The 63,744-nt window shown below is 41.6% G+C and overlaps 3 protein-coding genes across 3 annotated transcripts in view; all 3 read left to right on the top strand.

Annotated features, from left to right (window-relative positions):
- The first annotated feature begins 3,118 nt into the window (after positions 1-3,118).
- Positions 3,119-9,131, top strand: cav2 (caveolin 2). The gene is made up of 3 exons (XM_034204587.1): positions 3,119-3,536; positions 3,754-3,941; positions 7,016-9,131. Exons 1-3 carry the CDS (start codon positions 3,384-3,386, stop codon positions 7,164-7,166), a joined length of 492 nt encoding a protein of 163 aa, XP_034060478.1. The 5' UTR covers positions 3,119-3,383; the 3' UTR covers positions 7,167-9,131.
- A 9,902-nt stretch (positions 9,132-19,033) lies between these two features.
- On the top strand, positions 19,034-31,302 carry cav1 (caveolin 1). Its single transcript, XM_034204590.1, has 3 exons — positions 19,034-19,335; positions 20,197-20,364; positions 29,280-31,302. The coding sequence occupies exons 1-3, from the start codon at positions 19,300-19,302 to the stop codon at positions 29,619-29,621; spliced, it is 546 nt and encodes a 181-aa protein (XP_034060481.1). The 5' UTR covers positions 19,034-19,299; the 3' UTR covers positions 29,622-31,302.
- Positions 31,303-60,637: 29,335 nt separating this feature from the next.
- Positions 60,638-63,744, top strand: part of met (MET proto-oncogene, receptor tyrosine kinase) — a 105,569-nt gene continuing 102,462 nt past the window's right edge. Inside the window, exons 1-2 of the mRNA XM_034204589.1 lie at positions 60,638-60,952; positions 62,471-63,671. Coding sequence (XP_034060480.1) covers positions 62,472-63,671 — 1,200 coding nt within the window. The 5' untranslated portion in view covers positions 60,638-60,952; position 62,471. The remainder of the gene's footprint in view (positions 60,953-62,470; positions 63,672-63,744) is intronic.

The raw sequence follows: 63,744 nt of genomic DNA, 5'->3' as shown, positions 1-63,744 counted from the left end.
CGAGCCATCTATCTATCCATCTATCCATCTATCCATCTATCTATCTCCCCCTCAGGCTACAGCCTCTCTGAATGCTTGTCTGTCAGAATCCTTCTCTGTGTTAATCCACCAGTATTGTGCTGTTGTATTGTTGCTTTTCTCTGAGCCAGGGATCCCCCCTATCACTGTGAATACCCAGCATGCATCGGTTCTGTTCTGCTTTGCTGTCACTCATTGTCTCTGCGGATGTCAGACCCTGGTTTCTAAACAAAAGGGAGTTGTTTACAGATTGCTCATGAATACGCAGGATGCTCGACATGCCGCATCAACAAATGAGATGCAAAGGACGGACGATGCATGCAGGTGGGCTTTTTACTAAGACAAATATTTTTGCAGAGATGGAGCTGCACTGGAAAAACACACTGGACTAGAATAAATACATCTATTTCCACATTTATTTATTTGTCTATTTATTTATTCCTGTATTTATTGCCTTATTATTATTTATTTATCGTGTTTTTATTCATACATTATTTTACTCATGACTTATTTGAAGCAGTCACGTGGTATCGACGGGCAGCGAGGCTTCGTTTGTCATCGATGACGTCACTGGCCTAAAACGATACAAGCCTCGATTCACGCTTCACCAAAAACTTCCTGGATTACTCAAACCACGCTCCGAAGCGTCGGCGCAGTAGTAACTTCACTACAACACTTTACTTCCAGATTGTCTTCGTGCCATGAGCCTTAGCTTTATAGCTTAAGCCTGTCTGTACCAACCTGTGTTTTGTCCTGATTTCAATTTGTTTGCACCTGCCTTTTAGAGTCGTGCTTAGGGATGGGTATCGTTTGAAATTTATCGATTCCGATTTCGATTCCGGTTCTGCTTATCGATTCCGGTTCTTATCGATTCCCCGTTTCGATTCCAAAATTGTAAAATAAAGAGGTCAACGTTTAGATAACAAAAATATATTTATTCTTAAAAGCTTTAACTGAAATTGTTACTAAAAAATATACATGCAATACAAATGTATTGCACAATAGCTGTGCTTCTATTTTAACTGAGCTATCGCCTGTGGCAAGCTATTAACAGGCATTACACTTTGCCTTTTCTTTTTCTTCTTTTAGTGTAGTGGAGCCTCACTTCAGAGTGTTTCACGCGACCTATCTTTGGTGTTATGAAGTGACTGAGCTCGTGAAATGTCTACGGAGGGCGGGGAGCATCGCTGCGGGGCAACTGTGGACCTCTGTCGCCTGTCAGCGACAATTTATATGATGCCGTTTTAAAAAAATGAAGGGCGGTGCCGGCCGTCAGCGTACCGAGCCGGCCGTCAACGGCCCGCTGACGACCGGCCGTTCTGTGATTCTCCAGGTCCGCCCTGTATTCCACCGGGTCACCGCAGCACCGCGGTGCAGACGGACCCGCTGGAATACAGGGTCTACCGTGTTTAGGAACCGTTAAGCAGAACCGAAATTGTGTATTTTGTATGGGTACCCGGTACCCGACATTTTCTTATCGGTTCTCATCTGGAACCGAGTTTCGGTTCCCAACCCTAGTCGTGCTATTGTTTTAGTTTTTTCTTCTGTGAAAAAAAAGAAAATATCCTCAGGGACAATAAATATGTATTTTGACTGACGGAAAGGTCAGAGGATCCCCAACATAATCATCAGTTTTCTACTGTGGAGTCTCTTGAATATTTGTGATGTCACCTAGTGTGACGGAAGTAACAAAGGAGACAAATGGAGGCATTTCCGGGCAGGCAGGGTTAGGGTGTGAGAGAAACTTCTTTGCAGACCATTTACATGCACAGAAACCTTAACACACTAAAGGGAAAGGGAAAACCCCAAAAAGCATAACAGGACCTTTTTAAACCTTCTTCAATCACAGTCAGATATCATGTTGAGAAACATCATAAACATATATGTTGTGAGAGGTCGTGGGTCGGATCAGATCCGTCCTCTTCGTCTCCTTGTGAAGCTGCCTGAGGAAAACCTCTTCCTGTTGTGGTTCCTGTTTGGGCTTCTGAGGAGCTGCAGTTATTCTAACAATGTTGGCTGATGTGTTCATGAAACAGCCAGAGACTCCAAGCAGCCCAAAAGGAACGTGTGCGGTAAATCCACTCAACAGGTAGAACTGTGCAGATAAGCAGCAATAACAACGCGGCTTATATGGTTACAAATTGTCGTGAAAATAAACTTGTGGGTGTTAATTTGAGTGTTGAATAAATAGTGAGTACAATATGTGGCTAAAACTGAAGTGGAGTAGAAGTAAAAAGGTATAAAATGTAAATACTCAAGTATATTACAATTATGTCTCAAGTGTGTGGTACTCGAGTTAATATACTTAACTATTTTCCAGCATGCTTTTACTCATACTGCACTTAATTTTGAGAGACTTGCACTTTCATTTTGTTTTGCTTTGTGCTTTTACTCCACCACAATTCAGAGGTAAATGGTTTACTGCACCTTTACCAGCTTGATAACACTTTAATGATCAATCATTATAATAAAACATATCATATTATTCTGAAATGGACCAATCTGCACAATGACTACTTTTACTGTCGCTACTTTAACGATATTTTGATGCTAATACTTTTCTACTTTTACTTGAGGAACATTTTGAATGCAGGACTTTTACTGTAACAGAGTATTCCTACACTCTGGTACTTCTACTTTTACTCAAGTACAAGACCTGAGTACTTCTACTTTTACTCAAGTACAAGACCTGAGTACTTCTACTTTTACTCAAGTACAAGACCTGAGTACTTCTACTTTTACTCAAGTACAAGATCTGACTACTTCTACTTTTACTCAAGTACAAGATCTGAGTACTTCTACTTTTACTCAAGTACAAGATCTGAGTACTTCTATTTTTACTAAGTACATGATCTGAGTACTTCTACTTTTACTCAAGTACAAGATCTGAGTAGCCTACTTCTACTTTTACTAAAGTACATGATCTGAGTACTTTTACTTTTACTCAAGTACAATATCTGAGTACTTCTACTTTTACTAAAGTACATGATCTGAGTACTTCTACTTTTACTCAAGTACAAGATCTGAGTACTTCTACTTTTGTACAAGGATCTGAGTACTTCTTCCACCTCTTTCCACCAGTGTAAATAAGGCAGCCTGCTGGTTTTCATGCTTCATCACATGGAGAGGCTTTGTGTATTCATCACAGGGACTCCTTGGTGTCCCTGGCTAATGCCTGGAGGCTGGTGCTCCACAGTAGCGGCAGTCAGCTCCTGAGTGTCCCGGTGCAGTGACTCTGACTCTGGGCTGGTTCTTGTGTCTCCACGGCCCCCCGCGGCGCTGCTTTCCATACGGGGCGGGGTGGCACTCAGTGCGGCGCACAGAGCACCGTCACAGCAGCTCTCCTGCACCGACAGCCCGGCAACATGGGTCTGGAGAAGGAAAACATGGATACCAGTGTGTTTATGGACGACGACGACGACGAGTTCAACAGATCCATAGAGCCCATTCTGAAGAAGGGGAAGCTGTACGAAGCGGAACTGGACCGAGATCCGAACGATATTAACGCTCAGCTGAAGGTAAACTATCATCAATGTGCGGGCTTAGAAAGTGGAACTTAGTGACAAAGTAGCGATTGCCAAGATTATGTTTCTACATTAACTTACTAATGAGGTCATATTGTGTCTAACACACTCGGTTATGTGCAGCTTGAACACCTGGAAGTCGCGTAAAAACCCTCATAAAGCCATGGTAGTGGTTTTAGCTCACTGTGTGTGCCACTGTGTGATCTGACAGGTTGGTTTTGAAGATGTCATCGCGGAGCCCATCTCCACACACAGCTTCGACAAAGTGTGGATAGGAAGCCACGCCGTGTTTGAGCTGGTGAAATTCATGCTCTACCGGCTGCTCAGCACTCTGCTGGCCGTGCCCATGGCGTTCATCCTCGGCCTGGTGTTCGCGGTGCTCAGCTGCATCCACATCTGGTAGGAGAAGCTCCTCAAAACCTGCAGCTTTCTGATAAGTGTGATGTTTCTGTGGATCTTCTGGCAGTGCCCAGTGTTTTTATAAGTTATTATAGTTTTTAGGCTTCATTTCCCCCCAAAATAGTATACAAACAAATCAGAGTGATGGCAGTATTATAAGCAAAACCTATACATATATAACATTGCAAGCTGTGTTAACTAAATGACAATACTTAGACAAAGTAGTTCAAACGACTTGATGAAATTGACATCAAGTAAGAAAAAAGTCACATTACAGCAAATAAATATGTACACAAATAGGCTACTATAGTAAACAGACGTATTATATTAGAGTGATGTACGACATAAGTACTAAATGAGGTCAATTAGGATCTAATACTCAAAAAGCTCTTTATTTTTCTCATACTGCCTGTGCTGCAGCACCTCTCCACCCTCTGTCTGAAACCAGAGCCCAGTCTGCTCTGATTGGTTTGCTGGCCGGCTCTGTTGTGATTGGTCAACCGCTTAGAGATGTCCCGCCCCTTAGCCTATCACGTAAAATGTGTTTGAGCGATATATCACAAGTGTTACATAGTGATGTCACTATGTTCCAGAAGTAAACAAAGGAGTCCAATTTCAGGAAAACCCCAAAAAAGAATAGGGCCTCTTTAAATTACGACCCAAATATGAATGTCGTTGAACAACCAGCAAGACACAGCAACATCTAGTTAATGTTGTCGTTTAATGACATCTTGTTAAATGCTCCCGAGCACTGGATACAAAAGATTCAAAGAGAAGAGAAAAGGGATCTACAACTTCCTGACTTGTTACGGAGACACAAATAAAAAATCACAACACTTAAAAGCCCTGTTTTGCGTGCTTCAAACTCAACATTTTTCAGTGTCTGTGGGAACATTACAGAAGCTCTATGCGACTTGTCCTCAGGGGCCTCTGCTAATACCAGCAAACTTGTTCTGGCTCTTCTCTCAGAAGTTAAGTATGACGTTTGAAACATTTTGTCAGCGTCTTCTTTCTATACCTTTATTTTGGATAATGATGTCATGCAAGGTAAACCAGGTGCCTGCAGGTCATCCAATACATGCTTACATATTCCCCACCACAGCCCAAAGAGTCCCTTTTATTAACACTCAGTGAAACAACATTTGTACCCATGCGCTCTATGGAAAGTTGGGAGGAATTTAGAGTTCCAGTGGTAGTGGAAAATAAAAACGCCCCGTGCCCTTTGCAGGATAGCTCGCATCTGAGCAGCAGCACAGACTTATTATTTAAAGACAGGAGTGTGACATTCTTCAGATGCAGATAGAGAGAGCTGCAGAGTGTGACCTTTCACCCAGGTGAGGTCACACGCTCGTGAGGAGTTTAAAGGAGGAATCTTCTGCAGGTATTCATCAATAGAGCCTGAGTGGTGACGCTCAGATGTCAATACATGAGGAATGTGAGGAAGGGACTTCACACACTTCAAAAATGTCCCAACACGTCTTTTTATTTATTTAATATATTGGAGAAAAGGTCACAAGCTGCTGGAATGTAACAATGCGATTCAGTTTCTCTTCTTCTTCTCTATTGATAAGACAATAACAGCAGGTGATAAGATCAAACTAATGCCAGATATGAATTTGAAACATTTCTAAGGAAAACTGTGCCCAATATTAATCAAAGAGTTATTTAAAACCCTCTAACGGCATAAAAAAATGGTGTCTTTTGTGTGAAAATGCACCAAAAATAGTCTTATCTGGGTCATGCTGTTTTAGCTTCAAGCTACTGTAGGTATTTTCCTTTTATCTAAATGATTATCTGAGACAAAGTTCAGATTTTGCCGAAACATACATGTATTATCAAAACAGAAACAGGTAGGGGTGCAGCAGCCAGAAAATAGATGCTAAAAATAATCATGCATCCCATGATGTACTTTAGGAAAGAAAACACCCACTCTAACCATTTAAAGAGCCATTTATGATTCAAAGATACTGCTTTGAGGATATACAAGGGTTGACTTCACTCTGGATTTAACATGTCTAGCTTTGACCGTCAGCTGCATTCTTTAGTAACCAAAGGGTGCTTTAGATTGAAATCTTATTGAATTCCCATGATAAAAGTTATGTGTTATCATCTCAACTATTGCTGGAACTCAGTTGCCTTCCTTGTTGCAGTGTAGCTTATAAGGTCAGGTAACAACAGTGGACCATTGATGGTACCTTCATAAAACCTCAAAATGCAAGCCTTAAGCTGCATTCACATCGTAGTAAAACGGTTCTGTGCTGACATTACTATTGTGATGTTACCGTTGTAGGGCGACTCTGGCTGTGAGGGAGTGTGGTCGGCTTTCAACCAAAAGGTTGTTGGTTCGATCCCGGCCCGAGCAGTCAACATGTCAGGTGTCCTGAGTTGCTCCCGATGGCTAACGGTGTGTGAATGTTAGCTTCCTAGAGCTCTGCGTGAATGAGGTGTGATTGGGTGAATGACTCGTAGTATGTGAAGTGCTTTTGAGGGGTCAAAAAGACTGCATAAAGCACTTTATAAGTACAGTCCATTTACTATTTCTATGGAGAGCGAAATATTTCCCGAGCACTGCGCTCAAAGTTTAAAGTGTAATCATGTGTATGCAGCTGATACTTTGAGTAAACACAAGCAAGAAAAGTTCAATTACAGTCATTCAAATTCACATATACAGCTTCTTCAGGCAGCAGGACACAGGGTGGACTTTCAAAGCATTACGTGAATTGATATCTTCTTTCAACTCTCACTTTACTACAACTATGCTTTTTCAACATTGATGGTACAACATTAAAACCTGAAGAACAAGGTCTTCCTTAAAAAGAGTGAAGATTTAATCCAACAAAAGCACGAAAAGTAAACTACTCGCCTCATTAGTTGCATGTGTTGAGAGTATCATACCTCAGCGATCTCCGTGATTGTGATGTTATGTTGAATGTTTTAAATTGTGTCTTGATATTTGTCTATGTTGCACATGGAGCTGCTGTGATGCAAGTCACATTTCAGACTTGATCTGACCATTAAAGTGTTATCGTATCAGCATCTGCTCTGAAGTGACCTTTGCCCCCTCTCTCCTGCAGGTTGTTGATGCCGGCGCTCCAGGGCTTCCTGATGCTGCTGCCCTCGCTGCAGGTGGTCTGGAGGAGTCTGACGGACATGTTCATCACGCCTCTCTTCCACAGCATGGGGAAGAGTCTGTCCTCCGTCAACGTGAAAACGACAGAGTACTGACGCCCCTCTGCACCCCCCATGAAGAGGAACTATAGGACAGACTGCAGTCAAGGAAAAAAGAGTGAACAAAGCTTCTAGTGGAAACCATGAGCTCTTTATAAAGTCAAATATGAACCCTAACCCTCATGCACAAATAGAGCTAAATTAGAAATGAATCAACTCAATTAAACAACAATTTATGAGGGAATATGTCTTACTGGGCAATAAGCAACAAGTTGATCATTGCAGGTGCACGACTACTAGAAAGCTGGGCTAAATTTGGTTAAAAAAAGACATCTCAGTTATGTCAAATAGTTTAATATACTGTATATTAGTCAAGACTTGATACATATTGAAATATAGTCATTAAATCTTAAAACAAGAGTTATACCTCAAATAGAAGTCCTTTCTTTAAAACATGTCATCAAATTTAAGCCAATATTCCTTGATTTGATTAAACCTGCAAATCAACTATTCCACGCCTTAAGGATTTGTTAGTCACAAAACAAAAACTCAATGATTGTGACTCCTAATGACTTTATGGAAAGCTCATGAGCACACCCAAAAATGGACTTGTTTTGCTGATTGTGACCAAAAACAAATTCTTGTCGTTCCAAATATGTTGTGGCTGATAGCCGAGGAATGTGTGTGAGTTGTTGTTCAGGAAACTTACTGATAGATATATATATATATATTTCTGCCTTTTCATATATTGTATATATTGCAAGTCATTCAGCTAGAAGTTGAATGTAATAAGTCTTAAGAGCAGACCGTATGAATATTAAAGATGCAGCTTGTTGCATATTTACGGTACGTCCACACGGAAGCGTCGCGTTGAAGCTTGCCGACGGACGTGTCTGAAACTCGACCAACAACCAATCACATGAATCTCCCGCCCCTGACACACAAGCAGCGGTTTGATTGGCTAGAGCTTGTACTGGCATATGATTCGATTGGCTGGCGCTTCTGCCGAGGCTTCAAAAGTTGAACATTGTTAAACTTTTGCAGCGAGCCACGCCAGCAAAGCTCCGCGTCGCTTCCCACAATGCAGTTCGGCGAAAAGTGACGTCACCCCATTCAAAGTGAATGGTGAAGCGTTAACGCACGCCGCTGTGTGGACGGGCCGTTACGGTACGTCCACACGGCAGCGTCGGTGGGAGTGTCTGGCGTGCGACCAACAACCAATCACATTAACCTCCCGCCCCGGACACACAAGCACGCGGTTTGATTGGCTAACGCTTGTACTGGCATATGATTTGATTGGCTGGCGCTTCCGTCGACGCTTGAAAAGTTGAACATTTCTCAACTTTCGAAGCGAGCAACGACGGAACCAGAATGCAGTTCGGCAAAGCGTGACGTCACCCCCATTCAAAGTGAATGGGAAGCGTCTCCGTTGAAGCGACGCTGCCGTGTGGACGTACCGTTAAGGCTTATTTTGCTGTGTTGATGTCACAGTGCTTTGGCTAATATTGGGCAGTTATATCTTTATCATGGACTTTATGCAATAGAGCTGTTTTTAACACTTGATTGAACTATGATCAAGAACAGGATTGGATATAATCGAAAAGAGGGTTTTTCTAAGTTATTATTTTTTGCAACAACCAATTCTTGATGTTTGCTGGTATCTGATATAAGAATTTGATTTGAGTGGCGCGATGAAGGCGTTTCACGTCTCGTACTGTGTTTGGTCTGAGACTGTGGTACAGGAATCTTTCATTTAGAGGCTGTTGTTATCTGCAGCGCTGCTAGAAAGTAGGCTGAGTTTTAGCACATTTCTACAGTTAGAAAGGATCAGACGGAAATATGTGTTCTATCTTTTTTGCCGTATTTTTGATACGTTTGATTTCAAGGTACAAACTTCCCCCTTTCTATTGGCCGTACAACAAGTTGATATAAAGAAAATCTGAGTAAGAAATATGCAGCTGAGTGTAAATGACTTTGTCACAAGTGCAAAGCAACCTCTGATAAACAGACACAAACAACATGTTGGAGAGTTTCTGTCCTTCCTTTTTACTCCTGGCTCTTCTCTTAATGCTGGATGTGTTACTTTGATTATATGTTAGTTACTTTGTCTGCAGTCTTTATCAGAGCTTGTTTTCTAAAAAAACAGTGTTGATGTCTTAGGGAGCGACCATAAAGTGCTGTTAAACCAAATAACTAAAAGCGATTAAAAAGCTCAATAAAGCTGCAGATAAATATCTGTTGGTTCATCAATCACGTATTGTTGATATAAACAAGCACCATGTGTTAACATAAATCTCATCCCAAAAACGTTCACTTAATAACACATATCAGAATTTGCATTAGCTGCATCCATGCGTTCATGCAATCACACACACAGCTTCTCAAACACATCAGCGCAAGTTCAACCAGCAGGAAGACCGTCTTTACTCATTCATTTACTATTTCCACTTAACTACTCTCTCCTCTCAATAAGTGATCGGGGGCGTCACTCCCCAGTTTAACCAATCACTTCGCTCTATTCTCACAAGCCTATCATAGCGCTCTGCCAAACCTTTCCAGTCTGCTCTCCCCTCTGACAGCTGTCATTTAAGGGGACTCTAGCAACCCTCCTCCCCCCTTTTCACCTCCTGTCCCTCTGAATCCAGGGTCAAGCTAAGCAACTCCCCTTCAGACCGAACCCAACTATCCATTCACCACCACCACCACCACCAGGGTCAAGCTAAGCCCCTCCCCTTCAGACCAGTAGCGTGGCGTGGGGAAAACAATTAGGGGAAGCCAATAATACGTCCTTTCTTTTGGGTCGGGGGTGTGGTGGTCAATGTGATAACGTAACCAGATGAGTGATTACAGCACCCGGTATCATTTTACACACATTTGTATCAGATGCAGGACTTACACACGCCTGTTATCTAACCGACAGGTCCGCACGCACTCTCCAGCCCAAACTCTAATAAGCGTTCATTCACAAACTAAATCAGGAGACCTTTAACGTTTTATGTTCGATTTGCTCCTTCTTTCCTCGCTGTACACAACTCCAGTTTGGGCACTTGAAATGTTTGGCTCTATGAAACCTGATGTACTTATATGATTCTGTTTTCTTCAAGGTTGTGTCTTCCTGGTCGAATGTACTTATTGTAAGTCGCTTTGGATAAAAGCGTCAGCTAAATGCAATGTAATGTAATGTAATGTAATTGGCCTGTCATCAGATTGTATGTTGTTGCTGCTGTAGCGGAAGTTTGGTACAATTATTTTTGATGAAATACTCCAAATCTCCACCCTCCATAACTGCACTTGCTTCAGTTGCTTGCTACTTTCTAACGGCGGTGAGAGTGGTGCAGTGACGCTATCTATCTTCTATCGATTAGATTTATGATTAGAAAATTATAAAAGTAGGGTAGACATGTGGATATTATCCGACTGAACAAAACTTGCATTTATCTAACAGGTTCGTTTTCCACTGACCTTATTTCGAGCTATTTTCCTAAATCCTATGGAGAAATCCCATTGCTTTTTTGTCGAGGGAAACACGAGAGAAATTAGGACACGTCACTGCAACACTAAATTGATGCGATTTGATTGGATTGTGAGGCAAGGGAAGCCAGCGGCCTCTGGCTTCCCTTGGCATGGCCCTGACCAATCACAGATTGGCAGGGGCATCACGTGAGCCTCATCTGATTGGTCAATCCCTCAATTTTTTTTCACCAAGGGAAGCCAGATTCGGCTGGCCTCCTCTCGCAACAGTGAGTGCAATCTACTGTTTCACCATAACATCTAGAGGGGCGCTGTTTCACTCTTTGTAAAATACTCAATGAGAATGGGGGAGAGACGGGCCGGCAGCAACACACAGCAAAGGAGAATTATCGAAACAAAACAAAGTGTTTTTATTTATTTATTTAAATTATAACTACAATCCGAAAAAACAGGGGAAGCCTGGCTTCCCTTGGCCTCCGGGAGAAAACGCCACTGCTTCAGACCGAACCCAACTATCCATTCACCACCACCAGTGTCTAGGCCCCGGGGCAGGGGCGGACTGGGACTAAAAATCAGCCCGGGACTCTCGACCGGCCCACTTCGTTACCGCTGGCCCACCTCGGTACCGCAAGTAAATACCGCTAGTGACTTATCTGATCGGCCCACTTCAGACGACCGGCCCACTTCATCCCGAACATCCCGATGGCCAGTCCGCCACTGCCCCGGGGGGTTTCATCGGATCGGTTCTCCCCTCCCGAATGATACGTTTACTTCTGCTGTGTCTGATCTTCTACAAGTTCAGCAGGTTAGCTTGCAGTGTAATGTTGAGTAGCAAGTTCATGTGCTCAAAGTAACGTATTGCTAACTGTATTTTAGAACAGGGATAATTTCACCTGTGTTCATTGAGATCTTAAAAGTGACCTATCATGCTATATTTGAACAATATATTGTAGGGCCATACCTATATAAATATATATATTGTATATTGTCCGGAAGATTTAATCTTTAATGGACATCTTGACCGGCGGAAAAAAATCTAACTGAAACTCTGCCGCACGGTCCCCTCGTTCCTTGGAAGAGGCGGAGAGGTGGGTGTTTGTCATCTGCTGGTTGACTACCGGAGAGAATTACAGCAGGAGCACACGCTTGCCTCAGGGAGGGAGAAAAATAGCCACAGCGGAGAATAAACAGAAGGGCAACCATGGCAACCATGCGCGGGAAGTCTTCTTCGCTGCTTTTGTGGCAGACTACAGCGCCACTTACAGGCCTGGCATATGTACTACAGCGTCTCCAGCGCTTTCGAGCGGCAATGGCCGGCTGTGGCCCAACCCCGCATTCCCCTGATAGGTGGAGAGTTGGCCATATAGGCGGAGCACCACTTCTGTGACGTAGAAAATAATTCAAATCTGGATCAGATCCGTTGCAGCCCCGTTTTTAGAGATTTGGGTATGGAGGAAAAGTATTTTTTTTCGTATTCCTGCAGGCACAGTATCAACGAAGCTTACATTATACAAATGTAATGCAATATACAGACTGTTTAGCTTATGGTGATCAGCAGCCATGGGCTCATTCTCTCAGTGTATCATCAGGAATACAGAGACACACACATCATTTAAATAAGAGTTTTAAATTAAATAGGTTAAGAATAAACATATTAAAGTAAATAACAATAAACAATAGCCCTTAACTCTGTAAGGCCCCCGGTTGTAATTTTACTTGAAGCTATCCTAAAAAAAGTCAGTAAATGTTTTGTTTTTTAAAAAAGACTATACATTTACATAGTCAAAAGGTCCTTTTGTTCAGCCTCACAATGCTATTGAGTCAATGTGTTTACACACCAGGGATTTTGGGCCCCATGGAAATATATCACATTGGGCCCCACCACCAGGCCCAGGCCACGCCAACCAAGTACAATTGCTGTAACCACACCTCCAGAACCCAACAGACTCATTTATGCTTTAAATAACTCTACCTGTACAGGCTTGCATCAATCTTGTAGTCCAATACTAACTGCACAATATTTACTGACACTGAGCTGTGAACATATAACACTTATGGGGGGACAGGACTGCTGAGCCTAGAGATGGATCTGTTGGTCCTGGCTCCAGGGGGAGGGACAACTGATTTAGTATGAATAGCTGCTAAAGATGTACCTGCATTTACTAAATGTCAGCTGAAAGAGGAGTGAAATTAAACACATGTATAGATATTAACAGTACTTAATGTCAGCTTAGTAAAAAAAAAACACAACAATTATTATTTACAATGGACTACGTGTAGCTAACAGACACATTTCTACCACTCATGGACCACACCCACCTTTTCTTTGAAAAACTGGGTGACATACTGTCGCCCTTTAGTCCCTCTCGCTTGTCTTTCTCTCCTTTCTTTTCTTTTATGAAAGCCTGACTTTGTGAGTCGTTGAGACATCGTACACACGTAAGTACAAGCATCCCTGCTCCTCACATGCTCTCCCTCTCTGCTAGAAAGTGCCGGCGGTGCTGCACCGCGTTTGGAGGCAGGACCAAACCATTACATGTAAATAGAAGGGGGTGTCAGAGGCTTTGGGTAATTAACTTTTGGAAGAAAATAAGTTAAATGAATTATAAGTTCAGTGAGTACATTATCAATATAACGTCCTATTAATGTTAATTCTTGATGAATGATGATGATGGTTACATAACGTTTTTTTTCTTAATGTTCTAAAATAGTTTGGGCCTCCGTGGTGAGGGTGTTTGGGGTGGCCGATACGGTGGCCAGGATTCAGCTGGGGGTAGCCGTGGCCACTCCCAGCCACCCCCCAGCTCCGCCACTGAACACCGGGGACACATATTCATGTATAAAAGACGTACACAAGTGCATTTTGCATGATAGGTCCCCTTTAAGTTTGAAAAGCATTAACCTATTGCAGTTTTTTCAATTTTCAATTTAGCTATGTCCGGTCATGCCTCAATATTCAAAATGTTGCCGTGGAGAGTTTTCACTGAATAAGACTGACATTTGGCATGCACGGAAATTCAATCAGGAGAGACAGTTTTGATGTAAGAATGTAATAGGCCCCGTTGTACAGAGCTCTGGTTGGATGGAACATCACCTGAGGCAACGCAACATCTCCACCTCCAAACTGCACAGAATATTCATCTACAGCAGCAACGTTATATACATCAGCAGGATGTTCTGTACTTCATGTGTGCTCAGTGCTTTCATACGTCTACCACTTATTCTACTACAACTATTACTCTTCTGCAATTCCCTTCAGCTCTAAATACCTGCTATTATCTTAAATGGTGTTCAGTTGGGAAGGCACAGACATCCTTTGTTCTCTTGAGCAGGTCAGGTACACACCCTTTTTGACATTGTCTGTCTTTTTTTAAATGAATAAACCCAGGTACGGCCCTTACGCTAACTTTAGCTTACTATAAAAATACAGCAATGCCGCACACAGGCTGCCTGAGGGTTAGGGTCAACCGAGGGCAACTGTCCCCCACTTTATACATTTTAAATGTTACATATAATAGTATATAGTAATTGTCATTAACATTATTAACATCTTTAGTTGTACTAATACCCAGCTGTATATATTGTAATAATGCATCACATTTTTAATTAGAGCGCTTTTGCAGGTGCTCAAAGCGCTTTTCAATTACACATATTAGACATGTAAGAGTCATTGCTGTGGACATTACCCACAGGAGCAATTTGGGGTGACATGTCTTGCCCAAGGACACGACGGCTTGACGCAGTGGCCGAGGCGGGTTTCGAACTGGAGTTCACCAACGCCCCTTGATCTGATGATCAACGCTCTAAAGTACAATGTGCACATTTGTACTTCTTATGTTTGTATAAATATTTGTATTTTATTCTATATATTTTTTAATTTTTATATTTATTTTATATTATTACTGCTTTTGTCCCATTACTTTAACCCATATTGCTGCTGCATACTTTTTTATTCTACCCCCATTACTTCCATAACAAACATATTTTGACCTAATAATGTTATTTTTACTACTTTCATACAGTGTGTTTGCTAACACTATTAGCCTTATTATATAAAATGACTGTGTCTGCATGACGTTGCACCGCGTCACCGTACTGCCTGTTGCTTTGACAACACAGACACTCCCACTCTGATAAAGGGATTCCTGGCTAAACTTAGCATGTGTGATGGCGTTGGTAAATATGCATCTGGAGCAGCTGTTAACACGCCTTTCTGCTAACAGTTGGAATGGCTTGTCAATATTTAAACACATATTGTTCATTTTCTTGTCATTTGTATTCAGGTTGTAAGTTCAAATTCACCGACATAAGCAAACATACAACAAGAAATATGACCTCTACAATGCCAAAGTGTGTCTAATAAGCTCAGACTGTGTTGATTTAGTCAGTGAACTACATTACTATGAAACTACATACCTGTAGCCAGAGGTGGAGGTGGGATATAAAGTACTGTACTTAAGTAGCATTTTTAGATACTTGTACTTTACGTGAGTATTTCCATGTTATGCTACGTTGTACTTCTACTTCTCTACAGTTCAGAGGTCAATCATGTACTTTTACTCCACTACATAATACCTTCAGTTTCTTCACAGATGTGGATGAATGATGTGAAATATAATCAAGTGTTGAATCAGACTTTAGTTCCACCTGGAGTAAATCCACCAGCTACCCTGCAGTACACAAAGTCATTCAAACTAGCTGCACCTTCACCAGCTTTGAGAACACTTTCATGATCAATCATTATAAAACATATCATATATATTATTCTGAAATGGACCAATCTGCACAACGACTACTTTTACTGTCGCTACTTTCACTATATTTTGATGAGAATACTTTTCTACTTTCACTTGAGGAACATTTTGAATGCAGGACTTTTACTGTAACAGAGTATTCCTACACTCTGGTACCTCTACTTTTACTCAAGTACAAGATCTGAGTACTTCTACTTTTACTCAAGTACAAGACCTGAGTACTTCTACTTTTACTCAAGTACAAGACATGAGTACTTCTACTTTTACTCAAGAACAATATCTGAGTACTTCTACTTTTACTCAAGTACAAGATCTGAGTACTTCTACTTTTACTCAAGTACAATATCTGGTACTTCTACTTTTACTCAAGTACAATATCTGAGTACTTCTACTTTTACACAAGTACAAGATCTGAGTACTTCTACTTTTACTCAAGTACAATATCTGGTACTTCTACTTTTACTCAAGTACAATATCTGAGTACTTCTACTTTTACACAAGTACAAGATCTGAGTACTTCTACTTTTACTCAAGTACAATATCTGGTACTTCTACTTTTACTCAAGTACAATATCTGAGTACTTCTACTTTTACTCAAGTACAAGATCTGAGTACTTCTACTTTTACTCAAGTACAACATCTGAGTACTTCTACTTTTACTCAAGTACAAGATCTGAGTACTTCTACTTTTACTCAAGTACAAGATCTGAGTACTTCTACTTTTACTAAGTACAAGATCTGAGTACTTCTACTTTTACTCAAGTACAAGTTCTGAGTACTTCTACTTTTACTCAAGTACAAGAGCTGAGTCCTTCTACTTTTACTCAAGTACAAGAGCTGAGTCCTTCTACTTTTACTCAAGACTTGAGTAAAAGTAGAAGTACTCAGATCTTGTACTTGAAGTACAACATCTGAGTACTTCTACCTCCTCTGGATCGGAGTCCAGGTCTTGTTTAAAGTCTGCTTTACATGCGGATGGCTTCCCCCTGCAAACAGACAGCATGAAGCAGCAACACCACTACTTCTCCCATCATAAGTCTGTGATAAATCAAGTCTATGTCTGCATTATGATATACAAACTTGTCGTTATCTTTGTGAGTTTATTCCACTCTTAAGCAACCAGTTTTTAGAGAGCGAGCATCACTTGGTCGATGTCAGAAAGGTCAATCTGAGGTGAGAACTCCACATGTGCTGCAGCAGAATCAGCTGTGTCCAAACCTCTTCTGTCAGTGCGCGGAATCATTTGCATGTTTTTGAGAGTCTAATAAACTGCCTCAGAGTTTAGTTTAACGAGTTCCCACAGATCCTGTTCTGCTAAGGAACCAGGATTCTGTGTAAAGAGAAAGGGGTTGGAGTCCTCAGAAGAAGTCACATGACATCACTTCCTGTCCAACATAGTCTCACAACATTTCGTTTATAGTCACGAAATTAATCTATTGATTCACGATTTTCGCATTGTTTTCGAGTCACACAGTACAATTTTAGAAGCAATGTATTTCTATTGGTAGTTTGTTTCGTGCCTGCACCAAATCATAACAAATTAGAAGGAACAAATATTTAAAAAATGCAGATGTCAGTATTCTGAGGCTCTGAGCCATTTCTTTTCCTCGCGGACGGCAAAAAAACTCCGACATTATACAATTTAAAATAAAAGGCTTAGGGTAAGTTATTGAGTAAGAACATGTTATTATGAACCACACAGCTTCCGGTCTTCCAAGACCCGACCGGACAAGAAGACGTGGTGCAGGCACGAAACACACTACCAATAGAAATACATTGCTTTTAAAATCGTTCTGTGTGACACGGGGGAAATGGGGAAATGGTGTTGGTGAACACGAATCAATAGATTACATTTATTTCGTGACGATTACACGAAATGCCGTGAGACTGGGTTGTCCTGTCTCCTGTAGGTTGACTTTAACACTGAATGCTAATCTTTACTTTTCCTCAATTTTAATTGTTCATTTAGTTCTAAAAAATGATCTCATATTCGAGTAGTGTTTACAGAAGATGCTAATATGTGTCCCTTAGGCCAGAAACGGTGGTGCAGCGTCCTGTGACTCCGCAGAAGTATTTATTTGAAACAGGTTTTCATTTGGTTATTATATCTGTGTTCAGTGCCACACCTGGGAAGTTAAAGAAAACGTTACTGAGTATATGTTAAGATTAAGATTAAGATTGACTTTTATTAATCCTCGTGGGGAAATTGTTTCTCTGCATTTGACCCATCCTAGTGTTAGGAGCAGTGGGCTGCCATTTTGAACGGCGCCCGGGGAGTAGTGTGGGGAACAGTGCCTTGCTCAGGGACACCTCGTAGCACTTGGTCTTGCCGGGACTTGAACTGGTGACCTTCCATTTGCCAAGCCAAGTCCCATCGACTTCGCCACCACCTGCACTGTATGTAGTATGTTCATACTGCACATACTGTAGCACCACGCTAACTTCACAAAGTACTTCATATCAAAACAGTTAAAAAATACTAAGATTTACTGCACTCTTTGTTACTAAGTTGTTGCATCAAAACCCAGCAGAATGAGTGATGTCAAATGTTTCTCCATGTCGTAGTTTAGGCTTGAGGAGGAGATTAAAAAGCTCCAATGTCTTGGCTTCTTCCTCAGTGTGAAGGTTTCAGTGATCATTAAAACTCAACCTCTTCCTAACACGGTGGGTTCAAGAGGAGAATGCTGGCGATCTCAAACAAAAGGTTCCAGACCTTTATGAAAGGTACAGCAGGTTTCCAAAGAAAAGCAGAGGCAACATAAAGTCTTAAGAGACTATCTACAAAACAAACAATGGAACCGCGAGAGGTCTGTGTCCATCGCAATAAGCACCGTCCAAGTTGTTGAGTAATCCAGTTTATTGAGTTACGATGAAAGATGGAATAAGGTGGTCGGTATTGTTATGATGAGTTGTTTACAGTAATGCCAGGATACTGTATAGGTGCCGTCAAGTGTGGTCGACAGAAATGTAAAGCCACCCGAACTCACCCCCGTCTCACACACAATTGCAAAAGAAAACACAGTATTTAAAAGTGTTACTGGAATCTTTAAACTCCCAAAGGACTCGAGACAAGACTTAACAAAACAACCTTTGAGCAAACTTGTCTTGCATATTGATCTTGCATAAAGACCATTCAAACTAAATGAATAAACAAAACCCATGTAATTTCAGTGCAGGTCCCAACAGACACACACTAAAGAAATGTCTCCTCTCATATCCTCTGCTGAAAACAGCTGAGTGTGTGAGCAGCTGTGACTCCAAGGTGAGCAGATAGAAGAATGTAAACAAACCAGAGTGACCAGCATGGCTTCCAAACAGTGAGGCTGGGAACAACAGGTGCCAATTCACAAGTGATGGTTCAATTAACTTGTAAATATAATAATACACTTATTCTCTGAGGGTAGACAAAGCTAAATATGACATGCTGGGTTTTAAATGTGCCATAATGTCTAAATAAATTGAGATTAGTATGAACAACTCCTTACACTTATATGTATTTTGATTTCTAGTGGGGTTTATTTGACCCTCTTCTACCCTACACTGTATGAATGTGCCTCCCTTAGGCTAAGGTATGGCTCAGACCCACACCTTGCCATCCTCAATTAACGCCCATTTCGCCTGAACAGTAAGCTTACTATACTTTTCCTTGATCCCCAAATACAGTTATTCCACTCGAGTTACAGCAGTCCTTTAGTTCCAGTCTCTCTCCAGTCTGGCAGGTTACAGGGTGGCTCTCTCCTCTCGCCTTCAGGTGACTCCAAAGACGCACCGTAGAAACCCCGGAGGTTTCCCCTCTCTGGGATTACATTCTAGTCACGTTCAGCAAAAAAAGGGCAGGAATTAGATGACCAAACAGGTCCCTGAGAAGAGAGTCCTCTCACTTCGCCTCCACGCCTCCCACTCGGCTTCCTATATTGTCTTCTTATCCGTTACGCCGCGCTTATCCGTTCAAACTTGATTACAGCATGACAGGAGGACTGAAGGACGGCGAGAAGGAAGAGGTACAGTATGCGCACACGGCACTATTTTAATGTTTCTTTTACTTTACATGGACTTTTCTTCTCTGAGGAGCTGCTTATTATTGCTTATAAGTTGCATTCTTGAAGGACGTTTGGATGTTAGTCCATGGTTTACAGCGCTGTGTTTCAATCGTTATCTTATTTTCTGGCGCCTAGTCATGAACGCGTCTCCCACACACTCTCTAGGGGAATGTGAAGCACCATTGAGGTGCATTAGCATGTGAGTGTGAGATTTTACCAGCTATATGTTCGTGCGTAAAAGCGCAAAGGAGAGTATACCCAAAACATTTTTATAAAAACAGAAGCATTCAGTGAAAATGTTCAAAATTAAATTATAAATCCATAAGGTTTGGAGTGAAAGGGAGAACGATTCACGAAAGAGTGATGTGCCGAACAATGGAGTCTTTACCCACTGCGTTTTTAAGGCACTGAATACGGAAATCAAACGTGTCTTTACTTTAAATGTGCCCATATATGTGTGGGAGTGGTATAACAAATTCACAGTTGATTAACCTAATTGTTCAGAAAGCATCCCAAATGATTTGGAAAACGCTTAGTCAGGGGATAATCAACATTTGAAGTATGTGCTTTTACGCATTTCTTAAAACTGTTGCCATGGACACAGGTTGTACAAACAGCATGTCAGGTCAGGATATGTTTTCTCTCCGGGTGGTGAGGACCCCTTTGCGGCGGGATTGAGGGGGTGTGGTGCTTCACTTTCTACACATTTAAACCCATCCCTGTTTGCGGGGCAGGCTGCTTCTGCTCCAGTCTCTCTGCACTCTCCCTCCTCACTCCTCCTCACACTCTTCTTCTCTTTCTGCCTCCTCCGGACCCTGACAGGAGTGTCTGCATTCGCCGTTCATCCGAAAGCAAGGGAACATATACAAACCTAACAACAAAGACATGGACAACGACAGCATGAACGAGAAGACCATGGATGATATCCACACCAAAGAGATCGACCTGGTCAACCGGGACCCGAAGCGAATAAACGACGATGTTGTCAAGGTGAGTCAAACCTGGAGGGCTGGAGGATTTATTTTTGGGGTGGAATGGTGCAGCTGTTGCGTGCTTTTGAAACTTAAACTCCAGCTAAATCCCGTTTGAAGAGATCGCACTTGACTTAAGCTAAGTGTAGCTGCTTGAAAAATGTGTTTTACTTAAATAAACTTTGGGAAACCGAAGCGAAAGTTATCAAACGGGTGTTATGCGCGCGTCAGAGGCGCACTGCAGTTCTCCTGCGCACTGTCTCGAGCGCTGTGTTCCGCCCCGCTGACTTTCCCCTATTAGGAAAAGTCTTAGCAGAGTTATTGAAGCCCATTGAGTCGAGACAATGAGCAGCTTTCCCCCTGCACGAGCAGCAGACTCAAACATGTGAACATCCTCGCTCCAACTGAGGAAACATTACGAGTTTCCTGTTATTGGAACGCACTTTTCCCACCGTCCCTGATGCACGCCTGGCTGTTGGGAATTATTTCCATAAGAGAGCGGCCTGGTGCGTAAATACGGAGTGTTTATTTTTGTTTAAAGGAGTTAGCAGAGGACTGGTAGTGCTGGAAAACCACCTGACGCGTCCTCAGTGAGCGGGGGGCAGCAGCTGCCTGCGCCCGGCCTCCCTCTCCTCAGCTGGGGGAGTTTTTGTTCATGAGTGGGGGGTCTCACTGCATGAGAAGGGGGTCAGCTCTTTGAAATGCCTGAACTCTGCCTTGTTAAAACAGGGAAACACCCAAGTAGCCAAGTGGTAGTCTGAGGGGATATCCCTCACCACTCCCAATCTCTCCTCCCTTCTTCCTCCCATTCTCCTCCTCCTCCTCCTCCTCCTCCCTCTCACTCCCTTCTTTCCCTACATGCCTGCAGTTGCGTCACCGGAGCAAATGTGCATGTGTTGCTCTGTATTGGCTGCTTTCAGGCTCCAAGTGAAATGACAGTCTGACATGATTGATTAGAAAGGTGATCCTTAGCCTCTACTGTTCGGTGATAGTGATGTGACTTTAATATCATTGCTTCCATTCAGGGAAGCTTCACTGATATGCATTTTGACCATGGAGTCTTATTTCTAGCCACATTGCAATACTGTGAATGAGGTGAAAAGTGAGTTTCATCACATGTGAAACGTCTACAAACCGGCTTCATCGCATCATTCGCTTGTTAAATATCTGCAGATCACATGATTTTGTAACAATGTGACACTTGAATGGCGGAAAACCACATGTGCCCATTAGTACATTGTAACCATGTGACGAATAAGTGAAATGGTTTCACGTGTGATGAGTTTCCCATTGCTTTTTTTGCAAAGGAAAAACTGTTTATTGGAGTTAGAAAGAAAGGAGAAAGGTGGCTACAAAAAGCAAATGAACAGAATATATAAATAACCTTTTTCCAGTTGTGCCACATCTACACTTTTAGCAGTTTTCTGGCCTCCCCTTCTTCTTCCTCCTCTCCTTGCTCTCCTCTCCCTCCCAAAGCTCCTCCATTGTGACAGTGAGTCAGACTCTCCTTCAGGCTCAGAATAGACTTCAGCTTTACGATTGCCCCGCCCCGCTCTAATCAACTCAACAGACCCCTGCTCAAATGATCGGAAATCACATGCAAGTCCACTGTGAAACAATGAAAACTCCATATAAGAGAACCTCAGACTTTAAGTAGGCTACATTTAAAGTCCTGTACTTAAGAACAATCATAAGGTACTTTTAGCTCATTCAATTAGTCTAATTTTAAGCTATTTTATACATATTTTACAATCAAAATGTTCAGATGCCCTTCAGTTACAATAGCCTCAGTACGTTAAACTGCACCATAATAACAACACAACCTTTGCAATGGTCCTTCTAGCCATTCAAAGATAGCTTTTGATATTCTTTGGGGCTTCTTTCTGATCATCCTTTAGCATACTACTACGAATGAAAGACTTTTACTCTTAATGGAGCATTTTTGCATTGTGCTATTGGTGATTATACCGAAGTAAGGGCTCTGAAAACGTCAAATGTTAGTGAGGTCACATTTCGCAAAAAGGGGCATTTTCATGTCCTTCTGGATTATAAAGCAGGTCTCGATGTTATAAAAACAGTGTTAAAGTATCAAAATGCTTGGTATACTGAGAAATGCACACCGATGCCACATTGCAGGAACTTTTAACGAGACGTCAGGACTCCCATAAGGTTGTAATGTCACAATTACACTACAAAATGCTGGATGCAAATGAGCAGGAAACACTGACCAATCAGAGCAGACTGGACTTTTTGTTTGGGTCTTAAAGAGACAGGCTCCAGAACGGAGCGTTTCAGACAGAGGGTGATTACAGGTAGATTCAAGCAGACATTTAAGCATGTGTTCAAGAAGACACCTAGAATACAGGAATGAAAGTTAAAAGGCGTGTGATATGTCTCCTTTAACAATTTGAATGACTATTGAACACAGTCACCTCATTTAGACTTAACAACTGCATTATAGGGCAATCTAGAAGCCTTCAGAATAAAGCATGTTGTTTTTACAGTGTGTGCTGCTGTACACAGCTTCTCTGAGGTGCTGTGAGGTCAATGAGACATTTCTGCCAAGTGGAAGCGTGTGTTTGGTGTGAGCCCCAATGAACATCACAAGCAGGGAATCCCTCCCAGCAAACCCCCTCATTCTGCAACGCACCGTGACCACAAGGCCCCACAAGTACAGCGTACATGCAGACGTGCCATACGTAGTGTCTATCCACACACACACACACACACACACGCACACACACACACACACACACACACACACACACACACACACACACACACACACACACACACACACACACACACACACACACACACACACACACACACACACACACACACACACTCACACAGTGCATTCTTAAAAGAAAAGGCACCCACGCTGTTCTCCTGCAGCTGGCCTCAATCACCTGGCCACATCAAATAAGTTCCATCACTGACATGCATGCAGAGTTTGCCAGGCACAGACTTTTTTCCCTCGGAGAATCTTTAAATAGCAGAGAGGGGGGGTCATGTGAGGGAAAACGTCTCCACTGGAGACCATTCTCGAGAGGAAGTAGTAAAAATGTGATCCTGAGTCATGAAGGTCGATTTGAAAGGAATGCAAGGCCTATCATTAGTTGGCTTTTGATGGTATTTTGAGTTAATCGCCTCATTGTGGGATGTTCATTTGATTATATATGTGATGTTGTTGCTTTGGAAACAATGGCTCGAGGCATCTCATGCTTAAGGAACTCTGGCAAACGCAGTGCAATGGGATTTGTTTGCATCCAAATGTCATGCAAATGTAATAGACTACGCCTACAGCACAAAAACGTTTGCTAAATACATTCAACATCACACACATAAGCATTCAAGAAGAGATTTCTCACAATGTAAACGAGTCATTATTAAAAAATGTTATACTTAATGCACATATGGATGGTTTAATGTGAAGGTGTTTTGTTTAGTTCTCTGGACATAGATTGCAAAAAGCGTCTTAGATGAGATGATGTGTTGAATGAAATAGTTGTCACAGCTTTAAAGAGACCCTAATCATCTCATTTTCAGGTTCATATGTCTGTAGTGTCTCTACTGGGACATGTCTCCATGCTTTAATGCATGCAGCACCTCTTTTCACCCTCTGTCTGAAACCAGAGCCCAGTCTGCTCTGATTGGTTAGCTGGCTGGCTCTGTTGTGATTGGTCAACCGCTTAGAGATGTCCCGCCCCTTAGTCTATCAAGTACAATGTGTTGGAGTGCTAGCCAATAGAAGCATGAGTGTCATATAGTGCTGTCACTATGTTACAGAAGTAAACAAAGGAGCCCAACAACTAATATAACCCACCACAGGAAAGGGGGAACCAGCACTATGATAGCGCCTTTTTAGTTATTTTTAATGAAAGTATTTTGAAGCTGTCGGTCACACACTGTACGCCTCTGCTGCCAATCATCCTTATCTCCCCCCTGAACCAAACCAAACGTTTCCTCTGACAGCCATAAGCCCCAAACCAACAAAAGACCCCATTATTGTTCTTCATTCTGACCTTCTCCACCAGAGACCCACTTTGTCTATTCAGGCGTACATGACAGCCTGAGGATAGAGCGCTGGAAATAAAGCGTTGCCTTATGTACTCAATAATACAGTCGCCTAGCTGGCGGGTCACATGCTCATCCCGAGACAACTGTATTTCATATCAAACGTGGATTGAAATGCGGTCCACACCAGCATGACTGGGAGGACGCAGTTACAAAGGACACAGTCGTGTTTGAAGTGTTTTTTACTTAAATTATAGCATGTTTTTATTTGATAATTGCTTAATCTTGACGACTTTTTTGATCTTTAAAAAGCACCTTTGCTTCGATCAGAAAGTAGAGGATTCCTTTTTCTCACTCTGACCTAGATCGACTGGGCTTCTGCAGTAAAAACAATACACAACATAATGGTATTTCATCTACTTTTTTATACTGTAGAAGTTTAAATTATTGCATTTCTTCATTTAATAACTGTATGATCAAGAGGACTCAAGAAAACTGTCGACTTGTGTGATCTACTTCTTTAGAAAAATCCTTTCTTTGATAAAAAAAAAGTAGAAGATTCGTGTTGCCTTTGGACAACACAAATCTTCATAAACCATTGGATTAAAGCAGATTGTTGTCATGTCCTTGCCAAAATCTTAAAGGTCCGTGTCATGGCCATTTCTACTGATCATAATTCCATTGTTGAGGTCTACTAGAATAGATTTAAATTGCTCAATGTTCCAAACTCACATTGGTTTCTCACACAGCATCTCTGATAGTATGTGTATTCACTCTCTGTCCTACACGGCTTGTTGTCGCTCCTGCCCCCCCCTCCCTGTGAGCCCAGTGTGCTCTGATTGGTCGGGACGTTGCGAGGCTCGCTGCTGTGAGGAGCGGACAGGTTTCCGGGTCGGCGATACAGCGAGACACAGCGAAACTCATCCTGAGCACACAAACACTCACAGCCGAAGTAAAAACAATAAGTGTGGCTTGATATTGAGAAAGAAAAAGGTTTCTAACGCTGTGAGAATGGGTCTGCGGAGAGCATTTCTCCGCCATCCCAACTCGTCTATTACCAGCGTTCAGGGAGCTCTATGCAAGTCAATGGGACTCCCTGTTAGTTAGCCAAGGGGTCCTGGTGTGTGTGAGGTGCTCACATGGGCCAATCCGGTCATTTGTTGTTGATGTGGGTGTTCACACGTCACAGAACCCAGGAAGTAAACAATGGAGAATGAGAAATGTCCAACGAGGCGTTCTGGGGCAGCATAGACAGGTATTTTCTGTGTTAGAGTTTTACTCGCTACAGGGTGTACTTTGAGGGTTTGTGACTCTGCAGACCGTTTACATGCAGAAAAACCTTCATAACACAAGGGGACGGGTGATAACCGGAAAAGCATGACATGGGAACTTTAATTAACAATAAAGTCAAATAAAATGGTCCAAAGAAGCAAACATCCCTCCAGTTGTTCCTCTGTTGCACATGAAGGGGATGCTTTCATAGACTAGATTCCCCAAACTTCAATTTAAGATAATTCATTGTCCCATGAAGTTAAAAACAGAACAGTTTTAAGATATAGAAGCAGCAAACAGCTTTACTTTGTGGCGCCAAAGCTCTGCTCCGTCCTGCTGTGGTTGTTTGTGCCTCTCTGCAGAAGGCTCTCATTTAGTCTCAATCAAAGTTCTGGAAACTGGAGCGGAGTGGGTCCACTTTCAAATGTGTAGCTGTGGAAAAATTAAATAGACGGCGCGCTGGTTTTGTGGCCGATGCCAGATTTATACTACAAGGCGGTGGTGAGCGCTGTGAGGGAAGCTTTATGCTGCTGCTGGGACGAAGAGAATCTGACTTACGAGATGCAGGTTTAAGGACAAGTAGGATATTAAAGAGGTTGATTCCAATGTACGGCATTTAGGGTTGAAGTAAACAAGACCTTCATAATGAATAACAACATGAAAAAGAGGTCATGTGTTTTATAGTCTGCAGAACGCTTGGTTGTTTAGACGTTTTTAGAATAAATGAATGGTTTCTAAAAGTCTGATCTTTATGTAAATCCAGCATTTTCTTAATTCTAGTGTGGCAACCTTTCTTAATCCCTCTTGCTTCAAGATGCAAACCGTCTTCTTGAACTTTTCCCTTCAGTATCTGTGTTTCAAATTCTAAAAACAACAAGATTTCTTGCTGCAATCTTTGTTCTTCTCTGCCAGATTTCTCACTCACGTTTTTTTCAGGGAAATTCGCTCATGTACTCTCCTTCCAAGTTAAGTCAGAAGATTGATATGACATGACAGATTTTAAATTAAAGCCAGGAGAATAAACTGGAAATAGGTAGAACAGCTGGAGAAAGCCAAATGTTATAATTGGTTTAATCCATAGTCTAAAAACATCAAGTTGTCTTTTTTACGGTGAGACATGTGCCATAATGGCTTCAATGGGCATCTGTGTTTTTACCATCCAGTTGTTTTATGGATTAAACAAATCAGTTAGTTAATAAGTGACCCTCAGACATGTTGGCTACCTTTGGGAAAACCAGAGCTAGCTGTTTATCCTTACTTCCTGTCTGTATGCTGCTATAAACTAAGCTAACTGGCTGCTGGATCCTGCTTAATATTTAACAGAATGTGTCGAGTCTTATCGTCTCAACAAAGGTTTTGCCGTCTTTCCATCAATCTATTTTAATAGTGATACAGCTCTCAATGTTAGCATGAATGTATGGCATTACAAAATATAACTCAATTCCACTTTCTTAATGCTGTGCAGTTTGTAGTCAGTGTCTTATACAAGTATGTGCCTTTCAACTATCCAAACAGTGGATTCACTTAGGAATTAAACACTTCACTTTTCCATTTCACTGTCAGTGGGACGCTGGATAATATCTGTGTGACTTATTGGTGTTGCAGCCATTAGCCTCCAGTAGCCCAACTGCTGTGTTAGCCGAGGCATAGTCTCCAAGTAACTGTAAAATAAATATTGACTCAGCACTCAGAATCCTGCAGAGACGACAAGAGGGAGAGTCTGTGTGTCCCACAGCTCTGAAGGGGTCGCACTTGCTGGTATTGTCATATTTAAAAGCCTGTAAGATGTGTGTTTACTGTGAAAGGAAGCACAATGTTCGTGTCGTCTTGATTGGGGGTTGAGGAAGATCCATTTACAATGAAACACTGAATGGAGATGTCTTCCTTTTTGGTTTCTGTGGTTACATTTTTAGTGTCTGCAGGTTTCATTCTCTCTGTTGTTTGACCTTCACTGGTTATCCAAACTCTGCGGCTTTCCTTTCGTAGACATGTGAACCACATCCCATCCTGAGCACTACATACTTTTTCCAGCAGAGACATACCACACACTGAGTGTTTACAACAGTCAAGGTAAAAGCTTCTAGGAACTCAATTTAGCCTGATAATTATTTGGATTTTAAACAATGACGTGGTGTCTTTTAACCACTGTTTTATTGGCTACATCTGGTCCCTCTCTGGCTATCCTTTAACTTCAGAAAAGCACTGTTTTTGTTGCCTATTTTGGTCAAAATGTTGCCTCTATCTTTCTTTCTAGTGAAGTTTGATGTGTTCAAGATGCACTGGACACAAAAGTCCTGTTCAGAAAGTGCAGCAGATGCCAGAGATAGTGTGTGTATCAGTGTTTTGGGCGGGGCAGTGTGTTGGTGGTTAGACTGCATACCAGTCACCACGAGGGGAGATCACAAGCCCCACCCTCCATCTCACCAAGAAGCTGATGTGTGTGGAAATAATGGGAAAGAACGGCAGCAAGAAAGAGTTTGCAATAACTTAATTTGCACAATTTCAGGGCCTTGTGAAATGCTTTTCGCGGTGGATGGCGGTATTTGAGAAGTCATTAGGATGAGTCATGAGGCCAATTGGGAGCTGAGCGTCTCTGTGTACAAAAACATAAAATGTACCTTTCATTTATGGTAGTGTTTTACTTACCTTTAGTGGTATGAATCCATGGCTGTTCCAGTGAACCTTCGCAAGGTTTTACCGTAGGACATCCATTTATAAGATTCCTACTGCACCCAAAGATAACTAGGGTGAATGACATTGAGGTTGAAATGTTATATTTACTGTAGGGTTAGGGTTAGGTTAGTCCAAGTTTGCGATCCCATTTCTTAATGTTGTCTGCCCGTTCTCCTCCTTTTCGGTCAATTTCTGACTTTACTATCGAATAAAGACACGAGAGAACAATTACTTTTAATGAAGACAAACAGACAACCAAAAAGCTAACCTCATTTGTGGAGGTTATGACACTTTACGACTTTCAAATCTAAAACAAGGCAAGATATACGACCACCAGAAGAGGTTTTGCCAACTTCTTCTCACTCTGCCACTTCCTCCCTCTTCAGGTAGACTTTCCCTCTTCAATATTTCCTGTCTGCGTCTTCAATTCAATTCAAAACCTTTATTTATCCAGGTAAAATCCCGTTGAGATCAATGATCTCTTTTTCAAGGGAGACCTGCAGTCTGGTTGTGCTATCAATGTTTCACCAATGTTCAAAGAATCGAGCCAGTTATTTTTCCGTAATCCTGTACGTTTTGCTGCTTTGCAGAAGTTACGAGACCTATCAATATAAACAAAGCTGGATCTACCAAGTTTGTTTTTCATTCCCATCTTAACTCTTTCCTATCTGTGTCTGGTCGTACTATCTTATAAAAGTTGCTTTAGTTACAGCAAAGTTTATTCGGCATCATCTGTTCCGCTTCTTGGCTAGCTAAAAGACACACTAAAGGATATGCCCTGGTGTGAAATGTTGATAAAAGTGAAAAGAATATGTATTTCAGTGCTGACATTTTGGATTTAATCTTTCGTGGCAAACGCCTTTCACCAATTTTCATAAAAGTCACGCCCGTTGTTTTGCCGTTATCCTAGATCTACCATGTTTTTTTTTTGCCAACATTATCTGACTCTTCCACCTTCTCCCTCTCCAGGTAGACTTCGAGGACATAATCGCCGAGCCTCCAGGGACCTACAGCTTTGACGGCGTGTGGAAAGCCAGCTTCACCACCTTCACCGTCACCAAGTACTGGGTTTACCGGCTGCTGACGGCGCTGGTGGGCATCCCCCTGGCGCTGATCTGGGGAATCTTCTTCGCCATCTTGTCCTTCCTGCACATCTGGGCCGTGGTGCCGTGCGTCAAGAGCTACCTGATCGAGATCCACTGCGTCAGCCGCGTCTACTCCATCTGCGTTCACACCTTCTGCGACCCCTTATTCGAAGCCATGGGAAAGTGCCTGAGCAGCATCAGAATCAGCGCCACCAAGGAGGTGTAGTAGGAGAGGAGGAGGATTTACGGAAAGAGGGGAGGGAAGGTGGGAGGGCTAGAGCAACACAAAAGGAGGGGAAAGTCAGAAGAAGAAATGGACCTTTGGAAAACGAGTGACTTTTCCAGATGGGGCGGGGTTGTGTGGAAATAAAGGGGCGTGGTCACATGGCATCTGACTCCGCCTTTTTTTCCAAAAGCTGTTTTTTCTCTCCAGTGTTGGTGTTACCAAACGGGTGGGCACAACAAATCAAAGGGTCGTTCTCCAGGGGTTTTTTTTTTTTTTTTTTTTTATTCTTCACTGTTGTCAAGCAAATCTGTTTTTCTGTTTTGTTTTTCCACATGATGTAAACTCCTTTCAATCTTCCTGTTTCTGAGGAGAGCTTATCACTTTGATTGAGGAGGGGTGTATCTCTCGTGCTTATTCGTGTTTGTTTTTTGGAGCCGTTGGGTGGGGGTGGGGCGGTTTGGTTGGTTGGTTGGTTGGATGTCGGGGTTTAGTCAGGTCAAAGCAGAGACAAAGAGTGAGCGCTGCCAATGTCGATCTGACTCAGCAAAATCAAAACAAGCCGAAAAGCACAGAAACAACCCCTCCCTCTGGCCTCCATGACCTCCACATCCACACAATCAACCGCCCACCCCCCACCTCCACCCTCCACCGGCTTTCCAGCAGTCTGACACACTGAACCTGCCCTCGTTCCTGCATGCACCTCGCCTTGCAAACAAATCGCCGTCCGCCACCGCCACTCTGCATTCGCTTCTTACTTCACCTCCACCTCAAATGTTTCCAGTGCAGGTTTCATCCCCATTATCCTCATGACAGTGTGACAGAGAATGTTAGTTATTTGATGTTTGCAAAGAAAATACTCTTTCTGACCAATTTAGGCCTTTCATTCTTCAGTGAAGCTTCTTTTTAAATGCTCCATAGTGAATGCTTATTTTTTTCCCCTACACTATGAATATGAAGAACTTTTGAGGGGTTTAACTTCAATACCGTTGTTTTTAATATCCTGTATGTACTGTATGGTTGTCTATGCAGCAATTGAGAAGCTACGGCCTCATTCCAGTGCACTAATCTATGAGAAAGTATTGTTAGTGAATAGCACTAATGAAGATCTTCTGTCTATATTTGCAAAGGTAGTAGAGTACTAGCAGCTACGTTTGCACTCTGCACTTTGGATGTGCAGACACAAGCTTGTGTGGAGATGTTTCTTAACGCACTGTGGTACTTGCACAGGTTAATGCATTGGAATACAAATAATGTGAGATTGAGTGTGTGATTTTGGATGCATTTGTTGTCATATTTTTGCCCCTTTGTTGTCTTCTTGATTGTTATAACTTCCCCATTGTTCTGCCCCCCTGCTTCTTGACTGTGGACACGATGCTGAAAAGCGTCAAACTGATGCCTCCCTCCCAAGAGATTGGTGCAAAGAGGGACTGTTGGGTGGGGTTTTCTGCATTTAGACAGGGGTGGGGTATGTTTTATTGAGACACTAAGCTCGCTTTGACTCAGTCACCTTCAGTCTACCTGCTGTCTTCTCACAGGGAAGGTAACATTATAGCACCTGTTCCTTGAATGGACTGTTTTTAAACTCCAAAGGTGATATTTTTATAAGAAAATATGTTTTTTTCCTTCCTTGCTTTTACTGTACAATATCACGCTGTGCACATTAAAATTTAATATAATCCAGTGTGTTTGTTTTGTATCCCCCGTTTCTTTACCAGGATGGATACACTGATCACCAGCATGTGCCTCTCATGAAAGTCCGATATTAACAACGATTTTGTTGTTCTTTTTGTTGCTTGTGATATTGAGTCATCGCAAATCTAATTATGTAGTGATTCATAGTGGTGACTGGTTTCATTCATCTGTTCTGCAGGAACCAGATAATCGTGGAAAAAATACATAAGAATTAAGCTAAAGCAAGAGCAGCTGAAAAATAATTTCCAGCAGCTCTGCTCTCCAAGCGCTCTGCTGTATTTCTATCAGTCTGTGGCCTTCAGTGTTGCTCACAGGCTTTTTTTCCCGAGCCTGGCACAACATTTCCATGGTTACTTGAGAAACAAATAAAAGCGTTGGGCAATGCCGGAGTCTCTTGACTGCATTCAAGTTAATTTTCCCCCAAAAGCAGGCACATATTATGAAGTCCTGGACTCTCGCTTTAAAATAGAAACATGTTTAATTAGTCACGCTAACAGAGGCTCATTGTTCCTATTTTTTCAAGGGTGATTTAAGGATACAAAAGAGAAGTTAACTGCTACTTGAGGTTTTTGTTTCAATTTATGGAGAAAACACTGGTAGAAGCCAAGGCCTAGTTTGTGCCTCTCATGTAACATTTTTTATTCACATGGTTACATTGAATGGCCAAATGTATTCAACAGACAAGGAAACCTTATGTGAATGTTGCATTTTCAAAACCATGTGCATCTGCTGCTATGATATCTCCTACTAGGAAGGATTTTTCAAATATTTTTCAGCCACACTAGAGAAACGTTCTGCCTTTTAACCCTGAGGTTACTGTCAGGTCAGGTACCAGTGTTGGTCGATACGTCCAGGCTAGCATTTGGTATTCCAGTTCATCTCAAAGGTCAGAGCTCGGTGCTGTGAACTTCTTGTACACCGATTTGGGAAAAGTATTTCTGTATGGACCTGGTTTTGTCAAGCATTTGCACATATTTAGAAGCATATTGCCTAATTTGTATTGTTAGAACTGCAGGGCCAAAAACATTAAAAGACCAAAACTAACTAGGTACACCCAAGTCTACACATATCTTTTTTTCAAACATATTCCTGCTGTGGCGTGAAATTAAGTATTTTAAAGCACTGACAATTTCTTAATCAAAGCAAAGAAAGTGCATCAACAAAACTAAAACGTATATAGTATGTTTATTAAAATTATATTTCATTATTGCAAATGACTTTCATCTTCTCATGCTTAAACATATAGCCTATCCTTTTAAGGAATAAAAGTCAGAATTTAGGAAACTGGAAACCTTTAGGAAACCTTTATCTAGTCGTTTTTTCCTTTAGGAATAAAAGTCAGAATTTAGGAAACTGGAAACCTTTAGGAACCTTTAGGAAACCTTTATCTAGTCGTTTTTTCGGAAAATTGCCTTCAGAACTAAAGGCAAATCTTGTTTTCTCCAAAAAGAGAAAATTAGTTTTTGAAAAGATAACCTAATGGTAACCTGTATGTTGAATGAGAGGTACAAACTGGGCCTAAAGGTTGCATTTCCAGTTTGCATATCATTTCAAGATGAATTTAAATCACAAAAAATCATGCAGAAGAAAGATATGCTTACATTTGGGTCAGAGTTACAGTTTCGGAGTGTCTATTTGCACCCGGGTGTAAATAGCATTGTTAGCTACGGACACCCGGGTGTAAATAGCATTGTTAGCTACGGACACATGGGTGTAAATAGCATTGTTAGCTACGGACACATGGGTGTATTAGCATTGTTAGCTATAGACACCCGGGTGCAAATAGCATTGTTAGCTACAGACATCCGGGTGTAAATAGCATTGTTAGCTACAGACACCCGGGTGTAAATAGCGTTGTTAGCTACGGACACCCGGGTGTACATAGCAACTTTAGCAATAGCTACAGACACCCGGGTGTAAATAGCAGTTAGCTACAGACACCCGTGTGTAAATATCATTGTTAGCTACGGACACCCGGGTGCAAATAGCAGTTAGCAATAGCTACTGACACCCGGGTGTAAATAGCATTGTTAGCTACAGACACCCGGGTGTAAATAGCATTGTTAGCTACAGACACCCGGGTGTAAATAGCATTGTTAGCTACGGACACCCGGGTGTAAATAGCATTGTTAGCTACGGACACCCGGGTGCAAATAGCAGTTAGCAATAGCTACTGACACCCGGGTGTAAATAGCATTGTTAGCTACAGACATCCGGGTGTAAATAGCATTGTTAGCTACGGACACCCGGGTGTAAATAGCATTGTTAGCTACGGACACCCTGGTGTACATAGTATTGTTAGCTACGGACAGCCGGGTGTAAATAGCAACTTAGCAATAGCTACAGACAACCCGGGTGTAAATAGCAGTTAGCTACAGACACCCGTGTGTAAATAGCATTGTTAGCTACGGACACCCGGGTGCAAATAGCATTGTTAGCTACGGACGCCTGGGTGTAATAGCAACTTTAGCAATAGCTACAGACAACCCGGGTGTAAATAACATTGTTAGCTACAGACACCCGGGTGTAAATAGCATTGTCGTTCGGCAGTGGCTCAGTCAGTAGGGGCTTGGAATGTGAGCCGTAGGGTCGCCGGTTCAAGTCCCTGAACAGACCTAAATAGGGAGTGTGGAATGCTACTTGGAGAGGTCTCAGTTCACCTCCTGCCCTGCCGTGGTGCCCTTGAGCAAGGCACCGGACACCCCCGACTCCCATTGATCCCCGGGTGCTGTACAATAGCTTCCCACTGCTCCTAGTATTAGACTCCTGGTACTATGATGGGTTAAATGCAGAGGCCAAATTTCACTGTGTGTTCTGCATGTGTGACCATTAAAGAGGGTTTCACCCCTCCCAATTATATTCTATCATTGTTAGCTACGGACACCCGGGTGCAAATAGCATTGTTAGCTCCGGACACCCGGGTGTAAATAGCAGTTAGCAATAGCTACTGACACCCGGGTGTAAATAGCATTGTTAGTTACAGACACCGGGGTGCAAATAGCATCTGCCTTGAAATTTTCGTAATCTTCCGAAAACGAAACATGTCTACTAATTAAACTTTTCTACACAGACATAAATAAAATCATCTCAACAGTCTTCACTCATCATCAGTGCAGTAACACATCCAAGGCAAGCTGAACCACAACAGAGAGTCCTGAACAGGTTACAAAAGCTCCTAGCAGAGTGAAGCCTGCACGGGCATTTCCAGAGATTCTCAGCTCAGGTCCAGAGCAGACATCACAGGAGGACGAGAGAACCTGAAGACCACACGACTGCACAGTGGCACTGGTGAGCTAATGGCACTGACCTGATACATGCAGGATGATAAGTTACCACTGCTGGCTCGATAATAATAATAAAGCTGTATTTATAAAGCACTTTTCATACAGCACGTGCTTTACAATGCTCCACTCTGTGAAGGAGGGGAATCTGTTTGGTCAGATTCTTGACTAAAATACCCCTGTCCGGTGAAATAATGGAAACATTAAAGGACCATTGCACATAGAGTAGAAATAAACAACAATAGTATTTAAACATCTCAAAATAGAATTAAAGCAAGAAAGTATACAGTAGGCCATGAAGATAAAACATCTATAAACTGACAATAACACACCATTGAAGGGCTCTAGACACAATACCTGTGCTTTTGAATGTTACTTACTGACATGCCTCTTGCCAATAACCATAGTGTGATCTGGATTTGCCCTTTACTTTTGGTGTTGCAATAAACTAAGTTTGGAGTGAAGATATGCTGTCTCTCATTAAAAATTAACTGTTTCCTTTAACGATTACACTAAATATAATTTAGAAATAAACCAATGCTCTATGCTAATGTTTTCTTCACTCTGAAGCTATGGTTCAGCTTGATGCACTGCTCTAGCAGAATGTACAACTATAACAAGCCTACTGTTCAAACAACATATTTGAGAGTGAACTGTTCTATTGTAAAACAAATATTTAAGTTGTGGATGAATTCCAATGAATAATATATTCCGAAATGCTAAGGCATGGATCTGATAACTTGAATAGATCTTTTAGACATTATTTAATTGTCCAAATTGTAACTATTACAAACTATACAGTATGATATATTTGAACAACTATAGAGAGAAACATCACTACCAAACACAATTTAGGTCATTCTTTACAACATTTGTTGAACTACATTAAGAGATCACCTTAGATCGAGAAAATGGGGGTCTGAGATGTACTCAATGAGATGGATGGCTTCTTTTTGATCTTATCCTTGAAATAGAAACCAACTAATATATCTGTTTTATGTACATGTAAAGACTTAAAGGTAGGTAAGGCTAGGTAAGAATGGAGAAACCAGCTCGAGTGCGCTAGCATTTGAAAGTACGCAGCCGAAAAAAATCTGCCCCTTCCTTCAGACTTCCTTCCAGAGCCCCTCCTCCAACACACACGAACGCGCACATGACCAATGAGGACACGAGATAAGTTTGTGCACAGATGGAAGGCTGACAGGCAGGTAGGCCATCCAGTTACTTTAGCCGGGCCGGCTCAGATGATTGGTCGTGCTTTTTACAGCGCCACGGCTTCCACTGATACATTTTTTTATGGATTTATTGTCAAAGCATTTAATGTATTCATTGCTATCGGGATGTTACGTGTTTCTGAAGTGAATTGCCTACCCCACCTTTAAGGTTTAAAATCACATTGAACATAAAATCCTGTTCCCAATATTGCCCACTTGAGGGAGCCATTCAATAACTGTTGTCGTCATCTTTTTCCCCCTATGATTTAAAACACTGCAGAAGCCTGAGTGTGTTAATAATAAAATGGTCTGATGAATGTTATTATATTGCACTAACACACAATATTCTAAATGCCCAAACGATGAGGAGGAAAAGACAAAGTGTTCACCTAAAACTGCTTAAGTTCACATGATTTACTCCTTTAAATGCTAGTGGTTGAGGATGGATGTGACAATATTAGTGTATTGGTTAAAGCTGTTAACTTTTACACATTGTTGTTACTGCTGCTTTAAAGGTCATCATGCTATTTGTAGGCCATAGCATAGGTCTCAGATATATACAAATATATAAAAAACATGTCTATGAAGTGTTTTGCTCCAAACAAACACCAAACAGATCATTCTAGCCATGCCTCATATCCCTCTATTTCACTTCCTGTTTCAAAAGTGCTGATTTGGGGATAAAGCTTTAAAAAGGAGGGTCTGAGCTCATGCGGGACCCGGCAGCTACTGTCTAAACTAAATGCTGCCGTGATGAAACGCCATATCATGGATTATCAAGGATTCTCTCTGAAACAGTCTGGAGCTCAAAGGCTTTCTCTCTTGCTGGTTACACCACAAGGTGAGTTCCTTTTTACTTCCTGCTTCTTCACACACATGCTCTCCAGTACAGGTTAGCTCTGAGTGTTAGCGATGCTAATGTAAACACCGACCATATTACGTCCAAAGCAGTCGGGCATTGTTTCCGATAGCAAGGTTTCTGATTGGGCCGTGGGTCCACATTTCAGATATTACGTCATATCGGACGCAAATCTGGATCAGCTCCGTTGTTCCCCGTTTTTAGAGATTTGGGTACGGAGGAAAAGAGAGGGTTTTATTTTCTGACGCTGCGTGAGTTCCCCGACACACCGGGGACACATGTTGATGTATAAAAGACATCAAAAAATGCATTTTGCATGATAGGTCCTGTTATAGCAGAATGTTTATTACAGTGTATTTCTGGTATATTCATTAATGTCACATGGTATAAGCTATATAGTGGACGGTGTGTTCATTTGGTTTGCTGGAAGGAGGCCCATCTATAGGCAATCAGCTGAAACTCTTTTTACCAGCAGTTGTATACATTGACATGTGTGGTAGCTGCTAAATAAGGTCATGAAATCTGGGATCATGTCAAACTCAGAGGATGCAACATGTATGACTGTATAAGGTTTGAACATCTCTGCCACGTATGCTGCTTCAAGTGTATGTTTTACATGTATAAAGCACATGAGATCTTTCTGGTCTAGGGAGCATTGCTGTAGGACTGCTTGAGAGCAGAGGTAATGTTTTCCTCGTTATTATTGATTGTTGTACAACGCAATAATAATTGATCAACTATACCTGTGTTTGTGTTTTATCGATCCCTCTCTGTTTCATTATTTCCTGTTGTGAGTGCTAAATCGCCACAACAGTCCCCTTTAAGTGTATCTGTTTTGCAGGCTGCAGTTAAGAACTTACAGTCCCTAACGCATTGGAAATGTATTTATTTAAATATTGTATTTGTGTTTAATGATAGACAATTGAAAGACTGATGTTGTTAAACTTGCTGTTTATTTTTGAATGCACAACATTTAAATGATCTTGCACACCAGACTCAAACCATGGACAAATAGCCAGAAAGACCACCAACATTTGATCTTATATAAATCAATATACAAGCATGTGAGTATGCTAAGTTTGCATCCAAACAAGACATTTGGATGCAAAGGTTATACATATCAAAGTATGTAATTTGGGTAAGTGCTTAGTTTACATTTCAAAGTATCATTTGAATACAACTAGGTAAGTGGTAGTAAGTATACATATACCAAATCCTGTTTTAAAAACACATAGGTGTCCCAACTCTAAAATAAAGGTTTGCTGAGATTAAGGCACAAAAACAACTTGTTTGGTTCTGGAAAACATGGTTTGGGTTAAAAAATACTATCTTATTAAGGTAGTGGACATGAATCATTTTACATTACATTTCATTGAGCTGACGCTTTTCCATCCATCCATCTTCTCCCGCTTATCCGTGGTCGGGTCGCGGGGGTAGCAGTTCCAGCAGAGAGCCCCAAACTTTCTTTTCCCTGGCGACATCAACCAGCTCTGACTGGGGGATCCCAAGGCGCTCCCAGGCCAGCGAAGAGATATAATCCCTCCACCTGGTCCTAGGTCTACCCCTTGGTCTCTTCCCAGCTGGACGTGCCTGGAACACCTCCCTAGGGAGGCGCCCAGGTGGCATCCTAACTAGGTGCCCGAACCACCTCAACTGGCTCCTTTCGACGCGAAGGAGGAGCGGCTCAACTCCGAGTCCCTCCCTGATGACCGAACTTCTCACCTTATCCCTAAGGGAGACACCAGCCACCCTGCGGAGAAAACCCATCTCGGCCGCTTGTATCCGCGATCTCGTTCTTTCGGTCATGACCCATCCTTCATGACCATAGGTGAGGGTAGGAACGAAAATGGCCCGGAAGACCGAGAGCTTTGCCTTCTGGCTCAGCTCCCTTTTCGTCACAACGGTGCGGTAAAGCGACTGCAGTACCGCTCCCGCTGCTCCGATTCTCCGGCCCATCTCACGCTCCATTGTTCCCTCACTCGAGAACAAGACCCCGAGATACTTGAACTCCTTCACTTGGGGTAAGGACTCATTCCCTACCTGGAGTGGACAGTCCATCGGTTTCCTGCTGAGAACCATGGCCTCAGATTTGGAGGTGCTGATCCTCATCCCAGCCGCTTCACACTCGGTTGCGAACCGATCCAGTGAGTGCTGAAGGTCGCAGACCGATGAAGCCATCAGAACCACATCATCTGCAAAAAGCAGTGGTGCAATCCTTAGTCCACCGAACTGCAGACCCCCTCCCCCATGACTACGCCTCGAAATCCGATCCATGTATATTACAAACAGGATTGGTGACAAAGCGCAGCCCTGGCGGAGGCCAACCCTCACCGGAAATGGGTCCGACTTACTGCCGAGGACCCGGACACAGCTCTCGCTTTGGGAGTACAGAGATTGGATGGCCCTGAGTAGAGACCCCCTCACCCCATACTCCCGCAGCACCTCCCACAGTAACTCCCTGGGAACTCGGTCATACGCCTTCTCCAAGTCTACAAAACACATGTAGACCGGATAAGCGTACTCCCAGGCCCCCTCCAGGATCCTTGCGAGAGTAAAAAGCTGATCCGTCGTTCCACGACCAGGACGGAATCCGCATTGTTCCTCCTCAATCTGAGGTTCGACAATCGGCCTGACCCTCCTTTCGAGTACCTTAGAGTAAACTTTCCCGGGGAGGCTGAGTAGTGTGATGCCTCTGTAATTGGCACACACCCTCTGACGCTTTTATCCAAAGCAATTTACAATAAGTGCAAAAAGTATCAAACTCCGAACAACAAAGAAAGTGGCGATATATTTACTTCAAGCAAGATCATACCATTGTAAGTGGTGGTGAATTAGTTACAAGGCCTAAATGACTCAACAAGTACGGTTTTTTCAGCAAAAACTTAATTGCCAAGGTACAGACATCATGAGTGCAGTTGTACATATGTGACCCGCTCTATCGAAATCAGTCGGAAGTCGCAACGGCTCATTTCAAAATAAACGTGGATTTGCGTAAAAAAACTATTTTTTCGGGGTTCGGGTGTTTTGTTTGATTTTAAATAAACAAAGTCTTGGCTTTCAGAATATGAAACTTTTATTTCCAAAATCACACGATAAATACATTTTTTTAAGCTTGTAAAGGGACGAAGACAGGCACCTCTCTCGCAATCTGCTCTTCCGCAGCGCCGCCCCCCTCCCTCCCGCTGACATTATGAATGTAAGAGTATAGTAATCATAGATAACACGGCAGGGTCCGTTACAGTTTGTTTTCATCTGATTTCAATTAAACAAAGTCTTGTCTTTCAGAATATTAAACTTGTTTGGGCAAATTCAGATGATAAATACAACTTTGAAGCTTCGGTATAATTACAAGCGGAGAATGGAGTAACTTGACGTCACAGCAGGCATAACAACAGCCGGTGTTTCTCGTGAGGGGTTTCCCCGGGAAACAAACACAATACACACAAATGCAAAATTACACAAACACACACACACACACAGTATACACTTATGGTATACACACACACTCGCGAACTTCCCCTCCAACGAAAATATCTTCCCTCCGTAGTATTTTGATCATTTGCTAATAACCAATCAGATCGATGGATTCCAGAGAAGAGACAACTTTGAAGGCCTTTTTCTCAAAATGATGACTCGGGGACAGTCACCTTCTGATTATTCTATACATTGTATTCACAGTTCTGGAGTCTGCAGCGTTTAAGTATACGTGTGCAATGATGCATTCCAGTGTGCATAGCTGACAAATCTAACATTTATTTTAAAGGTCAGCTACCATGCTATTGTTAAGCAATAGCATAGGTGTCAGATATATAAACATATATACAAAACATGTCTATGAAGGGTTTTGCTCAAAATACCAAACAGATCACCCATTCTAGCCATGTGATACCTTGTGAAACAGAAGAACTAAATAAATGCAACGACCTCCCAAGAAGAGCTCGCCTCTCTCCAGTCATTCCGATAAAGTGGGTTATTGAACCCGAAGCGTGTTGCTTCTGCCCTGGGAGACGACAGAGAGTCATCCCCCCTGTTTCCTCGACTACGGTCTGGGAGCCGACAGGAAAGTTCAACATGAGTTATGTTATTTTCAAGCACAAATGAAAGATATATTCAATGAACTAACAGTATTGTTTGAAATGTAATGCTGTTACAGAACCAAGTATATGATGACATATACATACTAGCCTTTGGATGGGGTTATCGGCTGATCTCCCCCATATTTAAGGGTCCTTGTTTAAGATATCTAACCCCAGAATTGCTCCTGTAGGCATGTCTTTGGTATTGACGTGTATGTAAGAGGCTTTGCTTTGGGTACAAGTGTCAGCTTAATAACATGTTAGGAAATGTGATTTAAAATAGCTTTAACACACAACAAAAACACAGATTGCAAAAATGGGCAGTGGTGGCGAAATCTATAGGGACTTGGCTTGGGAACCGGAAGGAAGTGCTACCGAGGTGTCCCTGTGCACGGCAGCCCACAGCTCCTAACAAGAGTGGCTCAAATGCAGAATGTACATTTCCCCTCTGTGGGACTAAGGGTAGGGTATATACAAATTAACCATTTCAATATCATTTCACCAATGTAGACGTATATGAACCATCAGTGCATGATTCGGTATGCACAAATGTTCCGAAAGTATTTTCTCTTGGTAAAATCATTTAACTTTACCCTCTCCAGGTCCGCAATAGGGATCTCCAGATTGAGCTGCAGCAAGTTCCCAAGGATGGGGAGGGGTCGAGGGCCTGGAGGGAAATCTTTGGTCCTGTGTTCTGAAAGAGGAGCGATATGAGCAAAGCAGTTCCCAAGATAGAACCACAGATGCAATCATGATGAAGTTCTGAATCCGATTGATTTTCACAGCCTTTAAGTTTGTCTCTTATATCGTGTTGGCTTCATAAGAAAACACAACCTTTGCACATCATGTGTCCTGAAAAGGTGTTGCATAACCATTCATTTGCCCTAAAAATCCTGCAGCAACAAGCAGATTAGTCCAAACATCCCAATTCATTACTGACTCCACAGATAAAACAACTTCAACTTCAGAGACGTGTCCATCGGAAAATGTCCTCATTGCCCTCCATTATTATGTGATCAATCTTTCATTATTATTTAACGGCTGAATAGTAGAATAACAGAACCTAGAGCAAAGTAAAGGGTAGATGGATTAATAAATAATCTACTTTACAACCAATGTTCCACAAATGGTGTATTGTGTATAGGGCTGCATACCCTGTCATTAAACGGTGTTTTTCTATCTTTGCACATCCTGCATTTAGGTGCACCCTGCTCTGCCTCCTTATGACACGTTGGCTTCCATTTATTTGCAGGCCTTAGAATATCATAACTCGAAGATACATCTCGAGTATGATACAGGATTTGTAGAAAAAGTTGCATAAGTTTGCAGAAACACTGTTATGTGTGTAATGTCCCTTACTAAACCCAAATTCCTCGACTTCATCCTGTTCTCTACAATGTTCTTTGCCGCCTGCACGTCAGGTGGATTAAAGTCTCTCAACTACCAATAAATAAGAATATCAGTGTCTTCATCTGAACACCTAATCCTAGGTATTATGTTGCATGCTGGGAAAGGCTCCTCCATCCTGTGACTATGAATAGAAATAATAAAATAGAACAAATAAACATGATTCATGTGGTTGAAAGTCAAAAATATTTTTACTGCAGAAGTTGTTTTGGATCTGTCATAAAGTCTCTTGACTTTTTGAGACACTCACCTCAACTTTGACAATACAATAGCTCCCTCTAGTGGGAGAAACTGATGATGAATTGATTCATTTTTTGCATTTTTCCTTTCTCAAATTTGCACGTGCGCTTTGTGTTATTTGACTTGCTTTTACAGGTCTTACAAGATATATTTCTAACCTCCTTTGTATCATGTTCATATCCAGTTGTTGGAATGGGCTGCCAATCTATCGCCATAGACTACAATAAGGGCAGGAATGTATTTATTTCGGATAATCTAGTCCTTTTTTCTTCTTACCCAAAGAAATGCACCATTTTAAACGTTCATATATTTGACGATTGATATGACTGCACATAGTCCCTTAGCAACCGTCAGTTTTCCTTAGCAACAGACTGTTAGCAAAAATAAGCAAACCTTTGGAATGGCCAAATTGACCAATCGGAATCGAGCATTCATCTACGTTGTGGAATGAAGCCTGCGGTCTTCTGGTTTCAGGCTCTGCGCCATATTTTGGATCCTGTTCTCATTTGTGAAATCAACCAGCGTTTGGTAATCCAGCTCTTCCCAAACATGTTGGAAAGGTAAAGGCTTTGTAGGAGTCACCTTCTTTTTCACCAAAGTGGGATAATTATTATGTAATGGACCTGTTTTTGCACATAGCCGCTATGTTGTTATGTTGAAACACTAAACGGTTGTCATTATGATCTATGCCCATGAGCCTTGCCCAAACTATAAAAATCAACCCGTTATCAAAAGCAAACGGAACTCTGTGGAGTCTATAATCTTCTTTAATTTCTTTTTCATGCTTTTTTCTCTCTTAATAATAGAAACCAACATGTCTTTAATACCAATGAATGAGTCATGGACAGAACACAAATGTTTATGAATGTCAGCAGAATAAAGCACACCACTAACAGTTCCAGGTAATCACATACATTGCTTTAATTTTGCTGCGTTGAATACTATAACACTGAGATGAAGAGATGTTGTATAATATGTAATGTGCTTTTATCTGCCCTGTTCAGAGGATTTATCTAATGTTTAAGATGTGACTTATCTCTAAAGTGTGAGTAGACCAGAGGAGGGAGAAGTACTCAGGTATTGTACTTGAGTAAAAGTAGAAGTACCAGAGTGTAGGAATACTCTCTTACAGTAAAAGTCCTGCATTCAAAATGTTCCTCAAGTGAAAGTAGAAAAGTATTCTCATCAAAATATAGTGAAAGTAGCGACAGTAAAAGTAGTCGTTGTGCAGATTGGTCCATTTCAGAATAATATATATGATATGTTTTATAATGATTGATCATGAAAGTGTTCTCAAAGCTGGTAAAGGTGCAGCTAGGTTGAATGACTTTGTATACTGCAGGGTAGCTTGTGGATTTACTCCAGGTGGAACTAAAGTCTGATTCAACACTTGATTATATTTCACATCATTCATCCACATCTGTAAAGTAACTAAAGGCATTAAATACATGTAGTGGAGTAGAAGTACACCATGTACCTCTGAACTGTAGAGGAGTAGAAGTACAAAGTAGAAATACTCAAGTAAAAGGCCACTTTAAATCAAACCTTTATTCCGCGGTGGTCCCTTGAATGAGCATGACGTGGTAACAGGTGAGATAGCAGGTAAATTACAGATGTAATGACGGTAAGATAGACATGATGTTGGGTCTCTTCTCTCCGTCAGTGACTAAGTGGTGCTCATCAGTGGAAAGTCAGACAGGTGAAGTAAACGTTGTTGCTCTTTTACCACCTGGACTGGGATCAGCAGCTGTTTCCTCTCGCTGCAGACACAGTGATTATGATGATTTGTTGCTGTCAAACATCATCAAGTAGCAACATTCACCTTCCCTTTAGACTTCGGTTTAGAAAATACTTTCACATCTACTTCACTCCAGCTCAGAGAGTTTTGTTTAAGTAAAACCTTTTAAGGCCTGACCCCTGACACAACTCTTCTTCTGCTGCAGAGAGTTTCTATTGGGAAGTTGGGATTATATATATTATAGGGACCAGTGTACCTCCTGGGCACTGCCAAATTGCCCTTGAGCAAGGCACCAGACCACCAAACTGCTCCCAAGGCGCTGTATATTGCTTACTGTATAATAATACGGGTTAACTGTGTGTGTGGTGATTTGAAGAGGATGTAACTTGAATACTCAATATCCTTTTTGAAAGAGTGCGTTCTTTGTATTACTATTGGCGCATTTCCACTGCAGGGCCTCGCTCGGCTTAGTACGGTATAGTTAGGCCTTGTAGGACTGGGCCTGGCTCACTTTATGCTGCGTTTCCATACAGTTTAGGAACTGGGGTAGTAACTATAGTAACGCAGTGTAGCCGGAGCCGTGACGTCATCTTCAATGCGAACCACAGAAAAACAACATCAGCCGTTAGCTGTTAGCACTCAGAGCTCACAGCTCCTCATATCTGTTCAGAAACTAGACAAAAGTTAAACAAGTACAAACCACAGACTGTCTGTGTCATGGCGAATACAGTCGCTGGTTTATTTATGTCTGTATAGGCCGTTGTTGTGAGTGTGGACGGTCGGAGCATACACACGTTAGCTTAGCCAAGCTCCATTTAGAAAACACGCATTTTAAAAGGTTTTTCGCCTGCCGTCTGTCTGCAGACTTGTCAAAGCATTAATTCATGGTTTTTACTAACCGGTATCAGTATGTTGTTACTTCGGCATCATTTTGAAACGTGTATTACAATTAAATCACGGTCAAATATGTTCATTTTGTTGTAGTTGTATCCCCCTTGCCAGCGATTCTCTCTCTAGTTTAGCATACTCAGCCCGACTCAGCCTGGTTGTTGGCCCGCTAAGAACCTCGATGTTATGGGGCCAGAAAAACTATGAAATAGCAGTAGCGTGGCGTGGGGAAAAATGTAGGGGAAGCCCATTTTTTGGGTCGGGGGGTGGTCAATAACGTAACCAGATGAGTGATTACAGCGCCCGGTATCATTTTACACACATTGGTATCACACAGATGCAGGACTTGCACACGCCTGTTATCTAACCGACAGGTCCGCACGCACTCTCCAGCTGAAACTCTCTCCTTATTAATTTAAGCATTTTACTTATTAATGTATGCAGACAATCACACAATCTATGTGATTTTTGGATTTACCGTGCCTCTCAATTGCCCGTGGCAGGTTGGCAAGGTCGATGAATCCTGAAGTTGCCCAAGGATTGTTCAGGGAGCACGAATCCTTGTCAAAAAGAAGACATGGCCAGCAAATTAGACGCTGAAGTTTAGCGCTTCCAGTTAGCCACTCCGTGCGGACATAATTGTCCTCATTGAACGTCCGATTCTCTCCCTTTTTCCTCTGCGTACACAGCTCGAGTGCGGGCATTTGCCTGTCATCTGATTTAATTTTTAGTTGCTGCTGTAGCGGAAGTTTAGTAAAGTTATGTTTGATTAAGTACGCCAAATCTCCACCCTCCATAATGCTTCATTTGCTTGATAATTTCTAACGGCGGTGATGACAGTTACAGTATTAAAACTGATGTTGATGTGATTTGATTGGATGGCAGTGTCCAATCAAATCGCCAGCCGCCAGCCGCCTCTGAAGGGAAGCAAGAGGCGGCTAGCTTCCCTTGGCATGGCCCTGACCAATCACAGGTTGGCAGGGGCATCACGTGGGCCTCATCTGATTGGTCAATCCCTCCATTTTTTTTCACCAAGGGAAGCTAGATTCGGCTGGCCTCCTCTCGCAACAGTGAGTGCAATCTACTGTTTCACCATAACATCTAGAGGGGCGCTGTTTGTTTCACTCTTTGTAAAATACTCAATGAGAATGGGGGAGAGCCGGGCCGGCAGCAACACACAGCAAAGGAGAATTATCGAAACAAAACAAAGTGTTTGTATTTATTTATTTAAATTATAACTACAATCCGAAAAAACAGGGGAAGCCTGGCTTCCCTTGGCCTCCGGGAGAAAACGCCACTGTGAAATAGTACCCGCTAGCCGGAACTACGCCAAGTGGAAACGCAACCAAAAACGGGCTGTGTTAAACCGCGCTGTAGTGGAAATGCGCCAGTATTTTACTTATTTACCTGTCATTCAATCAAGAGATATTTCTAATCTCATTTTAATTTTTTTTTGCACATTTTTTGTAAGGGCTTCCACTTCCCCATTAATCGGAATAAACTTGAAGAAATTAACTATTTTAGAATAATTCAACAATACTTTTTTATTACCCATGAAAAAAAAAGGGCAAGCAACGCACCATTTGTATAATTGTTCACTTGTTTAAATTTGTCATGAATTGTCTGAGTCGAACTATTTCTCATCTAGAGCTGGCAAGAAGACATTGTTAAGTGGATTGTATAGTTCAATACTCGTACATTGTTAAATCTTGTAGCTTTACTTACTGTAATCTCAATTTCATTTTTAAAACTCTCTGATCTTTATTGTAGTGGATTTTTTATTGTGTGTTGATTAAAGCCAATGACCATCAGTGGGCGCTGACTGTTTGCACACTCATCAGATGTCCAGAGGAGTTGCAGTATTTCAAAATCTGGTCACACACATCTGCAGCTGAAACACATTTCTGACTATTTTTACACAGCCAGGTTTCGGATCAAATCTCACGCACTGCACTCCAGCATGTCCTTTCCACAAACAAACCCTCAGGGAAGCTGCTGCTGTCCTCGTTTGCCACACACACGCGCACACACACACATACACACACACACACACACACACACACACACACACACACACACACACACACACAAAATGCAACAGGCTTTGTTTGCCTGTTGGGCAATGTGTCATAATCTGTGTTGTATCTCATACCTATCTGTCTCCTACCTGTCTCATCTTGTGTTTATTACCTTGTATATTCTATCTTGGCAATTCCCTGGTAAGATTTTATTATTTTCTTTGCAACTTCTTGAAAACTAATCTTGCAGAGACGCTGCACATAAAACCACAAGATGTTGCACAACAAGCAAAAGTCGTTCAGTTAATTTTCTGAGCTCTCAGGCTTCCTTTCTCTCTTATGTAGCCTCACTCCTTTTCAAATGTCCAGTTACCACGTGTTAGTGCTTCAAGTTTAGCACTGGCAGCATTGTAAACCATACATTTTATTAGTGATCATTTTCAGCCACTCTGTGTTGATCGGATGATTTTACAGTTCCATATCCATCCTCTGTTATAAAAATCTTATTTTTTTTTTAATAAGTCTAAAAAATATCTTAGTGTAGATGGCCCCTGATATAAGGAGCTATGAAATGCTACCTACCTACCTACCTACCTACCTACCTACCTACCTACCTACCTACCTACCTACCTACCTACCTACCTACCTACCTACCTACCTACCTACCTACCTACCTACCTACCTACCTACCTACCTACCTACCTACCTACCTACCTACCTACCTACCTACCTACCTACCTACCTACCTACCTACCTACCTACCTACCTACCTACCTACCTACCTACCTACCTACCTATCTACCTACCTACCTACCTACCTACCTACCTACCTACCTACCTACCTACCTACCTACCTACCTACGTGCCTGCCTGCCTGCCTGCCTGTCTGTCTGTCTGTCTGGAAATACAGCTAGCTAACATTCGCTATCTAATTTCCTAGTTAGCTAACTTACATTTACTACCCCTCTAACAAGCTAGCTAGTGAATGTAAGCTATCTATCTACCACACACATACACACACACACACACACACATACACACAAATCCACTTCCAACAATATCAGAGGAACAATCTGAGTAATTTCTGGCGGCTTGCTCTCTCAGCTGTTACTGCAGTAAACATTATGAAGCGTGCTATGACATAGAGAAAGAAGAAGGCGGGCAGAGGTCCATCCCTTCACAGATGTTCCTCCCCCCGGCACACCTGGTTCTCCGTAAGTCGGTCACTGCACTTAAAAAGAATAGGTCACTTTTACCACATCTGTTTCAGACAATGAAACACAACAGAGGGAATCTGTGAATCTGTGAATCTGTCTCAGGTGTGTTGCTCTTCGCTGTTTCTCTGCGCTTCATTTCCAGGGGATCACTCATTAAAATTGATGACATATTTTCCTCGGATAGTCTGTCTCCATCACTGCTCATGCTGTTCTGCTCATTCCATTTAATTCCATGTAACTGTTTCATAAGCAATACTAATAACTAGAATACTTACTTTTTAACTTTTGTCTATGTATCTTGTGCTGCTGCAACACCCATGTTTCAGGGAATCAATCAATCAATGTTTATTTATATAGCCCAATATCACAAATGACGACAGCCACGACTCGAAACCCAGGACTCAAATCCAGAACTCAATCAACCTTTTCCTATTTTATTTGATCTTATCCTTCAGGAACCAGAGAATAAGCTACCAGTGAAAACGGTAGGCAAATTAAATACATATGTAACATAAAGTTTAATCTGTGATTTTACTGGCTCTTAAAACTGTGGTTTATTTTACACAAAGCGTCCTCAGATAAACAGTTCCTCTTGAAGGTTTCCAATAAACACTTCAACAAGATGAGGATGACACAGCAGAGGGAAATGGAGCAATTCACTAAATGCACTAAAGAGCTCTTTATTTTGCAACAAAATAATGCATTTTCATATTATTGTTTGTGATTAACAAGTGAAGGAGTTCAAGTATCTCGGGGTCTTGTTCTCGAGTGAGGGAACAATGGAGCGTGAGATGGGCCGGAGAATCGGAGCAGCGGGAGCGGTACTGCAGTCGCTTTACTGCACCGTTGTGACGAAAAGGGAGCTGAGCCAGAAGGCAAAGCTCTCTGTCTACCGGGCCATTTTCATCCTACCCCTCACCTATGGTCATGAAGGATGGGTCATGACCGAAAGAACGAGATCGCGGATACAAGCGGCCGAGATGGGTTTTCTCCGCAGGGTGGCTGGTGTCTCCCTTAGGGATAAGGTGAGAAGTTCGGTCATCAGGGAGGGGCTCGGAGTTGAGCCGCTCCTCCTTCGCGTCGAAAGGAGCCAGTTGAGGTGGTTCGGGCACCTAGTAAGGATGCCACCTGGGCGCCTCCCTAGGGAGGTGTTCCAGGCACGTCCAGCTGGGAAGAGACCAAGGGGTAGACCTAGGACCAGGTGGAGGGATTATATCTCTTCGCTGGCCTGGGAGCGCCTTGGGATCCCCCAGTCAGAGCTGGTTGATGTCGCCAGGGAAAAGAAAGTTTGGGGCTCTCTGCTGGAACTGATACCCCCGCGACCCGACCACGGATAAGCGGGAGAAGATGGATGGATGTTTGTGATTATATTACAGAGGAGTTCACAGTGACTGGGGTCAAAAGACATTTGGTGTTTTATGTTCAGCGAATTTATTTTGAACTACAAATCAAATGTGATTTTTTAAAGAGTATTTGTACCAAACAGGTTGTCTTATTATAGTGCATTGTAGTTATCTGCTTTGCACTAAATTATAAAATATTCTGAAGATGTCTTAAGTAGAGCGGAACAAAATTACATCACAATGTAAGACTCACGCTCGTATTGGCTAACGCTCTAACACATTGTTTGTGATAGGCTAAGGGGCGGGACATCTCTAAGTGGTTGACCAATTACAACGGAGCCGGCCAGCTAACCAATCAGGGCAGACTGGGCAGACAGAGGGTGAAAAAAGGATGCTGCAGCACAGGAAGTATGAGAAAAAGAAAGAGCTTTTTGAACATTAAAGCAAGGAGACATGTCACAGTAGAGACACTACATACTGATATACACCTGAACATCAGCAGGAGAGGACTCTTTAAAGTAGAGACACTACATACTGATATACACCTGGACATCAGCAGGAGAGGACTCTTTAAAGTAGAGACACTACATACTGAGATACACCTGAACATCAGCAGGAGAGGACTCTTTAAAGTAGAGACACTACATACTGATATACACCTGAACATCAGCAAGAGAGGACTCTTTAAAGTAGAGACACTACATACTGAGATACACCTGAACATCAGCAAGAGAGGACTCTTTAAAGTAGAGACACTATATACTGATATACACCTGATAATCAGCAAGAGAGGACTCTTTAAAGTAGAGACACTACATACTGAGATATACCTGAACATCAGCAGGAGAGGACTCTTTAAAGTAGAGATACTATATACTGATATATACCTGAACATCAGCAGGAGAGGACTCTTTAAAGTAGAGACACTACATACTGATATACACCTGAACATCAGCAACAGAGGACTCTTTAAAGTAGAGACACTACATACTGATATACACCTGAACATCAGCAGGAGAGGACTCTTTAAAGTAGAGACACTACATACTGATATACACCTGAACATCAGCAGGAGAGGACTCTTTAAAGTAGAGACACTACATACCGATATACACCTGAACATCAGCAGGAGAGGACTCTTTAAAGTAGAGACACTACATACTGATATACACCTGAACATCAGCAGGAGAGGACTCTTTAAAGTAGAGACACTACATACTGATATACACCTGAGCATCAGCAGGAGAGGAGTCTTTAAAGTAGAGACACTACATACTGATATACACCTGAACATCAGCAGGAGAGGACTCTTTAAAGTAGAGACACTACATACTGAGATACACCTGAACATCAGCAGGAGAGGACTCTTTAAAGTAGAGACACTACATACTGATATACACCTGAACATCAGCAAGAGAGGACTCTTTAAAGTAGAGACACTACATACTGAGATACACCTGAACATCAGCAAGAGAGGACTCTTTAAAGTAGAGACACTATATACTGATATACACCTGATAATCAGCAAGAGAGGACTCTTTAAAGTAGAGACACTACATACTGAGATATACCTGAACATCAGCAGGAGAGGACTCTTTAAAGTAGAGATACTATATACTGATATATACCTGAACATCAGCAGGAGAGGACTCTTTAAAGTAGAGGACACTACATACTGATATACACCTGAACATCAGCAACAGAGGACTCTTTAAAGTAGAGACACTACATACTGATATACACCTGAACATCAGCAGGAGAGGACTCTTTAAAGTAGAGACACTACATACTGATATACACCTGAACATCAGCAGGAGAGGACTCTTTAAAGTAGAGACACTACATACCGATATACACCTGAACATCAGCAGGAGAGGACTCTTTAAAGTAGAGACACTACATACTGATATACACCTGAACATCAGCAGGAGAGGACTCTTTAAAGTAGAGACACTACATACTGAGATATACCTGAACATCAGCAAGAGAGGACTCTTTAAAGTAGAGACACTACATACTGATATACACCTGAACATCAGCAGGAGAGGACTCTTTAAAGTAGAGACACTACATACTGAGATATACCTGAACATCAGCAGGAGAGGACCCTTTAAAGTAGAGACACTACATACTGATATACACCTGAACATCAGCAAGAGAGGACTCTTTAAAGTAGAGACACTACATACTGATATACACCTGATAATCAGCAAGAGAGGACTCTTTAAAGTAGAGACACTACATACTGAGATATACCTGAACATCAGCAGGAGAGGACTCTTTAAAGTAGAGATACTATATACTGATATACACCTGAACATCAGCAGGAGAGGACTCTTTAAAGTAGAGACACTACATACTGATATACACCTGAACATCAGCAAGAGAGGACTCTTTAAAGTAGAGACACTACATACTGAGATACACCTGAACATCAGCAAGAGAGGACTCTTTAAAGTAGAGACACTACATACTAATATACACCTGATAATCAGCAAGAGAGGACTCTTTAAAGTAGAGACGCTACATACTGAGATATACCTGAACATCAGCAGGAGAGGACTCTTTAAAGTAGAGATACTATATACTGATATACACCTGAACATCAGCAGGAGAGGACTCTTTAAAGTAGAGACACTACATACTGAGATACACCTGAACATCATCAGGAGAGGACTCTTTAAAGTAGAGACACTACATACTGATGTACCTGAACATCAGCAGGAGAGGACTCTTTAAAGTAGAGACACTACATAATGATATACACCTGAACATCAGCAGGAGAGGACTCTTTAAAGTAGAGACACTACATATTGATATACACCTGAACATCAGCAGGAGAGGACTCTTTAAAGTAGAGACACTACATACTGATATACACCTGAACATCAGCAGGAGAGGACTCTTTAAAGTAGAGACACTTATACTGATATGAACCTGAAATTGAGTAGAATAGGGCCCCTTTAAAAGCTGTCAAACTTTAGCACATTAAACCTTCTGAGATACATATCTCTGGTAAAACAGCACAAATATATTAGGTCTAATCTAAAAGCCATGGTTGTACTTTCCTGAGTTGGCCCTGCTTCTTTATCGTGTTTATGATGTCCTTCTCTGGGTGATATGAGCTGTTGTGACAGATGTGCAGATACAGTGCAGCGCAGCAGCAGAAACTGATTGACTGACAGTCTTGTTTTTGTTCCCTGTCTGCTGCAGAAACCATTTCCTGTAATGTATGAGATTGTAATCTTTTGATTTCCTTTTTCATTAGGAGTGACTTTATCGAACACGTAGGTAGTGGAAGATGAGAGCTCTGATCTACCTCTGCAGACGAGAAAATACGGAGCCAGGTCTGGTAAACAAAAAGGTGACCAGGTGGAGTCTAAGGAAACAATATGCTGTCACATTAGGAAATAAAAAGTTAAGAAACAACATTATTGCTTTTTTATGTTGTAATACAGGCCTTTGTTTGTATAGTTTCTTACTTGTATTACTCTCTTTTGTCTAATCCCTCAAACACACACACACACACACACACACACACACACACACACCACACACTACACACACACACACACATACCATGTATACATCACTTCAGGGGACATTACATTGACTTACAGGCATTTCCTGGAGACTTATCCTAACCTTAACTATAACCAACACATGCCTAACCCTAACCCTAACCCTTAACCTTACCCTTAACCTTACCCTTAACCTTACCCTAACCCTAACCCTTACCCTAACCCTGAACCTTACCCTAACCCTAACCCTTAACCTTACCCTTACCCTTACCCTAACCCTACCCTTAACCTTACCCTTAACCTTACCCTTACCCTTACCCTAACCCTAACCAAGTCTTCACCCTAAAATTAATGATGCCCCTTATGGGGACCTCCATTTTGTCCCCATAAGGGAGGCGAGTCCCCACACGTGACTATGTAAAAAGATTTAGGTCCCCACAATTATAGTAATGCTAGGCCACACACACACACACACACACACACACACACACACACACACACACAACCCACACACACACCACACACACACACACACACACACACACACACACACACACACACACACACACACACACACACACACACACACACTGTTTTTGCTTTTTGTTTGTCTCCATGTATATTTTGTCATTTGTTATTTGTCTTTACTTGTAAATGTACCTTACTGTCTTCTGTGTACCTGTGACACTGTACTTGTATGCACTTGTCTTGTAACTCCTATATCACTAAATATACATTTAGAAAAAGAATCATGAAAGGAAAACTGATTTTGAAACTGAAAAATACTTTTTGTGGCCTAAAAAGGGGAAATCATGTATTAATTACCTCTTAAAAATTAGGTTTAATGTCACATTGTTCTGTTAACTTATAAACAGCATCAACAAAATACTCCTCCTGTTTCCATGTCACCTTTTGTGAACCTGCCTGTCGTTATCTCTTAATGATCCTGCAGCATATTGGAGATGCACCGCTGAGTGATGGAGGAAGCGCACTTTTAATCACCACGCCCCGCATAAACAGTAGGTAACGAGTCCATCTGCAGAATGAAGCAGCGAGGGCTTCTGATAGGTCAACAGCATCAATCAGGGTTTACTGTCCTGGTCAGCAGTTAACCAGCGGGGTTATTGACCCTGCAGGAGATAAATAACCCCGACTGGACCTGGTTTAGGTTCAGTGACGGTCAAATCAAGACCGAGTGCCCCTCCCTGATCATCCCTCACTTTTGTCTGTGAGGTTTTACTCTTTTAACTTTCTATTCAGCAGAGGTGGGAAGTAGTGGAGTACAAATACTTCCTTACTGTACTTAAGTACATTTTTCTGGAATCAGTGCTTTACTCCACTACTTATTTTTCTGATGACTTTTGACTTTGACTTTTTACATATTGAACTCAAATACCTGTACTTTCTACTTCTCACATTTTTAACACAAATACCTGTACTTTCTACTTCTTACATATTGAACTCAAATACCTGTACTTTCTACTTCTTACATATTGAACTCAAATACCTGTACTTTCTACTTCTTACATGTTGAACACAAATACCTGTACTTTCTACTTCTTACATGTTGACACAAATACCTGTACTTTCTACTTCTTACATGTTGAACCCAAATACCTGTACTTTCTACTTCTTACATGTTGAACACAAATACCTGTACTTTCTACTTCTACATGTTGAACACAAATACCTGTACTTTCTACTTCTTAATGTTGAACACAAATACCTGTACTTTCTACTTCTTACATGTTGAAACACAAATACCTTACTTTCTACTTCTTACATATTGAAACTCAAATACCTGTACTTTCTACTTCTTACATGTGTGAACCACAAATACCTGTACTTTCTCTACTTCTTACATGTTGAACACAAATACCTGTACTTTCTACTTCTTACATGTTGAACACAAATACCTGTACTTTCTACTTCTCACATGTTGAACACAAATACCTGTACTTTCTACTTCTTACATGTTGAAACACAATACCTGTACTTTCTACTTCTTACATGTTGAACACAATACCTGTACTTTCTACTTCTCACAATAGTTGAACACAAATACCTGTACTTTCTACTTCTTACATGTTGAACACAAATACCTGTACTTTCTACTTCTTACATTTTGAACCCAAATACCTGTACTTTCTACTTCTTACATATTGAACCCAAATACCTGTACTTTCTACTTCTTACATGTTGAACTCAAATACCTGTACTTTCTACTTCTTACATGTTGAACTCAAATACCTGTACTTTCTACTTCTTACATGTTGAACACAAATACCTGTACTTTCTACTTCTTACATTTTGAACACAAATACCTGTACTTTCTACTTCTTACATGTTGAACACAAATACCTGTACTTTCTACTTCTTACATGTTGAACACAAATACCTGTACTTTCTACTTCTTACATGTTGAACACAAATACCTGTACTTTCTACTTCTCACATGTTGAACTCAAATACCTGTACTTTCTACTTCTTACATGTTGAACACAAATACCTGTACTTTCTACTTCTTACATATTGAACTCAAATACCTGTACTTTCTACTTCTTACATATTGAACTCAAATACCTGTACTTTCTACTTCTTACATGTTGAACACAAATACCTGTACTTTCTACTTCTTACATGTTGAACTCAAATACCTGTACTTTCTACTTCTCACATGTTGAACACAAATACCTGTACTTTCTACTTCTTACATGTTGAACACAAATACCTGTACTTTCTACTTCTTACATGTTGAACTCAAATACCTGTACTTTCTACTTCTTACATGTTGAACACAAATACCTGTACTTTCTACTTCTTACATGTTGAACACAAATACCTGTACTTTCTACTTCTTACATTTTTAACACAAATACCTGTACTTTCTACTTCTTACATGTTGAACACAAATACCTGTACTTTCTACTTCTCACATTTTTAACACAAATACCTGTACTTTCTACTTCTTACATGTTGAACACAAATACCTGTACTTTCTACTTCTTACATGTTGAACTCAAATACCTGTACTTTCTACTTCTTACATGTTGAACACAAATACCTGTACTTTCTTACTTCTTACATGTTGAACTCAAATACCTGTACTTTCTACTTCTTACATGTTGAACTCAAATACCTGTACTTTCTACTTCTTACATGTTGAACACAAATACCTGTACTTTCTACTTCTTACATGTTGAACTCAAATACCTGTACTTTCTACTTCTTACATGTTGAACACAAATACCTGTACTTTCTACTTCTTACATGTTGAACTCAAATACCTGTACTTTCTACTTCTTACATGTTGAACACAATACCTGTACTTTCTACTTCTTACATGTTGAACTCAAATACCTGTACTTTCTACTTCTTACATGTTGAACACAAATACCTGTACTTTCTACTTCTCACATGTTGAACTCAAATACCTGTACTTTCTACTTCTTACATGTTGAACACAAATACCTGTACTTTCTACTTCTTACATGTTGAACACAAATACCTGTACTTTCTACTTCTTACATGTTGAACTCAAATACCTGTACTTTCTACTTCTTACATGTTGAACACAAATACTTGTACTTTCTACTTCTCTCATTTCCAAACAGCTGGTTCCTTTAGTCTGAATGTGTGTTTGGTGCGTGATCATTATTCTTTAGAGTCATTGCGTGCCTATTGATTTGAACACGATCCGTGTATCCATCATTTCCTGGTCTTCTCTAAAGAAGAGGGACCAATGGAAACGTTGTCATGTTGCCGTTGTTCAGCATGGAAACATTCATTAGCTAACAATGACATTATTGTTCTATTAATATAAAGGGAGGTCAGGTACTCTTTAAAGCAGCTGCTAGTTATGGGTACTTTTTACTGAAGAACATTTCAAAGCCTCTTTACTTTCACTTGAGTAAAGAAGTTTAGTCAGTACTTTCACCAGAGTATTTTGAAACACGAGTATCTGTACTTCTACTTGAGTAAAGGATGTGTGTACTTTTGCCATCGCTGCTATCCAGTACGTTAAAGTTCACCTTAAATTCTTGTAATGATCCAAAATGACTTTTTACCTGGTGCGCCAGCAGAGGGAGCCGTACTGAGTCCAATGACTGCTGTTGTGGTGGGATTCAAAGGGTCAGTGGAAGCTAATTACAAAAATAACTTTGTTTAGTCATGCATATAGATTTGGTTGAACTTGCCCAGGTGAGGAGATTCACTCTATAGTAAAAAAACATTTGGAAAACCCATGTGTGATTATTTTGATCCCAAAGCCAAACGTATTAATCTCTGCAGGATGGATGCCTCCAGGAAAAAAATATCAATAAATGACTTAATTAATACCTTTAACTGCAATTAAATACTGAAAATAATATTTAGATAAAAGTGGTAATACAGTCATTAGTTATCTATGCATTTATCTTTGTATTAAATCCATTTATTTTACAGAGCAATCCTGTAGAAAATGACTAAATAAACGGTAGGAAAATACAAAAATAAAATAAATAAATAATGCATGAATAATTAAATACATTTAAAAATGAATTAATATGTAAAAAGGTAAAATAAAAGGGTACATTCAATTGGAACTTAAATTAATACAGGAATCAATAATAGAAATACATATTAAACTAAAATATGAATGTATGTAACCTTTGTTTGATTTAATAATGCATACAATTATATTTTGGAACATTTGATCGCTTATTTATTTAAAGAGTCATTTATTTTTTCATTTATTTTTTTATTTGAGCAGATCTCATCCTGCATATTAATCTATAACAGCTCCATCTCTTCTGGTTTCAGGCTTTCCAGTGTCATGTTGTTTTTCATTTGGTTTAACCGCCCCTTTATATATACTCTCACACATTCCTCCATCATGTCAGCTACTGTATACCCATGCACAGTAGTACATGTTAGTTGTTGTTCTGCAGGTGTTGTGGTGGCAGCAGATCATTCCTGCTACACACGTCACACTTTAGGGTTTCTACTTTCAGCATGCCAGCACTGTGAGGTTCACCGCCACCGAACCTTTCTTCTCCTCCTCCTTCGCCCCGCCAAGACAAGGGCAAGAGCCAAAATGGAGTTCACCACCACAGGAGCCACACAGACACACCCCTGCCTGTACAGTCACACACACACACACACACACACACACACACACACACACACACACACACACACACACACACACACACACACACACACACACACACACACACACACACACACACACACACACACACACACACACACACACACACCCTGTGTCAGACACACCCCGTGGCTTCTGCGTCAGAAATGCCCCGAGGTAAGACAAAACACAGTTCCTCGTGCAAAACAAAAAAGACTTCAAAGAGTGAAGGAGTGGAAGGTCTTGCTCATCAGTGAGAAGGGAAAGAAGATGGAGCTTCAGACCATGAGAAACCAAGACATTGCAAGAACAGACTTGAAGTTAGATACATTTTAAGGCATTTAGTCGATGGTTTTTAACACTATTTATGTCAAATAAGTGAGATAACAAGAAGAGGTATCATGCTATTGGACAACGTGACTGTATCCAGAAAAACATCTTCCATTTCTTGCACATACATTAAACCCTAAGAATTGGTTGTTTGTTTGTTTTTTTTAAATGTTCTAAGTTTAATGAAACACGATTCATGCTAATTAGCAACCTCTTGGTTTTCTGTATTTATACTAAAGTTAAGCTTTTGGAGTTGTTTTTTAATTTTGAATGCAAAAATGTCATTTGTCTTTCTGGATTGTTTCAGTTACCATCATCTTACTTTTTGTAGCTCAACACTGTAAATAAACATTCCTCTTTCAATGGTCCTTTGGGACGAAATAAAGGTTAATGATGTACAGTGCAGTGTAAAGACTCTCTGTGGTGATGTCAGAAGTTACAGTGATGTCCTCTGGGAAATCAGGGAGTTGAGGGTAGAAAAGTCAATGGATCTGAACCAGCTGTCTATCATTAAAAACAGGTACTTTTACCCTGCGATGGCACTGAATGTGTGTAAACACTTGTTACCGCACATCCATGTCAGGTTTCACACAGATGTCACAGATCCCCCCCCCCATCACTCATCCACCACTTGAACACTCTCGTCCTCTGTCTGTCTCATTAAAGCCTCACGTGTCAGTGCGTCCGTCAGAAAGTGAGTGCAAACAGCCGTTTGTGCCGCTGTAGCCATTCATTCTCCATCCACACTGTTATCAGGGTTTCCAGTCTCATTCCGTACTGCCCTCCTTTCAGGAAGTGGGACAAAGGCTTTTTTTTTGTTCTGGCCACTGTGATTCATGGCTGAGACACACACACACACACACACACACACACACACGGCTGAGTGAGCCGTTTTAACTTGACTAACCCAAGTAGTCTGAGTCAGGTGGAAGTTGGAGAAGAATTCCCTGTGACCTTTTCTGTTAAATGTTTAACATCGGTGCTCTATTAATGGCCAGCCAAGGCACATTATTTGCCCATGTTGTGCTGTAAAATGTGCTTAATCATTGGTTTGAAGCCCTTTCTTCAGAGTGTGGTTGAAGCATTTTCCAAGTTCCTCCAAACCAAGTAAGGAGTAATGAGTTAACATGTTAATAGTGTAGGTTAGCACACAAACAACCATATCAAACAACAGAAAATAGATCATTACGAGTCATTTCAAGTTATATGAGGTTATGAATAGAGGAATGTAGTAAAAATCTACTCAAGTATAATTTTGAGATACTTGTACTTTACCTGAGTATTTGATTTGTATTCTAGTTCATACTTCTATTCCACTACATTTATTTAGATGCAGATTATTAGCTTATACAAATAGATCAGCTAATAAATAAACATTGTTGTATAATTATAGGTTAAGATATCCAGCAGTTAAGTCATTAATTATTATTTATATATGCTTCTGAAATATTACACTACGCATAACAAGTACTTTTACCTTTGGGACGTATATTTGATAACACTTTTGTAGCCTACTCATAATAAAGTAAGATTTTGATTGCAGGACTTTTACTTGGAACAGAGTATTTTTTCATTTTCTTATTGCTACTTTCACTCAAGTAAAGTTTGTTTTAGGACTTTTTCCACCATCGGTTGTCGTACAGAAAAAAGGCATTACATTAGGAATAAACGTGCCTTCACATATATATATATATAAAGAATTCAGCTCACCCAGCTTTTTTTAAAACGAATATATCTGCATGAGTGTTGTTCTTGTTATGAGTTTGTATCTTCATGGTCTATTGTCTTTATTGTAAATCGCTTTGGATAACCGCCTCAGCTAATTGAAATGTAATGTCTTTGAACATCCGGCTGCTCCTGTTGTAATTGGCGGTTCTGTACCAAATGATTACCACTAACTAGATCTCATAATTTACCCTTTCCTCGGTTTTCCTATCTGCCTTCTTTCCTACCTGTGTGGGTTCGTCTCACCTGAAGACAGCCAGGAGCCGCAGCAGCACCTGGACGCGTCACAGGGTTTGGAGAGAAAGGGGGCGGAGCTTTACCCACAGCCAGAGCGAGGATCAGTGAGCGCGCGGCAGCAGCAGCAGCGTGTTTCTGCTGGATGCAGTCATTCAATCTGTGGTGAGACTCACAGCTTCCAGGTGGCGATCAACTAACTACAGTGTAGCTACAGTGAGAAACAGCCACACATCTGACTGAGAAGAAAATAATCGGAGTTATATTTCTGGGAATTTGTCATTTCACGAAGAAGAATAATAGAAAATCCCCAGCGATCAGTTTGGACTTGATGAGAAAGTTAAGAAGTCCCGCTCTTGAGGATCCCAGCGGAATATGATTTGAATTAAAGGAACTTACTACACTGTTGCTCGCGAACAGGTGAGTTTATTCCACATTAATGTTATGTTCTTGACTTTACTAACACTTTGATTCCGTGCGTAAACACGCAGCAAACCTGTCCCTGAAACTCCTCACTCTCCTCCTCTCCTGATATCACAGTCAGTTTTTTAAATGTTTTTTCAGGCTCATTGACACCATTTCACCAGCTTCCCATACGTGTTTTCTGAAACCTTTCGCCATGAGTCACTTTCCTCTCAAACTGAAAACATTTTCTCTGTTTCCCACCGCCTTTTGTCCCTTTTAAAAAAACACAGCTGTGCCATGAGGAGTCACTTTTTATTGTGTTTTGTGCAGGTGCGCAACAATGCCAACTATTACTCATAATTTTACACCAAAACAAGACGGAACTCATCTCACTATGTCCTTGATAAAAGAAAACTGACTATAATACTGTGTTAATGTTCTTTAAAACAATAGTGTATGTATTTTAGATTCTATATTTACACTACTTTCATCCTTGTTTTCGACTTTGTCTCCATAATCCTCGTATAGGTTTCCCGTAGTCACCTTTAAATTGGCACTTAGGCCTATAAGTAATATATTTGAGATTTTTTTCTTTTTAAATAAGCACCTGTTAGGTTTGTCTGTCTTTGTTAACTCTCCCTGAAACTCTGTTCTAATATAAACCTGAGCTTTCTTCCTCTTACTGGCACTTAAAAGTACTAACAGTGAGACATCCGTTTTAAATTGTTCAAAATGTGCACACGGGGAATCTCAGTGATTTAATGAAACACTGTGGGCATGAATGCAAAAACCAAAGCCACTGCGCTGGACGTTATTGCCTTGTTTTGGTTTGCATTTGGTGTTAAAACCACATGCAGATAGGGGAGCATGCAAATTCACATTTTGCACATTCTCTGGTGTTGTTCTCCCTTGATCCCCCCCCGCCCCCCCTCCTCTAAAAGCATCTCCCAGTGGATTACCACTTACTTGCTGGGGTTATTTATCATTTTGCAGGATGGTCCCCCTTTGCCGTCTCCCTGCAGCCTCTTTTGTTTTAATTAAGTGTATCGCTGCTCCCTCGGGCCCTCGCTGTCTAAACTTAGGCTGGTGGTGGCTCTCTGGGTGATTCACTGCTCTGCCTCTCGCTGTGGTCACTTGGGAACGGAGCTGAGCGCCGCAGAAGTGCTCACCCAGGTCCCACTGCTGGTCTGTCTTGGGTCATTGCAGTCCGGAGTAGAAGCAGCCAAGATTAGGAGGCTGATATTAAAGCTTTGTGTCACCATATCACTCTTAGTCACTTCAGTATGAATGCTTTCACTGCTTGTGGTGAAGTGAGTAAACCCTGGTTTCATACTCTGACACAGTTCCATTTATGAGTCTCAACAGGGATTTAGATATCCCTTTCTTTTTCTCCTGTGGTCCCTTTTCAGCGCCTTTTCCCGCTCACTCCAGACAATTGAGGCCACCTATTCAAAGATATTCATGAGGAATCTTTTGTGTTCCAGAAGGGATATATGACCCACTAATTTCTCATGTCTTTTATTTCTGGAACAGGATGAATCCCCGCTTGCTTCATGCCGTCATGCTGCTGTGGGTCTTGTGCTCCAGTGTGCAGGGCCAGTGTGATAAATCACCCGAGACCAACAAACTCAACCTCTCGGTGAACTACGAGCTCCCGACGTTCACGGCAGACTTCCCGATCCAGAACATGGTGACGCTGGATGGGATCATCTATGTTGGGGCTGTAAACAGGATCTATGCCTTGGCACCGAACCTCACAAAGTTGTCAGAATACCACACGGGGCCGCTGCTTTCCAACGAGACCTGTGGCCAGACATTAACAGGCGCTAGCAGTGGCAGCAAGGTGGACAACCACAACATTGCTTTGGTGGTGGAGAACATCTACGACAAAGGGTTGTACAGCTGCGGATCGGCAGACAATGGCGTTTGCCGGCGTCACGTCCTCGATGAAGACACTAGCCCGAAAACCGTCGACGAACACGTCTACTGCTTCGCCGACAAAGTGAGGAAAGGCAAAGGTCAACCCATCGACTCGGATGTTGTTGTGAGTGCTTCAGGCTCTCAGGTGCTTAATGTGGAGAGCAACTTCATCACGTTCTTCGTCGGGAACTCCGAGATCCCAGGGACAGGAAACGTATCGGACAGTGCAACTCATCCCCATACCATCTCTCTTCGGAAGATGAAGACGAGCCAGAACGGCTTCACCTTCTACTCAGACCTCTCGTACATGGACCTGATTCCACCGCTACGAGGAAACTACTACCTGCGATATGTTTACTCCTTCCACAGTGGACCGTTCACCTACTTCCTGACGGTGCAGCGGGTGAGCATGGACTCCGAGGCCTACCACACCCGCATCGTCCGGATGTGCTCCTCGGACCACGTGATCCGCCGATACGTTGAGATGCCCCTCGAATGCATCAGCACCGATAAAAGGCGACGACGCTCGCCGGAAATTGACACGGTTTTTAACATCCTCCAGGCAGCAAACGTCACCAAGGTGGGGAATGACGTTGAGCTGCAGAAACAGCTGAAGGTGGAGAAAGGCGACGACGTGTTGTTCGCAGCGTTTGCTCAGGGGAAGCCGAACTCTCCGGAGCCGACAGCGAACTCAGCCGTCTGCATCATGTCCCTGAAACACATCAACAACATGTTCAAGTTCTACATGCAGAGGTGCCACACAGTGGACCCGTTTCACTTCACAGGATCTAACAAGAAGTCCTGCTACAATGCGGTGAGTAATGAAAGGGGGCGGGGCTTACTGTGCCGTGGTAGCCATTGTAGAACTTTTACATTGCATTTGTTTT

This window comes from Gymnodraco acuticeps, unplaced genomic scaffold (genome assembly GCF_902827175.1).
Source record: "Gymnodraco acuticeps unplaced genomic scaffold, fGymAcu1.1, whole genome shotgun sequence".
Lineage (NCBI taxonomy): Eukaryota > Metazoa > Chordata > Actinopteri > Perciformes > Bathydraconidae > Gymnodraco > Gymnodraco acuticeps.
Note: the sequence above shows the minus strand (reverse complement) of the source record. Positions and strands in the feature narration are given on the sequence as shown.

What these genes read in the sequence shown, in the direction of transcription:
- cav2 (XM_034204587.1), top strand. Translation starts at nt 3,384, where the DNA reads ATGGGTCTGGAGAAGGAAAACATGGATACCAGTGTGTTTATGGACGAC. An exon ending in ATATTAACGCTCAGCTGAAG is followed by an intron (nt 3,537 to 3,753) that starts GTAAACTATCAT and finishes GTGATCTGACAG; the next exon opens with GTTGGTTTTGAAGATGTCAT. An exon ending in CTCAGCTGCATCCACATCTG is followed by an intron (nt 3,942 to 7,015) that starts GTAGGAGAAGCT and finishes TCTCTCCTGCAG; the next exon opens with GTTGTTGATGCCGGCGCTCC.
- cav1 (XM_034204590.1), top strand. Translation starts at nt 19,300, where the DNA reads ATGACAGGAGGACTGAAGGACGGCGAGAAGGAAGAG. An exon ending in AGGACGGCGAGAAGGAAGAG is followed by an intron (nt 19,336 to 20,196) that starts GTACAGTATGCG and finishes GGACCCTGACAG; the next exon opens with GAGTGTCTGCATTCGCCGTT. An exon ending in TAAACGACGATGTTGTCAAG is followed by an intron (nt 20,365 to 29,279) that starts GTGAGTCAAACC and finishes CTCCCTCTCCAG; the next exon opens with GTAGACTTCGAGGACATAAT.